Source organism: Carya illinoinensis, chromosome 8 (assembly GCF_018687715.1).
Source record: "Carya illinoinensis cultivar Pawnee chromosome 8, C.illinoinensisPawnee_v1, whole genome shotgun sequence".
NCBI lineage: Eukaryota > Viridiplantae > Streptophyta > Magnoliopsida > Fagales > Juglandaceae > Carya > Carya illinoinensis.
The window spans coordinates 5172682-5238975 of record NC_056759.1 but is presented as its reverse complement, the minus strand read 5'-3'; the positions used below and the strand labels follow the sequence as shown (position 1 = coordinate 5238975).

The 66294-nt window shown below is 36.8% G+C and overlaps 7 protein-coding genes, 1 non-coding gene and 2 pseudogenes across 9 annotated transcripts in view; 2 read left to right on the top strand and 8 right to left on the bottom strand.

The window, feature by feature from the left end:
• Window positions 1-4245: 4245 nt before the first annotated feature.
• On the bottom strand, window positions 4246-6641 carry LOC122319234 (14-3-3-like protein). Its single transcript, XM_043137203.1, has 4 exons — window positions 5960-6641; window positions 5227-5349; window positions 4657-4773; window positions 4246-4536 (listed from the first exon to the last, which is right to left on the bottom strand). Exons 1-4 carry the CDS (start codon window positions 6443-6445, stop codon window positions 4471-4473), a joined length of 792 nt encoding a protein of 263 aa, XP_042993137.1. The 5' UTR covers window positions 6446-6641; the 3' UTR covers window positions 4246-4470.
• An 8660-nt stretch (window positions 6642-15301) lies between these two features.
• On the top strand, window positions 15302-18546 carry LOC122274322 (serine/threonine-protein kinase SAPK2-like). 2 transcript variants are annotated; one of them, XM_043083361.1, is made up of 9 exons: window positions 15302-15792; window positions 15880-15974; window positions 16471-16572; window positions 16708-16761; window positions 16872-16964; window positions 17053-17145; window positions 17248-17352; window positions 17496-17594; window positions 18014-18546. In XM_043083361.1, exons 2-9 carry the CDS (start codon window positions 15891-15893, stop codon window positions 18287-18289), a joined length of 906 nt encoding a protein of 301 aa, XP_042939295.1. In that variant the 5' UTR covers window positions 15302-15792; window positions 15880-15890; the 3' UTR covers window positions 18290-18546. The 2 variants fall into 2 exon arrangements, with proteins under 2 accessions (XP_042939295.1, XP_042939294.1); XM_043083360.1 differs by having other exon boundaries at window positions 15305-15792; window positions 15900-15974.
• Window positions 18547-20588: 2042 nt separating this feature from the next.
• Window positions 20589-23376, top strand: LOC122318825 (40S ribosomal protein S6). The gene is made up of 6 exons (XM_043136480.1): window positions 20589-20716; window positions 20858-20922; window positions 22232-22289; window positions 22367-22475; window positions 22583-22855; window positions 22996-23376. Exons 1-6 carry the CDS (start codon window positions 20711-20713, stop codon window positions 23232-23234), a joined length of 750 nt encoding a protein of 249 aa, XP_042992414.1. The 5' UTR covers window positions 20589-20710; the 3' UTR covers window positions 23235-23376.
• A 268-nt stretch (window positions 23377-23644) lies between these two features.
• LOC122318824 (phospho-2-dehydro-3-deoxyheptonate aldolase 1, chloroplastic-like) lies at window positions 23645-27464 on the bottom strand. The gene is made up of 5 exons (XM_043136479.1): window positions 26744-27464; window positions 26356-26633; window positions 25517-25793; window positions 24845-25090; window positions 23645-24104 (listed from the first exon to the last, which is right to left on the bottom strand). Exons 1-5 carry the CDS (start codon window positions 27317-27319, stop codon window positions 23844-23846), a joined length of 1638 nt encoding a protein of 545 aa, XP_042992413.1. The 5' UTR covers window positions 27320-27464; the 3' UTR covers window positions 23645-23843.
• Window positions 27465-34247: 6783 nt separating this feature from the next.
• Window positions 34248-34355, bottom strand: LOC122274829. Its single transcript, XR_006228372.1, has one exon. It is a non-coding gene; the product is annotated as a small nucleolar RNA R71 (small nucleolar RNA).
• A 10788-nt stretch (window positions 34356-45143) lies between these two features.
• On the bottom strand, window positions 45144-47974 carry LOC122318758 (annotated as a pseudogene).
• A 175-nt stretch (window positions 47975-48149) lies between these two features.
• LOC122274314 lies at window positions 48150-49454 on the bottom strand (annotated as a pseudogene).
• A 1788-nt stretch (window positions 49455-51242) lies between these two features.
• On the bottom strand, window positions 51243-52437 carry LOC122317776 (protein PHOSPHATE-INDUCED 1-like). The gene has a single exon (XM_043134777.1). It carries the CDS (start codon window positions 52324-52326, stop codon window positions 51370-51372), a length of 957 nt encoding a protein of 318 aa, XP_042990711.1. The 5' UTR covers window positions 52327-52437; the 3' UTR covers window positions 51243-51369.
• A 2579-nt stretch (window positions 52438-55016) lies between these two features.
• LOC122317913 (protein PHOSPHATE-INDUCED 1-like) lies at window positions 55017-56207 on the bottom strand. Its single transcript, XM_043134994.1, has one exon. It carries the CDS (start codon window positions 56087-56089, stop codon window positions 55133-55135), a length of 957 nt encoding a protein of 318 aa, XP_042990928.1. The 5' UTR covers window positions 56090-56207; the 3' UTR covers window positions 55017-55132.
• Window positions 56208-65955: 9748 nt separating this feature from the next.
• LOC122318088 (protein PHOSPHATE-INDUCED 1-like) overlaps window positions 65956-66294 on the bottom strand; it is a 1208-nt gene continuing 869 nt past the window's right edge. The window contains exon 1 of the mRNA XM_043135222.1: window positions 65956-66294. This exon is cut by the window's right edge and continues 869 nt beyond it. Coding sequence (XP_042991156.1) covers window positions 66109-66294 — 186 coding nt within the window. The 3' untranslated portion in view covers window positions 65956-66108.

Sequence of the window (66294 nt, the reverse complement as noted above, 5' to 3'; positions counted from 1 at the left end):
CACTGGAATGACTGCATCTTGACTGCTGTTTTTCTCATAAACAGAACTCCTACTCCACTCCTTAACCAGAAAACTCCCTTCGAACTTCTATTTAAAAGCAAACCATCTTACTCTCATCTTAGAGTTTTTTGAATGTCTTGCTTTTGCATCCACTCTCACACACAATAGACACAAATTTGACCCAAGGGCAAGAAAGTGTGTCTTTCTTGGATACCCTTTTGGTATAAAAGGTTACAAGTTGCTAGACATTGAATCAAACAAAATTTTTATTTCTAGAAATGTTGTTTTCTATGAAAATATTTTTCCCTTCAAGAGTCAGCATCTGGAACCTGAACACTATCTACCCAGTCCTAATGATCTTGCATACCCTCATCCAGCCAATATTGATCTAAATTATCCTACAATTCAGATTTCCCAGCCTTCAACAGAATCTGCAGAAAACATGCACCAAAACAATGAACCATTACATAACTCCATTCAACCCTTTGATTCAACACAAACCACCTTCATAAATCCTTCTTTGCCTCGTAGATCTACTAGAAGCAGGAGAGCTCCTTCTCACTTGCAGGATTTTGTATGTCAACAAGTCTCCTCACTACCCCATTCACAAGAGTTTGACAAGAAGAAAGGCTCTGCCATTTCAGGTGCTCCCTTTCCTCTTTGTGCTACTTTATCATATCAAAAATTATCAGCATAAGGCTTTTGTTTCATCCATTTCCACACACATTGAACCCCATTCATACAAAGAAGCTGTTAAGTGTAATGAATGGAGAGATGCCATGAATGCTGAAATAAAGGCTTTAGAGTTGAATGATACTTGGGTTGTGACAGATTTGCCTCCTGGAAAAGTAGCCATAGGATGTAAGTGGGTTTACAGAATTAAGTTCAATGCAGATGGGACAATTGAGAGACACAAAGCTAGACTAGTAGCCAAAGGTTATACACAGCTAGAAGGCCTAGATTACCATGAAACTTTCTCACCTGTAGCTAAAATGGTGACTGTGAGAACTCTACTTGCTGTGGCAGCAATCAAAGGCTGGTATTTGCATCAACTTGATGTAAATAATGCCTTTTTACATGGAGATTTAGATGAGGAAGTTTATATGGAGCTGCCACCAGGGTATTCCATGAGCAATCAGTCAAAAGTTTGCCAGCTCAACAAGAATTTGTATGGCCTAAAACAGGCATCTCGACAATGGTACTCAAAGCTGTTTTCTTTTATCATCCAACAAGGATTTCAGCAATCCAAGGCAGATTATAGTTTGTTTATAAGAAGCACAAAAGACTCATTTACAGCAATAGTGGTCTATGTTGATGATGTTATAGTAGCTGGTGACAATATGGAAGTCATTCGTTCTCTCAAAAAATCACTTGATGACAGATTCAAGATTAAAGACTTGGGAACTTTAAAATATTTTCTTGGCATAGAGGTGGCAAGGTCTGAAAAGGGGATTCACATTTGTCAAATAAAATATGCATTGGATATCTTAGTTGACTCAGGGAAAATTGGAGCAACACCAGTCAAAATACCATTGGATCAAAGCATGAAGCTTTCAAAAGATCAAGGAGAACCATTGTCAGATCCTTCTATCTATAGAAGACTTGTTGGAAGGTTACTTTATTTGACTGTCACAAGACTTGACTTGGCATACTCAGTACAATTGCTTAGCCAATACATGCAAGATCCTAGAATGCCACATTTAAGTGCTACCCACAAAGTGCTAAGATACATAAAAAGGGCACCAGCTCAAGGTCTTCTTTTCCCTTCAACATCTAATCTACAACTTAGAGCCTATAGTGACTCGGATTGGGGGGCATGTCTGGACACAGGAAGGTCAATAATAGGGTATTGTGTTTTTATTGGCAGCTCTTTAGTTTCCTGGAAATCAAAGAAGCAAGATACAATTTCTAGATCCTCAGCAGAAGCTGAATATAGGGCTATGGCCAGTGTTTGTTGTGAGCTATCATGGCTTAGATATCTGCTGAATGACCTACAAATACCTCATCCTCAAGCAGCCTCATTATCTTGTGATAATCAAGCAGCATTACATATAGCAGCCAACCCTGTTTTTCATGAGAGAACCAAGCATATAGAGCTTGATTGCCACCTAATTCGTGACAAAATTCAAGATGGCAGTGTGATTACAGAGCATGTAAGTAGTAGCTCACAAGTTGCTGACATATTAACTAAGCCATTATGTTCAACCAGCTTCTACTCTCACTTGTTCAAGATGGGAGTAGAAGATATCTACTCTCCATCTTGTAGGGGGCTATCAAAATGTGGGAAGCAACCAAAGGAGCTAACACACAGTCAGCAATATCAACAAGGCATGAATCATCTGGTATGCTGGAAGGAGCAAAAGGTACTAGAGAAAGATGAGCTGGAGGAACATTCTAGAGACTCCACCTAATGAAATTCCACTCTGTTTTGGAATCTTTTCTGTTATGCACGATTTTGTACAGCCAGCTGTTAATATTCCTTCTTTCCATTTTTGTACAGAATATGCTTTAAGATGCTATTTCATTTGGACTATATATACGACAGTGAATAACCTTTGCTGAATGTAACAGTTTTTACAGAAATGAAAAGTTTATTCTTGATTTCCTCTCAACACTACTTTTCTTAGTACTCTTCATTTCTTTACTTTCCTTCTTTTTTTCACTACATCAGTCTTCTTTATGTTTTTCTTATAGATTTATTTTCTCTATTTTTTTTTTCAAATGTAGGTCATATTCTCAGAGTGGATACAAGAAAGGAGACATTGAAAAGATACTTTTGCGAATTGATTCCACCCAGATTTTTTTCTTAAAGAAGAAGAAGTGGTTGATTAGCTCATCCCATCCCATTCGGCATTCCATCGAGCACTAGTCGGTCAATCGTGCAGGGGACAGATTAGCCCATAGCCAATGATGAGCTGGGTACAGCCCCCACATTACAACCACAATCGAAGAACGCCCTTTTTTTTATTTTTTTTGCAATAGAACACCCATTTTAGTTCTTCAATCTGGCCACTACTAACACTCCTCCAAATTTTCTGGGGCTCGGTTACATTATCATCATTTCTAGATTGTCCAAATGCTTGCATAGGGTCGAACAAGAAGTCAGTAATATGGTTTAAAAACTATCCTCATATATTTGAATCTTGCACTTTTAGGAGAAAAAGAAGAAAGGACAAGGAAGAGACAGAAAGAAAGAAAGGAAGAGCTACAATCTCTTGATTAGATAAGATATTAAAGTCAGCTAGAGAGGGGAGAACATCAGAATTAAGTCAGCCCAAAACTAAAACGGCTTTTTGCTTTTGACGTTTTATCTGTTTTTCGCTTCAAGCCATTTGCCATTCAGATGATCAGATAAAGATAATATTATTATCCATCCACCATTCTTTGTTTTCGTTAACTTTCTTCTCTCTCAAACAAGACAAAGTAATAACTTATTTTCCCTTGGTCTTCCCTCTCCATCCCTCTTACCAACCAAGCAAAAAATTAGACTTCATCAATCATCATCATCAGCATCCGGCTTGATCGAACCGTGGGAGCATCGAAGGCAACAAAACATATAGATGGTCCAGCCTGTACTAGAAGTTACAAGACGTCGAACAATTTATAAGCTGCGTCAATCACTTTATATGTCAACATTATCGGATCACATGCCCATCCGTGTGGGGACCAGTTACGCGAATGCAGATTCCAACTGTCCGCAGTAGAAAAGTCATAAAAAAACGCTGCAACCTTGCTCCTTTAATTAAAACAAGTGATGTACGTTACTACCAAACCCTTAGTCAATGATGGTTACGCCTTTCGACTCGGAAACGACCAATAATAGAGTCAACAAAATTCACAAGCTTCAGCTTCCGACCATTATTTACCAAGTTCAAACAAGCTATCACAATTATAATTCGATTCAAAAGCAAATCAAAGGCTACGACGAATTTCAGGGAAGAGTAAGTGGTACACAAGATCCAGTTCCATAGTTGCAAGACTAGAAACAAGTGGCACCTACGCAACGGAAATTAAACTAGTCTAACTCACTTGCAGCATTGATTGCGAGCACAACCAACAATGGGATGGTTCATACCAATACTCTGGAAATCAGTAAACTATGATCATGGTGGGTAGACAGGAATGAATTAACAAACATGTAAATGCACCTTCTAATCTGTCGGAATATGATGCTAATCAAACTCGAGCCAGACACACCCATGTTTATGGATCCATCAATTCCCACAAGTGAGAAAACCAAACATATGAAGAAGCTAATGATAGACAATATGCTTTCAAAAATGCAGGCGCATCCACAAACGCTTATAATGTGATAAGACAAGCTAAAAGGATTTGGTATGTTCACCATATTGGTACCAATAAACAAGGCGGCCTAAAAACTCAGAAACCTTGAAATTAATAACAAGCACCTTCTCTCCTTCTCCAATTAAAAAACACATAGACGAGAATTTGAACTCTCTCGTCCATAGTTCAATGAGCTCCTTGCTGTTCATCGGGTTTGGGTGCTGCATCTTTGATCTCATCTGCCCCATCATCCTACATCAAAACCAGAAATATTAAGTCAGAATCAAAATAAAAATTAATAGATAAATCAACACTGAAGCAAGAGAGGAAAAAGATAAAAAAAGAATAACCAAAGAGTATCAAACTCAAAACCTGCATGTCGGAGCTCCAAAGAGTGAGGTTGTCACGGAGAAGTTGCATGATCAAAGTGCTATCCTTGTATGACTCCTCGCCCAGGGTATCCAACTCAGCAATTGCTTCATCAAAAGCCTGATTTGGACAGGAAAGAGAAGTACTAAGTAACAGAGAGATTAAAAGAACTTACATGAAACTAACAATTGAAAACCAAAAATAAGCAAGGTCCTATCAATTATATTTTATTTGGTTGCTTTGAACAAATATTACTATTAGGCTCTACCAAGGTAGAGCATTCCAAAAACTAATGGTCAAAGCAGACAAATTATTAGGTACCCTGGAGCACAAGAGACATGGTATTCTCATCTTATTACAACATGTCACATAATAATTACTCGTCAAAGCAACACAAATCACCAGATTTGACAAGAAAGAACTCGGTCATTTATTTGAAACAGTTGGAGAACCAACAAAAATCAGGTAAAATAATTTTCGTTACAATCAACAATAATACCTCCTTAGCGTGCAGATATACAGTCTAGAAGAAAAAAATGCAAGAAAAGTTAGATAAAGTTCAGATTCCTCAACCTGCTTAGCAAGGCTGCAAGCACGATCGGGGGAATTCAGAATCTCGTAGTGAAATACAGAGAAGTTCAGAGCAAGTCCAAGCCGGATTGGATGCGTAGGAGCCAGCTCCGCGTTTGCGATATCCTGCAGACAGAAACCTCTATTCAGTAAGTATATAACACAGAAGGAGTGGGAATTAGACCAGGATTATAGTCATCACGGAACCAAAAATCAAGCATGGAATCAAAATTACAAATAATTTATAAAAAAAAAAAAAAAAACACACAAAAGAGAGAGAGAGAGAGAGCGGAATGATACTCGCAAAAACCTCTGCACAAAATATAATCGCACTAATTTGAAATAGAAACCAAATGCATATGTAGAATCTTAAAAAAAAAAAAACCGACATAAGCAAAGGCATTTGTATGATAGACGCTCAGAAGTTCCCATAAAAAAATGAAAATGAAATATTATCAAACAGTCAATCCTCAAGTTCCTGTGTTTGTTTGTTTTTTTTGCATGAATATCTAGATGTAGCACAAAGTCAACCAAATATCAAGGTATTCAAATTCAGCGCCAATGCCGATATAAATAGTGAATGATAACAGATCTTTAACGAGCACTAAGACAAGCCAAATAGCCTGCTTAAACGTTTCAAACAGATGATAGATACAGTATGATAGAGAATGTAAGAAAGAAATCGGAAAGCCTAATACAAAGGAACAAAAGCAAAATGATGAGGAATCAGAGTGACCTGAGCGGATTTGTAGGCAGTGAGGGTGCTCTCGGCAGCCTCCTTGCGGTCGGCTCCGGTCTTGAACTCTGCCAAGTACCTGTGGTAATCGCCCTTCATCTTGAGGTAGAAGACCTTGGAGTCACCGGAGGAGGCGGAGGGAATGAGGCGCGTGTCAAGGAGTTTGAGGATGCCGTCGCAGATGGAGGAAAGCTCGGACTCGATCTTGGATCGGTAGTCGCAGATGGTGGCGACGTGGTCTTCGTTGCCGCGACTCTCCTCCTTCTGCTCGATGGAGGAGATGATGCGCCAGGAGGCTCGGCGCGCTCCGATCACGTTCTTGTAGGCCACGGAGAGGAGGTTACGTTCCTCCACGGACAGCTCCTCGTTCTCCGCCGAGGCCGTGACCTTCTCCATGAACTCCACCATCTCCTCGTAGCGTTCGGCCTGCTCGGCCAGCTTTGCCATGTACACGTTCTCTTCGCGAGCTGAGGGTGCCACCGCCATGTTCTTGATTCAATGTGTGAGAGAGAAAGAGCGAGAGGGAAAGAGGAGTTTAGAGCACTTAGATCTGGGTTGGGGAAATTTGGGGGGCGTCGACGCGAGCTTTTAACAGTAAATTGGTGGAGGAAAGGGGGTCCTTTTTTGGGGGCTACTGGGAGCGATAATTGCGTTCAAAGTTCGATTGTATGGACGAATTGTGAGCCGTTGGATCTCTCAAGGGAGTTGGGGTTATTTCACGAGTTGCTGCTTTTGGATGCTGCAGCTTATAAATAAGATATTCTTTTTCTTTTATTTATTTATTACAAACCGATTCACATATAAAATACTTCTTTTAGATCTATCTAAAAAAAAAAAATGCTTCTTTTAGATCCATGTTATATATGATGTAACGCAGCATTAGAATACCTTGATTATTGAGGCTATGTTCAGTTTAACATTATTAAATATAAAAACAAAGTGGACCAATTCAAGACTTTATCTATAAAGTAAAACTCTTTATTCATTTTTTTTTTTTTGATGGATAAAACTCTTTATTATACTATATAATATGAGGAGTGGAGAGAAAAATCCTATAAAATGTGAGATAGAGAAAAGAAGAAGGGAGAAGCGGGAGGAGCAGGAAAAGTATGACAAAGTTGGGTTTTCTGAAGGCAGGGCTGCTTTTAAAAATCTTTTTAGGTTTATTCTTTTCTTTTCTTTTTTAATTGGTGCTGGTTTGAATTCAGGCCTTTTCTGACCTTCGGGCCAGGTACCAAGGAGGGTGGAGGCCTGTAAAAAGGGTAGAAAAGGCCCAACTGCTTCGGAAGTATTTGGATGACGGTGCTTTATGGATACGATGATGCGCCTAATTATAGTTACCAACAAACGGGACTCAAATGGTTCGGGGCTGAGTAGTTAGTCGGAAGGCGTATTTTGCTTCCCAGCAGGCTCGCGCGGTGTTTCCTCTTCATGATCACCCTGGGATGAGAGTCTTCAGCAAACTTCTCTATGGTTCTGTTTATGTCAAAGCTTACGACTGGGTGAAAGTGCTGAATTCTGGCTGCCAAACATGTAAGACACCAGGAAGTAGGAACAAAATTTCTGTAAGAACGGTTTTTTTAACACATGATGTTTGCTAATGCTTGTTGTGTCCTGTTAAATTTGTGTTGACATGGCGAGAAACATTCATTCTGAAGTGGTGGTAACATTCATTCTTTCATTGCCTTTACTCCCTGCGCTATCTTGGATGTGTTATCTCCATTATATTATGGAGAGCTTGAAGATGTTGATCTATTTATTTCTCAGATTATCTTATATATCCTCTCTCTTATTGGTTATAAATTACCTGAGAATTACTAAAAATTAACTCATTCATGTAAATAATTGATGTAGCTAGTGTACATTAATTCGTTTTATATGTCCATTTCTTCCCAGGCTATGCTGTGCTGAAGAAGAGAGATCTATCAAATGACCTAATTCATGTTAATGGAGCACCATACGTTGACCCTCAAATTATCACGTAAAATTAACTTCTTCTTTTTTAGTTAGGCTGGTGTGACATTGTATATTGGATACCGTATATGTCAACAACAAATTTGTACACAATCTTATATTGTTGACATATTAGGAGTAATTTTCGTCTTAGGCCCATAAGGGCCTTGAAAGCCCAAGCCATTAAAAAGGCTTCACTAGAGGACGATATAGGGAGAAATGAGGGAGTATGGAAAAGGAATGGGAGAAAGTAGTATTAAGAAGGCAGGAGATGGGAGAAATGACGTGAGATGAGTTGATGTGACATAAAGAAAATAGACATACGACTTAAATAACTTTTGGGATCTTTAGAATTGTGACACCCATAACTCCCACGTACGGACACGTGGAAATCGAAATATCGGAATGATGACAACACGGGTCACACATCCCATCGCCAAGTGTCAAGTGTGTGTACATGCAACAAGTGTACCATAAAATCACGCAGCGGATAATAAAAGTCTTATAACTAAATACCATAATTTTTTTGTTTAATACAAACCCATTTAAACCACACATAATAAAAATATTACAAGTCTCAAATATCGTTTTAAAACCAAACAACAAGGCATAAAAACTCCAAATCAAAACTCTGGCGGAGCCGCCTCATCGGGCTCAGCCTCCTCCTCCTCCTCGACATCTGCATCAAAATTTACGATACCAAAATGGTGCCGCAGGTAAGTAATAATTCAAACGCCACAAAATAAAAACATATTAAACTCAACAATATGCATGAAAAAATACCAAATACATATATCCCATCAATCCACATTCTTTCACGCACGCCAAAAATCTCATTTGGCCCCAAAAACATATTACTTTACAACTTACGCCAAAAGTCACATTTTACCCAAATCCAATTTCAAAACAATATCCAATTAATCCGAATGAACTATGACCTCCCTTAGGGGTCATCCGCACACCCTGTCTCACATCATCACACCACGGGTTACGACTATGCGTGTAACTTCGTAACGAGCGATGCTCAATTCTGCGCCCTATGCGTACGTAGCCAAGTGTAACAGCCTGCTAAAAATTCAATTGTGAAATTTCTATTAACTTTAGAAACCTCGTGAAAACCCCATAAGTTTTCACGAATCCATTAATCATATAGGTTTTTGTCTAACTACATAGTTAGTGTTATTATTTACTATGGTATCAGAAGTGTGTTTTTGATTATTGGAGATAGTTAGAAGTGTCAAAATGTATTATGGTTTGTGCCATTAGAGTCGGAGGGTTATTTAAAGTCTTATGGCGTAATAACATTTTTTCATATTTTCGGACAAAATGTCTGTTCAAAACTGTGGATATTATTGGATAAAAAGAAATATCTTGAGGTAATTTTCATGAATATTATTGGATAAAAATATTTTGAGTTGATTTTTATAGATATTATTAGATAAAAATATATTAAGTTGATTTTTGTAGATACTATTGGATAGAATATTATGAGATAATCTTTTATAGATATTTTGGGTAGGAGAAAACTACACTCAACTCTCAACTCCAGCCTCATCTCTTCCATATCTCATCCATAAGTATCTCCAGCCACCTCTCCCCACGAAATTATCTTCATTTACACTTTCCATTGAAAGAATATCAAACACTCTCTCTCGGATAGCTTTTAGGAGGTCTTTTGCACGCCCATTTCGAAACTGTTGTAAGTGTTTTATCATAAAGTCTCCTTCATATAAGTTGTTCCTTTTTTAGTCTAGTTTACATGGATATCTTATTTGTCTCATTTGAAGATCATTTGGTCAGTCAAATATTGTGTAAACTATAGAAAGGTCATTCTGGGAGATAAACTGGAGAATATGTTATAGTTTGGAGTTTTTGACCAAGCTAATGGATAGATATTGGTCCGAAATTTTTATGGAGTATTGTTAACATGTATATATGACTATTGGTTGAGGATTTTTGCATGATTAAAGGTTTTGATGAAAGATTTTCTTAGATTTAGAAACTTAGAAACTGGAAGAGGAAAAACAGTTTCTGTTTTGAGAAAGTTTAACTCTTTGGTGGTCTAAACCTATTCTAATGACTTTGATAATTTTATTGGAAGATCCTAAACATCTTATATACATGTTATATTATTATTTTGAAGATATTTGATGTTCGTTTCAAAGATATGAAATTTTATGCAAAGAGATATTCAGATAAGCCAAAGTGTGGATATTCTTGGCTAAATTTATGTTTTGGTTAATTTCTAACCATGTGATCTTGAATTAGAAGTTTATATATGTTTTAGGACATCTTTTTAAACCATGTAATGGTTTGGTTTGAAGATCATATATTTATAAGTCATAGATCAAGAGATTTATCAAAACTAGTTGAGGAAAAAGTTTCTGTTTTTGGACTAAGTGTAAACCCAAAAACTCCAAATGTTATTTTGTGATTTTGGTGACTTTAGTTTGATGATTAAAGCATGGTTGATGTTAGGATGATATTATGAATATGTTAGAAGTAAGATTTGATTTTTGAAATTCTTGGAGATGTTTTGATTTAAGGTCAAAACTTGTGATTCAAGTGCTTGGATCTTTTTACAAAAAAGTTTGGTGTTAATTATTAGTTTTTTCTAAATGGATGTTTTAAGTATGGTTTTGAACTTAGGATTGGAAGATGTTTGTTGCAAAATTTTGGTTTAAGCATGAGTTTTGAAATTGGAAGAAATTGCAACAAAAATCAAGGGAAATTGCCTATGGATGTTTTGGCCATAGTGTGTTCTTCATAGTTGTATTTTGTTTTAAATTTTTCTGAGTTGATATTTAAGTTTAGGACAAAATTTACATGAGGAATGTAAATTTTAGAAACTTTTGGAGTTAGTATGCAAAATCCTTAAGTTATGGGTAAAACGGTCATTTTCCCACACGTAGAGAGTAAAATGAAAATTTTACTCTTTAAGTTAGTATTTTCCATATTTCAAATTATTAGTGATTTGGTTCTAACTTTTAGAATCACTAATTACAGTTCTTCGTGATCGCACTTGAAGTTTTATAAGAAACGCAGAGATCGAGGTAAGTTAGCTTTTAACTTACTAGCAGTCTACTGTGTATGTGTGCTAAGTAAAGGAACTACAGTGTATGTATGTATGTTATCATATATGTCATGCCATGCCAAGTTATAACATAATTGTCTATTATACAGAATTTATTCTGTCGTCAATTTTTATCTGTTACATAATATATTCTGTCATGTATTACTGTACCTTACAAGTACGTCATGCTAAGTATGCCATCTATTACATGTATGTCAAGTCATGTAATATTCACTATTGCAAATATGTCATGTTAAATATGTTGTCTATTATATGTTATGCCATGTTACGAAATGTTTCTATCTCAAGTTGGTCATGTATTTCAAGTTATGTTCAAGTCACGTTATGTTACGTCAGGGCTTCAGTCCTTTTGTATTCCAGTCACGTTTCATCTTGAGTACATTCTGTTTGTGTAGAATACATGGGGCCACAACAACTGTGGAGTATGTATTTAACTACAATTGTGATGCGTAGAATACATGGGGCCACAACAACTGTGGAGTATGTATTTTTTATGTTAAGTCAAGTTTGTGTAGAATACATGGGGCCACAACAACTGTGGAGTATGTATTTATACGTAGAATACATGAGACCACAACAACTGTGGAGTATGGATTTTTCATGTTAAGTCAAGTTTGCGTAGAATACATGGGGCGACAACAACTGTGGAGTATGTATTTACACGTAGAATACATAGGGCCACAACAACTGTGGAGTATGTATTTTTCATGTTAATTCAAGTTTCAGAGCAAGTTCATGCTAAGTCAAGTTTCAGATCAAATTCATATCAAATCAAGTTCAGTTCTTGTTTCAATTTAAGTTATGTCAATTATGCTATGTTGTACGCTAAACTATGCTTTAATTATTTATGAATTTGATTATGCATTTATACTTTTACTGTTATGCATGCATAATTAGCTTGTGTGGAAGTTTTTTTTGTTAACTTACTGAGATTTGTAATCAAATCTCACTTTGGTAGTCCCAACTACCATTCCCCCCGAATGGTAGATCTTGTTACAGGACATGAAGGAGAATCAGGAGCTGATCAACTAGACACAGTTGACTAAGCGACGGTGCAACGTCAATGTTAATATAGTAGTTAACGTAAATTACTACTTGTACAATGGAATTGCATCTTTAGTATTTTTTGGATCATAACCATTTTGGACTAGTGTTGTGATCTACTCAATGGGTCTTTATGTATGAAGTATGTTTTAAGCATTTGGGATATTTTCAATTTGGTGCATAGTATTGTTAAAGAAAAAAAAAATTATCCGCTGCGAATTTTGCATAATGTTATATGCATGTTAGGAACATTGCATCTTATATGTCATGAACGGGGGCAGGTAACCTTGTGTTGCATGTTTCGACGCTTCAAATGTCCGTCCGATCCCAAACGGAATTTGGGGGCGTCACACCAAATATCCTCTAACTCTTGCCAGTAAAGGGCCACGGAGTCGGCACGAGAGCGTTACCATTCCGCCCGCTTCCGTTGTCGCCCAGTGACAACTCAGGGGACATTACTCAATATATTACGCTCCCAAGTAACCAGAGGAGCTCCACTGAGATAATACTCCATCTCGGATTGAGGTCATGATACACACACGCCCGAAAATCTATTTACACAAATAAAACCAGTTTTTCTCAATTTAATATATGCACATGAATGCACACCTCAAGACACAATTTATCCAACAAATCACAATATCAACAACAACAAATAACTTCATCCTCAAATCCATCCGAACCCCGACTCCTCGGACTCAGTCCATAATTAACCAACCAGTCAATGAATTTATTGTAAAAATAATAATATATTTAAATCTAAAATAGGGTTTAAAAAATACTTACAGTGCTATATGATAATTTTTTAAGGATCAAGGAGCAGCAAACGGCGAAGAAAAAGCAACGTAACAGTGTAAAATACACTGTGGCCGTGGGTTGTAAAATATCAACTTGCGAACGGGGACAAACCAAGATTTGAGATTGATAGGGAATGACCTAGATGTGTTTATGAAGCTAATGAAAGTGAGAGTTGGCCGTGAGTGGCGGTGGAAGTGAAAAAATGACAAAATGGAGGTGAGCTCGTGGGAGGTACTCCGGCAACGGATCGGAGCTGGAAATGGGTGGTGCAGGACGGCAAGAGGTAGGTGATGAAGTGATGAAGAGATGGTGGCCGGAGGTGGAACGACGGCGGCGAGAATGCACAAAAACCGTGCGGCTTAGAGGAGCTCGTGGCGGCTAACGGTGGCTCAGATGGTGGTGAAATTTGATGGGGAGGTGTGCCGACCGGAGGGGAAGATTTCTGGGTGGGTGGTGTCGACCACGTCGCCGGCGAGCGGCGGTGCTGGGCGGCAAAAGGCAAACGGCGATAGTAGAGAGAGAGAGAGAGAGAGAGAGAGAGAGAGAGAGAGAGAGAGAGAGAGAGAGAGAGAGAGAGAGAGAGAGAGAGAGAGAGAGAGAGAGAGAGAGAGAGAGAGAGAGAGAGAGAGAGAGAGAGCGTAGCGCACGGGAGGAGAAACGGAAAGGAGAAGAAAGAAAAGAAAGAAATAAGAAAATAAAGAAAAGAGAAAGATAAAAGAGAAAAATAAAAGATGGAGAAATGAAATGAGGTCCAATCCTCACCTTTAGAGTTCAGAAACTGATCCGACGAAAATAATTTTAAAAGTTATAAAATGACTAAATTAATTTAAACACCACATCAAACTAAAATATAATAAATAATTAGTAAAAACTAACAACTAAATTTTAAATCCAAAAACAAACTAAAATAAATTACATAGCAATTTAAATTCAAAATGATAATAATATTAAGAAAGTTCTACAAAAAAATATCACAACTAAATAAATCCAATTAAAATACAATAATTTAAAATAAAAGAATTAATATTTTAATTAAATTAAAATACTCATTCAGTGAAAATATACGTAAAAACGAGGTATCACAATAATGACTTCTTCAAGATCGGTGGGGCGGGGTGGGGTGGGGCGGACTTTTCGAGGGACTCTTGGCCAGACTCCTTAGAGGCTTCCCGGACAGGCTTCTTCAACCTCCAAATTCGGCTTCCAGTGACAGAGTCCAAACCGGTATAGTGATATGCAAATCAGCTGTACAGTGAGAATGAGAGACTATAAATAACGCTTATGTAATAAATTATCCTCTCTCTAAGACCCTGTGAACGTAGGTCTAGTGTCAAACCACATAAATCTGTATGTCCACTTCTCTTTATTTTCCCTGTATTCCTATACCATTTACCTCCACGGCCATACACATGGACTCTGTACAGCTGCACCAAATCAGCACGGGGGCTTGCACCACCTCATCCTAACCCAATTTCATTGGGCCCGCACATCGTGAAACAAGACCCAATGCTGCCATTGGCGTGCTGGCCTAAGATCGAGTGAAGGCCTAGACCAACTAGGCAATCTGGCTCAAGGGTGTACAAAGCACAACGTTAACAGTTGACGCGATAAGATTTAATTTATAACAAATATAATTAAAAATATTTTCGATAAATCAATCATTTCATATTAATGTATAGATGATATGTCGAATATTTTAGGTTGGAGTAAGATGACTCTTAAAGAATGTGTGGTTTATGTGTATACAATACAACATAGCCCAGAAGATATGTGTCATTTGCATGTGTTATGTTTACATGTATGTTTGTATGCGCATTTATAATTTGTACGTACACATACACAAATACACACTATCTAGATGGTTTAATGTCAATTTGGTGCAAATTACTCTGTCGAAGTTTACTTACAATCACAAAGGTTTGAATGAGATTATATTCGTGGATATTGACCTTTAAGAGAAACAGTCAACAATAATAACAATAAAATAACTTATAAAAAATGAAATCTTCTTCACATATATTACTTGTAATCACATCCGTTATATTTTATAAATTTATGAGTAATGTTATATATAATTGTAAAATATGTAAATATTGTGTAATCATTTTGAAAAAGAGTAAGATCTATAATTAAAAAGTTAGTTTTTTTTTCATGTGGATCCAATATTAATTTATTTTTTTTAAAAAGACTGCATGACGCTTACACAATTACGATTATAAATATTATTTTTTTAAATTTATATACTTTAATATCACATCAATTATGATTAAACATAATAAAGAAACGATGAAAAAAATATTGCTTGTAATTAGTTGGATTAACTGCTAAAATAATTTTTGCTCTAGGAAAATTCAAAGGACATTTAGGACTCAAAAGAGATTTAAAAAAAAAAAAAAAAATTTCTATCCCATTCGGACCCATTCCACCAACCCCTGGCTTGTAGCCTTGAAGTAATCAAAGTCATTTTGTCCGGGAGCCCGTGGCCAATTTGTACAGTGAAAAGAATTTTCTCATCCTTCAGCACCGACTACAATTTCCGTCCAATCTTGCACCATGGTTTCAACGTGTCAAATCTGCCTCTCTGTCTCTCGCCTTACCTTCTCCAAGTTTCACTGGAGTCAAACTTGATGAGAACACATGAGCTGAGCTACAACTGGCAACTGGGCCTAAACCTCTGTCACTCGAGCTTTGTTTTCGTTCTTTTATCTTTTATTGGTCCCCTGGTTTCGTCAAGTAAACAAGGAAGGGTAGGGAAAGAAGACAGTGGGTAGCTGGGGGGAATAGATATTGCTTTGGCTCGTCTTCTTTTGGTTATTTTGAAGCTATGGAACGGTATGAGATTTTGAAAGAAATTGGGTCTGGGAATTTTGGAGTAGCCAAGCTGGTTAAAGATAGGCGGACCGGAGAACTCTTTGCTGTTAAGTTTATCGAGAGAGGCCAGAAGGTCTGCTTCTTCTCTCGGTCTTTTAATTCTTTTATTTGTTTCTTTCTATTTGCTTCTTATACGGGTTTTGGTTTCTGCTTGATTAAGGGGATTTCTTAATGTTGCAGATTGATGGACATGTACAAAGGGAAATCATGAACCATAGGTCATTGAAGCATCCTAATATTGTTAGATTCAAAGAGGTATGGAATCTATTGTGTCGATATTCTTTCAACATAGTAACAGTGAATATTATTTGCAGTTTTGGATGATAGTTTATTTATTATTTTTTTAATGAAGAGGGACCATACCAATTTTATCGATAAACCCTATCTTATGGCAGAGTAATACCTTTTACAAGCAGTGGGTGATCATTTTTTAATTGAAGAGCAAAACCTCGTATCTATCAGAATATGATGCTTGTTCCTGCTTGATTGTTTACGGAGAAAGTAGTTTTTACGCGTGATGAATCATATAGTCCTGACTTTCATTATTTCTAGATTTATAAAACCCATTTCTTGGTATCAAATAAGATACATGTGGTATAAAAGGGAGAATCAAAATTTTTCTTGTTCCTTTTTTTTTGTTGTGCTGTTGGGGGGGGGGGGGTGCGTTGTTTTGGGAGGGGTAAGGTTTTGTCATTATCGTGTCCATTTCCGGGTAGGGTTTTTATTTGAAGAGCTCAAATGATTGTTGCAGGTCCTGCTAACACCAACACATTTAGCTATAGTAATGGAGTATGCTGCTGGAGGTGAACTCTTTGAGAGGATATGCAATGCTGGTAGATTTAGTGAAAATGAGGTATGCGACAAAACGTGAGGTTTTTGTGTGTCCAGTGATGACCGAATCATTCTGATTTAGAAACATTTATAAATAATAACCGTGGTAAAACTATAGAATCATTCCTTACATCTCAATTTGTTTTTCTTGTATTAGTCAAGGTTTTTCTTCCAGCAACTGATATCAGGGGTCAGCTACTGTCATTCAATGGTAAGAGTTGGACCCTTCTTTGGGGTGTATAAATGTGTATTGTGACCGTTTAATCCACCTTTTTATTTATATATATATATGATCTTTTATTGTGTGTACATGCATTGCAGCAAATCTGTCATAGAGATCTTAAACTTGAAAATACACTCTTAGATGGCAGCACAGCACCTTGTGTTAAAATATGTGATTTTGGGTACTCAAAGGTAATGGCGTTCACCAGTCCAACCAAATACTTTAGAGCCTTATGTTCATTGGACTTTGATTACTAATCCTTTTACCTCATGTATGTAGTCATCTGTGTTCCATTCACAACCAAAGTCTACTGTAGGGACACCAGCGTACATAGCACCTGAGGTCTTGTCTAAGAAAGAATATGATGGAAAGGTGATATTTGGTTCTTTCTTTTTCCTTATCCATTGAATTATTGCTTTTCTTTTTGGCCACTTGGCACCTACTATCTATAGCTAATCCTTGTGATCTGTATAGATTGCAGATGTTTGGTCCTCTGGTGTCACCTTATATGTGATGCTAGTTGGGGCTTATCCATTTGGAGATCCGAATGATCCGAGAAACTTCAGAAAAACAATTGGGGTGAATATTAAAGCATAATCTTTTGAACCTCTACCCCTTAGTCCCTTTCTTATTTTCTATCCCGCTACCATATCGATAGTACAAACGTGTGAGTTGTCTTTTATATTCTGGAGTCCTAATTTGAATGTTATGGCTTATGACAGCGGATACTTACTGTCCACTATGAAATTCCTGATTTCGTCCAAGTTTCTGTGGAATGTAGACATCTTCTATCTCGGATATTCGTTGCCAACCCCGAAAAGGTAAGCTCAGTTCAATTTGGTGTTGACATGTTGGTTTCTCAAATGCCACTTGAATGGTTTGGTTTGCCCACTAGACAGCCTGCTTTTGCCAAATTTGGTGTTGGAATTGCATTCCATAGACCCAACTATAGTTGTTATCCTTTTTGCATAAGCACTAAAAAACCAAGATACATGTTTTCAAGTTTAGGATTTTTCTTCTCTTTGGCAGTGAAGATGTTCAAGTCTCATCATGTACCCCCATATGGTTTTTAATAAATGTTGATATTTTTAATTTATCAACCCAATAATTTTATGGTGGTGAGTTTCAGTTCCTACCCAAATCAGTTGTTTGTTGTTGACAAATGCTAAGCCAGGCCTCATCTCCTGCTAATGTGTGTCTTTCAGTTTTCTCTTCATGCTCTGTCCTTGCTTCCTTGCAGAGAATAACTATCCCAGAAATTAAAAACCACCCATGGTTCTTAAAGAACTTGCCCATAGAACTAATGGAAGGAGGAAGCTGGCAGAGTAATGATGTAAATAACCCATCACAGAGCATCGAGGAAGTATCGTCTATTATTCAAGAGGCAATGAAACCTCTTGCGGTCCCCAAGTTTGGTGCACATATCCTCGGAGGAAGCATGGATCTTGATGACTTAGATGCTGATGCAGATCTTGAAGATATAGAAACAAGTGGTGATTTTGTGTGCCCGCTATGAGTTGTAGGGTAGATAGTTGCAGGGTAGATAAAATTCATGCTTTGTTGTGGTTTTGTTTTTACCACTCTTTATTGTAGAATCTGTCCTGCAGTTTGAGCAGAGAAAAGGGCCATTCATGTCATCGTGTAATGCTTGCTTTTCATAGTTTCCTCGATATAAAAATTTCTGTAACGTTTTGCTTCTTAGTTGCAATTGTCCTGTTACTTTATGGGAAACTACATCATATTATCACATAATGATTGGAGAATTCTTTATAATGGGCTCATGCTTTTTATACCAGATTGCATTTTTTTAAAAACAAATATATAGTAAGTTCAGCAATAGTTGATACTAAAGATAATAGATTTATTATCAAGACAAGCTTATCTTTCTTATTGATGCAAAGATGATTAATTCTTGCATCTACACCAATCCAGGAGACGAGCCTTTTTGTTCCCTCACTCTCTAATGTGTCTTGAAATGAGTGTTCAGAATGTTGGCAGCACTCACAATTCAAGTTGGCTTTTCACTTACCAAGTTACCACGATGCAAATGGTTGATGCTTTAGATGATAGACCCTACAATAGTTGGGGCACAACGATCCTTTACAAACTCAATTTGAATCTGTGTTCAGGAGTTGTCCTCAAAGTTTAAATCAGAGAGTAACCATATTTAAGCTTGTTTATGATTTTAAACAGTATAATGCTTCGGTTGCGATTATGAATATAGCAGCCAAAACAAACAGATTATCAGGTAATACAAGAGTACAAAAACGTTGAAAGAACCAACACCTGGACGGGTTGATGCTGTTTTTTTCTTGTGAAGTTTGGTACATGATAAAGTTTGGTATAAAGTTTCGGAAAATTCAACGTAGTAAGTAGTCAGAGATAAGGGTTGGTAATTTCAATGAGGCTCGTTCTTTAATGCAAAGGGAATAAATAATTGAGTTGATCCAAGAAGCTAGCAACCAAACTGCATTCGGTGACCCCCCACAAGTGTGTTAAAAAAAAAAAAAAAATTTAATGTTTTCTTAAAAATATTTTAAAATATTTATTTTTAAAAAAATAGAAACTATAATATTAATAAAAAATAAATACTTAATCATTAAGTTTAAGAAAAAAAAGTGTCGGGAGAAATGCTCAGGATCTATTATCAAGATCCCAAACATTTTAAGTTAATGTATAAAATACATTAATTCCATCATTTAAATGATAAGATTTAATTTATAATAATCAGTTTTTAAAATTATTAGAATGATAGTGGAGAATGGTTCTTTGGTTGTCTTATTTTAGTAAGCATGTTACTAATGTTCTTAGATGCCGTAAATATTCTAGATTAGAATATTTTGTATTCGTGTATTTTATCATTTTATATTGTATTTCCTTAATTCATATCACCGTATTTGTCTATAAATAAGCTCTTCTAATAGAAGTTATTTTCAAATGCATGGTGCTAGGATGACTCCCATATGGTGCATGCCAAATATGCCCCTAGTACAATTGTATTTTTTTTAATATTTTATTTCAAACATTTTTTTAAACATTTTTAATCATTAAAAAAAATTCTTTAATAATTACTTTTTTAACAATTAAAAAAATTAAAATACATGAAGAGGCATATTCGGGGTGCACATTTGGGAGTTACCCAATCATTTTACTTTTCAAATACCCTTTTTGCTTGTATTCATTGGTTAACAATGGTAGTCATTAGGTAAAGCAAGATTCATATTAGTGTAGGAATAAAATGAAATCCTACTTTGAGAAAATATATATATATATATATATATATATATATATATATATAGAAAGAAAGATAAAAATTAAGTAAAGGTAATATGTTTAAAAATTGAGTTCTCCTACTCACTAGTTCTACACCACACATCTATTGATATGAATTTTTTTTTATTAAATTTTGCTACGTACAAACAAATTCAATACCGATCTACATATCAATACTGCTGTCTTCATATTTAAAATTTAAATTGGTATTATTTTTATTAAAATCTAATTTTCTAATCAATCACGTTGGATATGTGTGCGTATTAATGAACAGAATCGCTTATAATCAAATTTTTTCTTTTTTATTTTTTTCTTATAAGCAGGTGTGTGGTACATGACTACTAAATAGAATTTTTCTTAAAAATTATAAAAAGAAAATATTTAATGAGGATGCAACGATCTGATGCTGAAATCCAAATAATTTAACTGGGCTTGTAACCCTATAGTTTTCTTATCTCTATAGCAGAGGACGGCACTTGTGAATATTAGGCCTTGGCCCAATAAATAACCATTCAATAAAATAAAAATAAATAAATAAAAGAGAAATAAATAGCTGTTCCGAGCGCGTTGTATAAAACCCTAAAAATAGAGGAAACAGAGGTCTCCCTTTTTCATCTTTCATTAGCGGCCGCCTCTGCTCCAGGCAGTTGAGATCTCGTCCAAGATGAAGGTTTCCTATCTGATACTCTAAAATCTCCCCGTCTCCCTCCCCCCCCCCCCTCTCTCTCTCTCTCTCTCTCTCTCTCTCTCTCTCTCTCTCTCTCTCTCTTTCCCAGGCATTTTTAATAGTGGCGTTGTTTGTGTTTTGCAGTTCAATATCGCAAACCCAACTACGGGATGCCAAAAGAAACTTGAAATCGACGATGACCAGAAACTGTTAGTTCTTCTCCCAATCTCTTCCCATTTACGAAATCAAACGTTTTTATTTACATTTTGCGTCAGTTGCTATTTCTTTTTTAATTTTTCACTCTAAACAGGACTCGTTTTAGTTTCATTTGTTGAATCGGTTAAGTCAAAGAACCTTAGCCAGCTTAATATAGCTTTCTCTTCTCCTGGGGTATTTTCTTTAATGTAAACTCCGGGAATAGAACCATATGGATATGTGGAGTTGTGTGAGCTTTATAGTTCATTATTACAAGCTCTATTTCTTAAGTAAAAGGCAAAATAAATTAGAAAATAGAAGTCGAGGCTGTAAATATAACGTAAATTAAGAAAGATTTTGAAAAGTGGAGTTACTAGATGACAGTCATGCTCAATGCGGCATTGCACAGTCGAATTCAAAGGGATATTTTTCCCAACTGGTTGTGCATGTCATCTTTTGCAGTTTCTTTTTGGTTCTACCTAATGCTCTTTAAGGCAGAATCCCAGGAATTTTCCAATCAAAGATAACCCACTATCATTCCGAGTTTCCAATTGCAGATCTTATCTTCTGTTGAACTTCTTGAATGCAGAGCCACTCTGTTTGCCCGGAAACTCATAGGCATTGAGCGCGTTTTATTGTTGTTTTCATTTGACAGCAATCATTCCTATAATTTGGACTATTGTGTATATAATTGCGTACCATAATTAATTAATAATATATGTACTAGCTTCATGAATGTTAATGGGAGGCATCATCTTTAAGGATTCCACAAAATATACTGTGTTCTTGTGCAATGATTTCGACTAAAAGTTTTAAAATTGTTGTACCACATATACGCTTTGAAAAGAAAAGGTGCTGATAACATATGATCAGTTACGTATTTCTTTCTGGCTTCTTAATGGTGAGCATTTCTACCCTTCCGATGGTTGGTTTTTTTCTTCTAAGAAACTGTAGGTTTTGATGAGAACAAAAGATGGCTATTAATTTTCAACTTTCTTCAGTGAGAGCTGCTCATACTTATAAAAACAAAATTCTCACTGATGTTACTGGCTTGGACGACCTTGATTTGAAGCTTCTGTTGTAATCAGCTGAATGATTATTTATCATTTCTATGTTTGATTGATATCTGTTGTTTTTTTGGCATTTTTTAAAACCTTTTAGAAATGATTTACCCGGATTTGTAACTTCTTAAGATTAACCTCGAGGCTAAATGTCAGAGTTGTAACTGATGTGGTGTATCACTTGCCTATGCAAGTCATTGAAATTACAAATTTAATTTAATTAAAGTTCTGCCTATTCCCTTGTGTTTCTTCGACCTTGCAGCCGAGCATTTTTTGACAAGAGGATTTCACAGGAAGTCAGTGGAGATTCTCTTGGAGAGGTACGCACCCATTATGTTTGAATTTCCCAAATCCTGCCACTGGTTCCAAATATCTAAAAAAGAAGCGTGTTTGACAGGAATTTAAGGGCTATGTTTTCAAAATCATGGGAGGCTGTGATAAGCAAGGATTCCCAATGAAGCAGGGTGTGCTAACCCCGGGTCGCGTTCGTCTCTTGCTTCAGAGAGGTTGGCCAAACATCTGTTCTTAGTGCATGCTATTGCTCTCAAGTTGGAGATTTGTTAGATTTTCTTTGAAGTAAAATGATAAGGAATACTTAAATTTGTATTTCCAGGCACCCCTTGCTTCCGTGGGTACGGTAGGCGCAATGGAGAGCGAAGGAGGAAGTCTGTACGTGGATGCATTGTCAGCCAAGACCTTTCTGTTCTGAACTTGGTTATTGTGAAGAAGGGTGAGAATGACCTTCCTGGTCTGACTGACACTGAGAAACCAAGAATGCGAGGTCCAAAGAGGGCATCTAAGATCCGTAAACTTTTCAATCTCTCAAAGGAGGATGATGTTCGAAAGTATGTCAACACCTATCGCAGATCATTTACCACAAAAGCTGGTAAGTTTTCCGCAATCATTATTGAATTCTTGGGCCAGAAGATCCTGTGAATGTTTTTGTTTGCTTGTTTAAAAGCGTTTAGAAAGTTAGCTGCATATTTTTGTTAGTTGTTAACATAATGCTCCGTGTGCAATTGGCAGGGAAGAAAGTGAGTAAAGCTCCCAAAATTCAGAGGTTGGTCACCCCATTGACTTTGCAGAGGAAGCGAGCAAGGATTGCAGAGAAGAAGAAGAGAATTTCCAAGGCCAAGTCGGAGGCTGCTGAGTACCAGAAGCTCCTTGCCACGAGATTGAAGGAGCAAAGAGAGCGTCGCAGTGAAAGCTTAGCCAAGAAACGATCCAGGCTCTCTGCCGCATCTAAGCCATCTATTGTGGCATAGGTTCGTGCATCTCTTTGGGTCTAAGTGATTAAATTTTGATAAGAAGATGAACATTGAATACCTATGAGATTTTCTAGTATTGAATTTGGTAAGCTTATATTTTTGAAGATTGCAATGAGGACATGTTGATGGTTTCTTATAATGGGAGCTTCTCCAAATGCTGCTTAGTAATGATTATAACCACAATATTATAGATACATTTTTAAGTCTTTCAACGTTATATTACCGAATGGTGATGAGATGCTCTATCAAAAGAGAGATCCTAGTAGATTCATAAAATGTATGCAGAGACCTTGTCCATGGCATCTTCACGTCTCTCTGTTGCAGTGCCAATTTAAGGTGTTAATGCTTTGTAAGAGAGATTTAAAATTAAATTGTTTTTTAAATCAACTCATGCTCGGCCAACAGTATAAGGATATATCCTGGTCTTCGACTTGTAAATATAATTTTCTAAATGTCACATCCCATTGCCATTTTGTCGTACAAAGCTTATACACATTCAGTACACATCATAACAAAGACGAAATACAAGAGTGATAACGGTAAATACAGATACTAATGACTTAAAGAACAAACATGTCGGTGGGCGCTTAAAGCCGTCCAGATCCCCTAAGGAGGCAAGAGATTTGGCTGAGATGCAATCCTTCTATTTCGTAGACGCTCGGCGATGATGAAAGCCAGCTCAAGAGATTGTGAAGCATTGAGCCTGGGATCACAATGGGTGTGGTAACGCGAACCCAAGTCATCGAAGGTCACAGTTTGTGACCCACCAATGCACTCCGTCACGTTTTGGCCCGTCATCTCTAGATGAACTCCTCCCGGGTGGCTTCCTTCTTGCTCATGCACGTCAAAGAACGCTCTCACCTCAGCCTGTTCAAATAAAATGCATGATGATTATTCTACTTGAAACAATTATACAAGAGAATAAACTGTCGCAACGTATTAAACAAATAATTATACTCTACCAGCTAAAAAATCATGTACAGGAGTTTGAGAAGAATTTTAGTGTTGAACAATGAACCAATCAGTGGTAACAAAAAGTCCAAAAGATCAAGGAAAAAAATGGTTTAAAAATTATTGCAGGCAACACAACTTATACTGGTCAGTTGGGTCCAATGATAATTGGATTGAGGAGTAATGATACCACAACATATTTCACAACACATGACATAAAGTCGGTATTTTTGTAAAGTGATATTACTTTTACTTTCATTTTAAAATATGATTGTATAAGGAGATGTGAAATATGACTGTTTCAATCAAGCACATCACAACTTGTCTCTTTCTCCACCAACCCACCTAATTATATTGCTTCCAATAAGTAGTATATGAAACAATCTTTCCTCCGAGCTACTGAATGCCTTCTATTCATGACAGTTGATTGGTTAGGGAAATTAAATTTCAGTTATGATGATTCTTTTTTTTTTTTTTTTAAAAATAAGTTATGATGATTCTTTGTTTGTTTGTTTTTTTTAATTTATCCCTCTTTATATTAAACTTCATTCTATAGTGATTGTTTCTGCTACTTTTATATAACGTCTGAGACCAGTACCTCTGTAACTCCTATAATCTTGAGCAAGATTAAAAAGAAGATACATTGAGTAACATACCCTGATGGAATCGAAGGGACGAGTTTTGAGACCACAGGGAGCCTTTATTGTGTTTCCATGCATAGGATCACTAACCCATGTAACAACTTGACCTTCTCTGCGTACTGCCCTAATTAGATGAGGAAGCTTCACTCTCATGTTTTCAGCTCCCATTCTTGTGATCAGTGTTATCCTCCCAGGTTTGTTCTGAGGGTTCAAAATCTCAATGAGCTTGACAAGCTCACTTGGATCCATCTTATCGCTCGCCTGCAGCAAAAGTGCCACTCCATGTTATTCACCACATAATCGTCTTCATAATAAGATAAGAAACTTGCACACAATCATATAATCAAACCAAATACTATACAATTGTTAGTAGGGACTGCTTTTTTTTTTCTTCCTAAAAACAAAAGCATATATACGGAATAGAGCAATGACCCACGCGATTTCAAGGTTATCATTAGTTCAATCTTGGAAAAGAACTACGTAAAACAAAAATAAAAGGAAGGATTGGTGAAGCCAATAAAACCAGCTTGGGCTATATATAAATCAAGTTCCCTGGGGGCGTTTCATTCACCCTGAAGTTCTCAAAATACAGGGATCCATTCAGTTGTTGAAGTACATGTTGCTAGTATCAAATTACCAATTAATCTATCTTTATGACTGAATTAGAAGAATAAAAAGAATAGTAACCTTAATGCCGAGGGGATTAGCAATCCCTCTAAGAAACTCTACATGGGCACCATCTAGCTGCCTGGTGCGTTCCCCAGCCCAAAGAAAATGGGCAGAGCAGTCGTAGTAAAGGCCTGAGGTTGAATCCCTCCTGGTTAGGGATTGCTCATATGGCAAGAGCAAGCATTCATGGGATGTCCAGAACTCGGTTGTTGTCATGATAGGATGGTCAACGGTAAGTCCAGCTGCAGCCATGAATCCCAGGGCCTCATCAACACGATGAGCTAGTTCCCGGTACCTGCATGCCAAGACAATAATTAGTCAACAATGACCTAAAAACTATCTGTACAAGAAGGGACCAAGCTTGACAGCATTGAATTTTGAATCTCAGAAACCAATTAAACTCCCCACACTTTTAACTTCTAGTTATGCATTTTAAGAAAGAAACAGTCAGCTAAAAAAAAATTAAAACAAAAAATAAACAAGATGTTGGAAAATTCCGAACAATTCATCCACATATCGTATTGATGGGATGGCACCATGGAATTAAATCGCATGATTAGTCCATAGCGACAAACATATGGAAGGCCAAAAATGGAAAGAGAGAGAAAAAGGAAAGAGACTTTTTAAAACTCAAAGAAGGCTATTCTGGGCAACTTGGAACAAACAACCAAACAAAGAAGTGATACGGATGGATGTGCTACTTTCAGGTGATAAACAAAATCCTGGAAATAGTGATGAAAATGTGGAAATGACCAAAATATATCTGTATAAAAATATTTAACTTGTCAGCACCAGATACTTCCAAGAAAGCAATACCAAATTCCAAAACGAATTCACCCCTGAGAGATGACACACACCTATCTCCCTGCTCGCTATGCTTTGCGAAATCCAAATTCCACTGGGTGACCCTCTGCATGGCAGCATAACCTCCGGTAGCGAAGGCCCTCAGAAGGTTCAGAGTGGCTGCAGATTGACAGTAGGCGCTAATCATTCTCTCAGGATCCGGAATCCTAGACTTCTCATCGAAAGCATCTCCATTCACGTTGTCCCCTCTGTAACTCGGCAGTTTCACACCGTTCTTTTCCTCAAATGGCTCCGATCTCGGCTTCGCAAACTGACCCGCCATTCTCCCCACCTTTGAAAAAAAAACCATCACAACAAAGTCACAGATCCAATCCATTTATAAAAGCGAAATGCCCAAAATCTCAAAATAATTTAGAAAGAACTTCGGAAACAAGACTCAACCTTGATAACAGGCATTTGACCACCGAACATTAAAACAGCACCCATTTGGAGGATGATTCTGAACGTGTCACGGATGTTGTTGGCATTGAATTCCTTGAAGCTCTCGGCGCAATCACCGCCTTGGAGAAGGAAAGCGTTGCCCGAGGCGGCGTCGGCCAGCCGTTCCTCGAGGCTCCTCGCCTCTCCGGCGAACACGATCGGGGGGAACGCATCGAGGGTCCGAAGCACAGACTGGAGCTCCTCCTGATTCGGGTATTCGGGCAGCTGGAGCGCTTTCTTAGTCTTCCAGCTGTCCACGCTCCACGTCTTCGAAACCACATTGTGGGTGGTCGTCGTTTTCGTTGTTGTCGTTGACAGAGCTGCTGATGGTGCTATTTGCTGCTTCGGCTGCTTATCGGATACGATGGGATTTTTGGCGGGTTCGGCAGCGTGGACGGCGTAGATCAAAGGGAGTGACCTGGGCTTGGCGGGGATATGTGGTTGGTGGGGACAGCGACTAGGAGAAAGCGGGAGAGAAGAATGGGCTTGAACGAAGGATTCGGTGGGAATCAAGGAGCTGCTGCTTGTGAGAGCCATTATTAGTTTGCTTCCTTCTCAGTCTCTTCTTCTTAAAAATATGAGAGACAGAGACAGAGGCAGCTGCAGAGAGAGAGGAACGTGTGGAGGATTTAAGGATCGGCTTTGTGGGTTGGGTTTGGTGTCCGGTAGAAGAGACGTGGCCGTGGTTGTTGAGATTTCATGTGTATTTTGGTTTAAATTCAAGAATGAGAGGTTAATTTCTGTATTTTGTAGTGCGCATTAGGGATATTTTTTTATTTCTTTTTTATCTTTTACAGTGTAGACTCGTAAGTATGGTTGTTAGTCGGTATTGGTCGGTCAAATCAGATCATCAATGAGATCATTATAATAATTAAATATGCAGATTATTTAATTTATTTAGGTTTATTTCGATGCAGCCTTCATTGCATCATTATCCATAATTAAAGAAATTTTTCCAATAGATTCTTTATTATTTGCTTTTCTATGAAATGTTTGCTCATTTATTTCATCAATCATTTCTTCGTCGTTGCAGAAGGCACGTATAGGACCGTAATATGATATTACATCTAATTTATCAAATTATACTTATTTATAAAGTAATTATTTTATAACTATTTTTATAAAGCAAACCTTTTTTCCTTATTTAACTGGTCATAAGCATAAAATGATATAGAAAAATGATACTATAACTATTAAACATGTCTATTTATATATTTTTTATTTCTATTTTTTAATTATTATGAATGTTTAAAAAATGTTTAAAGAAAAAAAAACTCATTTATACTAATGTATATATTTGATAAATACGATACAATACTTAAAACATGTGAGGCCGCGTTTTTATTTTCTATGAAAAAAATAAGTGAAAATTTGAGAGATTTAAAATATGAATATATAAGAGCAGACACATCATAATGATCACATTCACACCCCCATTGAAAATTTGAAATGAATGTTAACTTCGCGTATAAAAATAGGTTATGAAAGAAAGAAAGAAAGAAAGATAGGAATGTTAACGTCAATTGATTAGAAAATTTTCAACCAGTAAGAAAAATGGGAAAACTTGCAAGACCGACCCCCCGGGTGTTGGTGGGATTGCTGGTAGGCCCCAAAATCGTAGGTTTGACTTTGATTTTATTGGCTGGGCCGCACCTGAAGCCCGATTTGTTTTGATTTTGGATGGGCTCGCATGGTTAAATCTTGGTATGGTAGTGACTACATTAGCGATCTGATTCAGTAATTTTTCAGTAAGAAATATTACAGTTAAAATAAATTTTACTACCATAATTTTAGGAATTGACATGATTTTATACAATATATTATATTTACTTTACAAATTATGTTAATTTATAAGTTTATTTTTAATTTTTTTTTTTTGTAAAATTTATATGATTTCATATAATATGTTATATTTATTTTATAAAATTAATTTTACAATCTAACATACCACATCAATTTATATTAATTTATAAATTTATTTTTATAAAATTCTTTTGTGACTCAATTTCTCTTTAAATAAAGTTAAACGCATGGAGATACGTTGTAATTTTCCAAAGAACTTAACAATTTAAACTTTTCCGAAAACTATTGTTTGAATTTTGCAATTGTAACACCAAATTAGAACCCATGGCTCAATAGGCATGCCTAGGGATTCTTTGTATGTTGAGATGAGATGAAATAAAAAATATGTGAATAGTATTGAAATATTTTATGAAAATTTATGAAAATAGAGAAAAAAAATTGAATAAAAATATTATAAAATTAAAATATTATTATAATAGAATTTTTATTTTAGAATTTGAAAAAGTTGAATTATTTTTTGTATTTTGTTTGAAACTTTAAAAAATTTTTAATAATTAGATGAAAAAATTGAAGATTTAAAATAAAAAAGTGATTGTATTTGAATGGTGTTTGAATCATTGTTTTTAAAATCGTACCGTATCGGTCGGTATATTCCGTACTGGCCACCGGACCGGTACAGAAATTCACATATTTCGTATTGGTTCAAATACTGGCCGTACCGGCCGATATTTCGGCCTGTACCGGCCTATGTACCGGCCCGTATTTTGATCTCGATTTTTTTTTTCATTTTGTCAAATTACAAATTCATTTTTTTACCCCAAATTTAGACTAAACTATTTATAATTTATATAGATATATGTATTTATGTATAATTTATTTATATATAAATTATTATTTTGAAATATAATTAATATATATATTTATATATATAATTTATTTATATATCGACTATCCCGAAACAGTATACGAAACGGTACTGGTACCGAAATATTTCGTTCCAGTACTTTAACCGGTACGACATCCAGTACGGTATTCAAAACATTAGTTTGAATGGATTTCCTCGTCTCAACATATAAACCGGCCTAAGTTGCTGGATGATGCTAGTTCCGTTAAGATTGTAAAACGAGACCTATTCATGTGTAATTCATACATTATTAATCTGCTTCAGTTTTATCTGAAAGTAAAAGAATATAAAATAATAGCCTCACAGCAGGTTTTAGGAGCCTTTGGTAGTAACATTGCTTTAACTTTCGCAAACCTTTCCAGCAAAAAGAAAGGAATAGGATGTCATATTTTGTAAAAAGTAATGCTGAAGATATAGCTCTTTTTACGATTATCTTGCAGCACGGCTTTAAATTGAGGAAGTCTTCGTAAAATAAAGATACTCTTCCAGCTCATTTTTACAAAAATATTCTCCATTTAAAACAGAGTTTGTAAAGAAATTATAAAAAAGTTTTCTATCATTTTCTTTCACTAAAATGCCGATAAACTTTCATAACTCTGCTTGTCTTTATATATATATATATAGAGTAGCTATCAAATCAAAAATCTTTTTTTAATGATTTTTGTTATTTTCTCATTAAAGTTAACGTTGTTCATTGCATGAATCATGATAAAGTTAACATTTGTTGTTTTTTTACGTGATTTCGGCCACTAGCTTTTATTTTGGTAGGTTTGCGTGAATCATTACTCACTCAATAACTACTGTACCATTCACACAAACCAAAAGATACAAAACACCACCCTTGAACACGACAAACGGCAACAACTCTATTTTCCTTCACCCAAAATAGAGCAGTCACAGCCCATATTCAAAGTCCCACCACGACTGAAACAAACGGAAGAGCACCATAGGGAGCCATCATATGAGAAGCCAAGCCACTGCGTCAACAAGCAAACTATTCACACCGTTGAGCACCTTCAGCAATACCAACATCTAGCTCCACGCACGGACGACACATCAGTGAAGAACCGAAAATAAAACCAAATGAAAGAAATGAGAAGATAAACCAATCGGCTCAAGAGAAGGAATGAAGAAATAAAAACTAAAGAAGAGATGGAAGAAGCAGCGTGCGGCTGGAGAAGGAAGAAGAGAAAAGAAAAAAGCTCTAAGGGCATTGAGGCCAAAACGCATAGTATGGTGCAAGAGCTGGAAAAAGCCCATGGACTAGGCCTAAAAACTGACTGGGCTTGGGTCCAAAATAAAAAATAACCCACTAAAAACAAGTTCAATCTGAAAATAAACGTCCAATAAAATAAAAATGGCACAATAAAAATATATAAAAGTTAAATAAAAATAATACAACTCAATATTAATAAAATAATATAATTAAAATCCAACAATAGAATAATTAAAGCAAAGAGCTAGTAATTTAAATGCAAAACAATAATTAATATCAATAAAGCACATTATTTAAATTTCACAACTGGAAAATCACAAAATAATATAACGAAAAACATGTTAAATTTGAAACAAGAGAATCACTAATTATAATAATTTAAATAATTATTTAATTAAAATATACGTAAATACGAGATATCACATCCTCCCCCATGAATATAAATCTTTAATATTTTATGTTCAACAAATAAGGTTTCTAAAATATTACGAATTTTAATTAAGCAAACGTGCTTTACACACGTTGCTTTGACCTAGTACATATATATATATATATATATATATATATATATATATATATAAAGAACATTTAAGACAAAAAAAAAAAAAAAACCCCTCAATGGGTACATTCCACCAAAAGTATATTTCCAATTTAATAAGTTTCCGTACTTGTAATGGCAATTTCCGTCGTAAGAAACAACTTTCTGCCTTCTGGGTTCAACAGCTAATTACCTATTAAGGTGATCCAACATTTACTCCCTGACAGTAGATGAAAAAGAAAATAAGAAATTAGTTCAATATTAATCATTTCCCTTAATGATAATCATGTGTGTGTATATATATATATATATATATATATAACAACTATCACATTAGCCATTGCTAGGGTTAAAAAAAAAAAAAAAACAGAGGTTCAATTATCAACCAGAAACCAACTCTTGAGTATAAGGAATCGTAGGTTGAAAATTGCTCCGAATAACACCACCCACGACTATGCACAAAGAGAAGAAGGCTCAAAGTAATAGTTTAACAGGTGGACCATCAAATTTACCCTTACAGTGGCCCAATGGCTAATGGCTAATGGTAAATTTATCCCAGAGAATTCATCCATATGCTGTTCAATGTAACTTAGCCAAATCATCCAACCAGCATCCAACGGTGAGGTGATTCCATATAGCTTACAAACTTAATTAGTACCATGTCTAATAATAAAAACTTCACAAACTTATCTCACAATTGCAAGACAGTCTTTAGTTTTTTTTTTTTTTTTAACTGGTACTAGATGTCCGGGAACAGCGTCCCGATTAATCCCGATGGTGCATGGTGCTCGGCAAGGAGTTTCCCGCAAGACAGGCTTTAGCATTATCTTGAGTGGTTTTGTAAGCTAAATTATAGCAACTTCTATCATAAAGCTACTGATGGCAATAATATGATCTGCATGGAAGAATGAGCTTCATAGTGTCTCTTTCTCAATCTTACCACACAATTCAACCACTGAGGACGGACAGTCAAGACCTGATAAGTGTGCGAAAGTGCATTCTATATATCTTATTATTAGACTAAAATGTTAAAATGTGAATAGAAATCATAGGAATTAATGTGTATTCTTAAATTGAATTTCTATTTACGTTGGAATACTCCTAAGCAGTTTTTTTATGTCTAATTTCAGAATTTATAAAAGAGCAAGTCAAGCCCAGTCAAATTCAAAGGAGGACATTCATGGGGTTTGAGAGCAATTTGGAAGAAAAGAAAAAGAAAAAAATCACAAAATGAAATCACAAGAAGTCCAAGTCCGAAATTCGCTAGGAGACAGTCTGGACATATTTTAATCTTTTGACTGTATCTTTTTACTCATATATCGTATTGATGCGATTCTTGATGCATTGGAAATCTATCTTAAAGGGCTATATAACTTTGTCTCTAATAAGGATTTCCAAATTCGAACTCCTGAAGGCCGTATGTGGCTGCCAATATAAGTCCTAAAATTTAGGCGATTTTTTTATGTGGAAATCAAGAGGACATTAGGGTTTCTTTCTTACCCTATATAAGCATATCATTAGCACGAAATGGAGGGGGAGGAAGAGGCACAAGAGGCAGATCTGAAGAGAGGAGAAAATCACTTCCATGGCCACCGTTCGCTTCAGTTTTCTCTGGAGATTTTTGTTGTCCATTATATTTATGGGTAACTAAATTCTCAAGTAGAGTTAGGGATGAACTTGCACATTAGATGATATTTCTAATTTATTGTTAATTCATTTATTTGATTTTCAATTTGCTAAAACTCTTTTGTTTTATCATTCTCAATTCATCGTTGATGTTTTCTTCTTCGAATAATCATAGAATTTATTGTATTTATGGATTCAGTCATGCTTTTTCTATTGAATGGATTAGTTCTTTGATTATGTTTGGATCAATTATTTATCTATATTAATTTAGTTTTTTGCTACAATATCGCTTCCTGAGTATATTGTCGTCATTGGATTTTATCAATAGGGGTAGTAATTCACGTTTTTTAAAAGTGGTGAATGTTTTTTCAAAGGGTTACATTTGATTTAAGTCTGGTTTATAAATCTATACCTTCCGATTGGGAATTGCAGGAATTGAGTTCCTCATTGAGTTATTCAATGAATTAAAAATAATTAAAATACCAGATTTGTGCAAGGGATTCCCGATGCTCTACTGTTTGTCAAATTTGAGTACTTTTTCTGTTAATCATTTTGCTTCACTTGAATTTACATTAAAATTAATCTTTGTTCTCTATTACTTATTTAATATTTTTTTCTTTAGTTTTTTTGTTCCTCTTGCTATTCTTTTAATTTGTCTCCCTGTGGAATCGACATCCCAAAGCTGTGCTACAACTACCGCGTTATTCTTTGGGCGTAATCAAATTTTGGCGCCGTTGCCGGGGAAACGGTAGAAAAATTGTGAGATAGTTTTTCTTTTCAACAGTTTGTAAATGCGGTAATTTCGTTCCCTATTTTAGCTTGCTGCATCTTTTTTTTATTTTCTTTTTTTTTTGTAGTTTTTTTTAGTGTTGGGTTTTTCTCTACCTTGCATGCACAGGTATAGAGACGCCTTGGGTCGGTTTGCTTGTAGACCTGTGTTAGAGTCAGAGTTTAATTTTTCTGATCATTTGTTTGATAATTCTTCTAATTCTGAGAAAATGAGTAAACACGAAGATCAACCCACTAGGACCCTTCAGGATTACCTCCACCCTACACGCACAGCCACACCATCATGCATCATGTTTCCAACTAATATTCGCCAATTGGATTTTAAAACAGGGATGATACAGTTACTCCTTACTTTTCATGGCTTGGAAAATGAAAATCCATATGTGCACATTAGGGAGTTTGAGGAAGTAGTTCCGAATTTTCATAGTCAAAATGCAACTGATGACATTGTGAGACTTAAGTTCTTTCTTTTCTTTTTGAAAGATAGAGCTAAGAGTTGGATATATTCATTGAGACCACGATCTATTGGGTCATGGAATGAGATGAATCAGGCCTTCTTTAATAAATACTTTCCCCAACATAAGACCAATGCTTTAAAAAGGTAAATCTCCACCTTCGTACAAAAGGATAGTGAGACTTTGTATTAGTCTTGGGAGAGATTTAAGGAGCTATTAAGTATGTGTCCTCACCATGGATATGAGAATTGGCGCTTAGTGAGCCATTTTTATGAGGGACTTACACCTAGAGAGCGTCAATTTGTGGAGATGATGTGTAATTGTGAGTTCTTACAGAAAGATCCTGATGAGGCCATAGAATACCTCAATGAGCTTGCTGAAAAAGCTCACACTTAGACTGGACCTAGTGCTACTGAGAGCACAAATAGGTCACGACCTGTAGGAAACCTAAATGGTGGTGGAATTTACCATCTCAGGGAAGAAGATAACCTAAAAGCTAAGGTTGAGATGCTCACTAGAGAGCTAGAGGCGTTGAAGACTAAGGACTTAAAGCCAACACACGTGGCTAATCATGCAGAGTCTTTTGGACCATGTTTTGTGTGTGGTGGGGTAGATCACCTTGCCCAAGAGTGTCCCACATTGGCTGAGATGAGAGGAATGTATGAGGAACAATGTAATGCCTTAGGCATGTATAAGAAGCCTTTTACACATTTCTCTGACACCTATAATCCGGGATGGCGTAATCACCCCAATTTTAGTTGGAAGTCTGAAAACCAGCCGCCTGTACAACCCCCTAGATCATATCCTACACCATATCATGCACCTTCATCTTTTAGGATCCCCTTAGAAGATACTTTACATGCTTTTATTGAGGCACAAGGTAAGACTAACCAAAAGTTTGAATCTTTGATTACGCAGGTTGTTGAAGAAAATAAGGAGATAAAAAACCAAGTGTCCAAATTGATGAGCTCCTTGAGTATGAATGAGCGAGGTAAGTTTCCTTCTCAAGCTCAATCCGTACCCCATGGTCAACACATGGGACAAGAGAATTTGAAAGATGCGAATGCCATTGTGACACGAAGTGGTAAGTCATTACACATCCCAACAACGAACAAATCAGAGGATGTGGAAGAGGATCAAAGTAATAGTGGTGCCGAGCTGCCCAAAGAAGCCGAGGTAATAAAGAGCCCAGTTAAGGTACCATTTCCTCAAGCTTTAAAACTGAATAAGCGAACTTTGGATCCTAACAATGAAATCTTGGAGAATCTCATGCAGGTAAAAATTAACCTCCCTTTTTTGCATGTTATTAAACAAGTTCCTACTTACGCAAAAATTCTTAAAGATTTGTGTACAGTCAAGAGGAAGCACCATGTTAAGAAGACAACATTTCTGACAGAGCAAGTTAGTGCTCTAATTGAGCAGCGGATTCCTCCCAAGTTTAAGGATCCTGGTTGCCCAACCATTGCATGCAGCATTGGAAATCATGAGTTTGGGCAAACTTTGCTAGATTTAGGAGCTAGCGTGAATCTAATGCCATATTCTATTTATTTGCAGTTGGGGTTGGGAGAAATCAAACCAACCACTGTGATATTATAATTGGCTGACCGTTCAGTCAAAGTACCCCGAGGTGTGGTAGATGATGTTCTAATTCAAATTGATAAATTTTATTATCCTATTGATTTCCTAATCCTTGACACTAGCTCTGTTGTTGATACTACTTCTAAAATTCCTGTGATTTTAGGTAGGCTTTTCCTTGCCACTACTAATGCTCTTATTAATTGCAAGAATGTGTTCATGAAGCTTTCTTTTGGAAACATGACTCTCGAGGTGAATATCTTCCATATTGCAAGACAGCCAGAATATGATGACGAGAGCCACCAGACATACATGATTGACTCACTCATAGAAAATGGAGTTTCTATAGCTCATGATTTCGACCCCTTGAGTATTTTCTTGTTAATTTTGAGTTTGATTCTATCAGTAATCCATCTGATGTAGTTGATATTTGTGCTATCTTTGATAGAATTCAGGATTATGGCACTCGGGCCTGGCAACCGAAGTTTGAGGAGTTGCCTGAGAGAGAGGAAAAGCAAATTCCTTCAAGTGTGGAAGCACCCAAAGTCGAACTAAAACCTCTGCCTAAGGGTTTAAAGCATGTTTTCCTTGGTCCAGGTGATACTTTTCCTGTTATTATCTCATCTGAATTGTCTGAGTCTCAAGGTGAGAAATTAATTCGGATCCTAAGTGAGCATAAGTCAGCCTTAGGTTGGAGCATTGCTGATATAAAAGGTGTTAGTCCCCTGGTCTGTTCTCATAAAATTAATTTGGAGGAAGGAACTAGCCCTCGTAGAGACCCCCAGCGTAGGCTTAATCCTAATATGAAAGAAGTGGTGAAAAATGAAGTGTTGAAACTATTAGATGCAGGAATCATGTATCCTATTGCTGATAGTAAATGGGTAAGTCCTACACAGGTTGTTTCTAAAGAAGTCAAGTGTTACTGTGGTGAAGAATGACCTGGGAGAGCTAGTCCCTACAAAACTTGTGATTGGGTGGCGGATGTGCATTGATTATAGAAAATTGAATGCTGCCACCCGAAAAGACCATTTTCCTCTCCCTTTTATTGATCAAATTCTTGAGCGTGTGGCTGGTCATCCTTTATATTGTTTCTTGGATGGTTATTCTGGTTATTATCAAATTGAAATTGCATTAGAAGACCAGGATAAAACCACTTTCACTTGTCCTTTCGGTACTTATGCTTTTCGTAGAATGCCATTTGGATTGTGTAATGCACTTGCTACTTTTCAACGTTGCATGATGAGCATTTTTAGTGACATGGTTGAAAATTGCATGGAAGTTTTTATGGATGACTTGACTGTTTTTGGATCTACTTTTGATGCATGCTTATTGAATTTAGAGAGGGTGTTGACTCGCTGTGAGGAGAAGGAATTGGTTTTGAATTGAGAAAAATGCCACTTTATGGTACCTTCAGGTATTGTGTTAGGGCATATTATTTCTTCTAGGGGGATAGAGGTAGATCAATCTAAAATTGAATTAATCTCTAAGTTGCCTACACCTAGGACAGTAAAGGACATGAGATCATTTCTTGGTCATGCGGGCTTTTATAGGAAGTTCATACAGAATTTTTCCACCATATCTAGACCACTATGTGACCTCCTAACTAAAGATGCCCCATTTGAGTGGACACAATATTGTCAAGAGGCCTTTAAAACGCTAATTGGCAAGCTTACCTCAGCACCCATAATGCAGCCACCTGATTAGACTTTACCTTTTGAGATTATGTGTGATGAAAGTGATTTTACTGTAGGTGCTGTACTTGGACAGCGAAGGGAGGGAAAGCCTTTTGTCATTTACTATGCTAGTAGAACTCTAAATAGTGCTCAAATGAATTACTCCACCACTGAAAAAGAGTTGCTAGCTGTAGTGTTTGCTTTGGATAAGTTTCGTGCTTATGTGATTGGTTCTCCTATTATTATTTTTACGGATCATGCAGCCCTTAAGTACCTTCTTACAAAGAAGGATGCTAAGGCACGATTAATACGATGGATTTTACTTTTGCAGGAATTTAACATCACCATCAAAGACAAGAAAGGAGTGGAGAACGTAGTGGCTGACCATCTCTCGAGGCTCACATTTGAGGACACCTCTGACCACCTGCCAATTAGGGATGATTTTCCCGATGAGCATTTACTATCTATTACTTCTCTACTATGGTTTGCTCATATTGTGAATTATTTGGTTACAGGTGAGATACCGGTGGATTGGAGCGCTCAAGACAAGAGGAAGTTCATAACTGAGGTACGTAATTTCTATTGGGATGATCCTTTTCTTTTCAAATACTGCACTGACCAAATTTTAAGGCGTTGCATCCCTGATGAAGAGATTGCTAGCGTCTTGGAATTTTGTCACTCTCAAGCTTGTGGGGGCCACTTTTCAATGAAGAAAACCGCTGCAAAAATTCTGCAGTGTGGATTTTATTGGCCCACGATATTTAAGGATGCAAACATCTATTGTCGCTCATGTGAAAAGTGTCAAAAGTTAGGAGTTATATCCTGTCGTAATATGATGCCCTTAAACCCAATTTTAGTGATTGAAAATTTTGATTGTTGGGGCATTGATTTTATGGGACCATTTCCTCCTTCTTTTGGATATCAATATATTATTGTGACAGTAGATTATGTGTCAAAATGGGAAGAGGCAGCAGCTTGCAGGAGCAATGATAATAGGACGGTAATCAAATTTCTCAAAGATAATGTGTTATCTCGATTTGGTACACCACGTGCTATCATTAGTGATCGGGGTACACATTTTTGCAACCGTTCTTTTGAGACTTTGATGAAAAAATATGGGGTGGTACATAAGATCTATACTGCCTACCACCCCCAGACAAGTGGACAGGTAGAACTTGCAAACAGGGAAATTAAGCAAATTTTAGAAAAAACGGTCAATCTAGATCGCAAAGATTGGTCTTTAAGACTAGTTGATGCGCTTTGGGCCTATCGTACAGTTTTCAAAACTCCCTTAGGTATGTCACCTTATAGGCTTGTTTTTGGGAAGCCTTGCCACTTACCTGTGGAGCTCGAGCATCGAGCTTATTGGGCCATTAAGCATTTCAATTTTGATATGGGAGAAGCAGGTAAGCTTAGAAAATTTCAATTGACCGAGTTAGAGAAGTTGAGAAATGATGCTTATGAGAGCTCTAGAATCTATAAGGCTAAAATGAAAGCGTTTCATGATAAAAATATTTTGAGAAAAACGTTTAAGCTTAATGATCGAGTGTTTTTATATGATTCTAGACTCCATAAGTACCCAAGAAAACTTCGGTCTAGGTGGACTGACCCCTTTTTAGTAAGGAATGTTTTTGTAAATGGGGCGGTAGAAATAGAAGATCCTAAGGATGGTCGGATCTTTAAAATAAATGTTCAACGCCTTAAAATATTAATTGATAGGCAAGTTCTGGAAGTGGAAGACATTCCACTTGTGGATCCAGTCTATCAACCTTGACCACACCACCAAGGTATGTGTTTCTTTATTTATTTTGTTTTGCTTTGTTTTGTTTTTATTTTTTCTTATTTTCTTTCTTTTTCTTTTTGTTTGCTGTTGTTTTCTTTGTTTTTGATTGCAGGATAGTTTCATTTCGTCATTTCAGATTACCATCTTTGGTGTTTAGGGAGCTACCCACGTCACTCATCAGGTGTATTCTACCATTTTCAGTTACTCCTCATTCAATTTTGATTCTTAAACATTGATGACAATGTTTCATTTAAGTTGGGGGTGGTGGTGCAAATTCAGTTTTTAAAATGCTTGTTGGAACTCTGTGGAATATTTTCATGTGTCAATTTTTTTTAATTTGCATCACATGTGCATCGTTTTCACATGTGTACTCATTCTCATTCATAGCCATCTTCATGAATTCACCAAACCCACCAGATCATTTTTTGCTAAAACATTCACAGAATCCTTAATGCACTTATCCAAGTTTTGTGGTAAGATGGTGGTTTGATACATGTAGCTAGAGAACTTTTTTGCTTAAGTTTTCATGTGAGTTTGGAGAGGATTGAGAGCATACAAGTGCAGTAAATTGTGATAAGCGTTCATTGATCTGTTGAATTGGGTACTTCTTTTGAGAATATCATTACATGGTTTGCGGTACAATGGTGGATATACTTGGGATATGACGAAGGTCAACTTAGGATTAACGTTTGAGCCTTTCAAGCTATCCTTTCCATCATTGACCCCTAGTAGCCAACTTTGAGCCAATAAAACACTTGTAGCTTTTTCTTTTCATATGCCTATATCATCCATGCCTCTCCACATTGGAGTATAATCTATACACAGATTTTCTTACCCTTTTTACTTCCAAGTGTATACTAGGTGTGGAATTTGTATTTTCTTTCTTTAATTTTATCATTTTCAATTAAAAAAAAAGACAAGAAGAAGACGACAGAAAAAAAGAGAAGAGTACAAGTTGCAAAGTGTTCAATTGAGTGAGCTCCAAAAAAAAAAAGGAGTTGGTATAGATGGAAAGAATACAAAAGTGGCATGTGTTTGTCCATCAAATTGTTGAAAAAAAAAGGAAAAAGAAAGAAAAGCATTATTATTTGATGATCTGAAAAGTTGGAGAGTATATTAAGTGAGAAGTGTAGTCTATTGAGATATTTAATAAAATTCCATTTGTATGTACTTTGAAGTTTTTGAATCTCTTTCATCCTTTTTTTTCATATAACCCCAAAACCAAGCCACATTACAACCTTTTGTGTTGACTATTCTGATCCTAAATAAGCTGTTGGAAAGATTGATGGAAGTCTCATTTGTTAGTGTTCCTATCATAAGATCAATGTTTGCTTGTTGCTTGTACATAATTGCCTAATTTTCCATGAGAGTGTATATACACCCATTGTCAACTCCATAGAGAGAGAGCCCTTACACGAAACACTATTATACCCATGAGTTATGGAGTTGAACCTTTTGCTTAAGATGTTCTTGATGTTGCATGTGTCAAGGTTAGTGGTACGATGGTTATGGCTTGGAGAATACACACACTCTGTGGATTGCTATAGGTGGATTGATCTTGATGGGTTATTGGATTCCTTAGATTGTTTTGATATATGAATCTGGAAAATGTGACTTGATGGCCTTTATGTGTGATTTTCTTTAGTCTCTTTCGTTGTTTTGACATGAAAATTGCTAGGGACTAGCAAGGAGTAAGTTGGGGGGTGTGATGAGTGTGCGAAAGTGCACTCTATATACCCTATTATTGGACTAAAATGCTAAAATGTGAATAGAAATCATAGGAATTAATGTGTATTCTTAAATTGAATTTCTATTTACGTTGGGATACTCCTAAGCAGTTTTTTTATGTCTAATTTCAGAGTTTATAAAAGAGCAAGTCAAGCCCAGTCAAATTCAAAGGAGGACATTCATGGGGTTTGAGAGCAATTTGGAAGAAAAGAAAAAGAAAAAAATCACAAAATGAAACCACAAGAAGTCCAAGTCGGAAATTCGCTAGGAGACAGTCTGGATATACTTTAGTCTTTTGACTGTCTCTTTTTACTCATATATCGTATTGATGCGATTCTTGATGCATTGGAAAGCTATCTTAAAGGGCTATAACTTTGTATCTAATAAGGATTTCCAAATTCGAACTCCTGAAGACCGTATGTGGCTGCCAAGATAAGTCCTAAAATTTAGGCGATTTTTTTTATGCGGAAATCAAGAGGACATTAGGGTTTCTTTCTTACCCTATATAAGCATATCATTAGCACGAAATGGAGGGGGAGGAAGAGGCACAAGAGGCAGATCTGAAGAGAGGAGAAAATCACTTTCATGGCCACCGTTCGCTTCAGTTTTTTCTGGAGATTTTTGTTGTCCATTATATTTATGGGTAATTAAATTCTCAAGTAGGGTTAGGGATGAACTTGCACATTAGATGGTATTTCTAATTTATTGTTAATTCATTTATTTGATTTTCAATTTGCTAAAACTCTTTTGTTTTATCATTCTCAATTCATCGTTGATGTTTTCTTCTCCGAATAATCATAGAATTTATTGTGTTTATGGATTCAGTCATGCTTTTTCTATTGAATGGATTAGTTCTTTGATTATGTTTGGATCAATTATTTATCTATATTGATTTAGTTTTTTGCTGCAATATCGCTTCTTGAGTATATTGTCGTCATTGGATTTTATCAATAGGGGTAGTAATTCACGTTTTTTAAAAGTGGTGAATGTTTTTTCAAAGGGTTACATTTGATTTAAATCTGGTTTATAAATCTATACCTTCCGATTGAGAATTGCGGGAATTGAGTTCCTAATTGAGTTATCCAATGAATTAAGAATAATTAAAATACCAGATTTGTGTAAGGGATTCCCGACGCTCTACTGTTTGTCAAATTTGAGTACTTTTTCTGTTAATCACTTTACTTCACTTGAATTTACATTTAAAATTAATCTTTGTTCTCTATTACTTATTTAATATTTTTTTCTTTAGTTTCTTTGTTCCTCTTGCTATTCTTTTAATTTGTCTCCCTGTGGAATCGATACCCCAAAGCTGTGTTACAACTACCGCGTTATTCTTTGGGCGTAATCAAGATCCTCCACTATGAAGATCCTTTCTCAATCAATTGATCTAGAAGTGTTAACAGCAAAAAAAAAATAAGACCAATGGATTGCAATGAAGTCATTGCAGAATGTCACTAAATTGGACATTCAACAAATTCTTAAAGACGCAACTTAGAAAAGTAAATAGACTTTCCAAACATTATGTAACGTCCCAATGAAAGGTTCAAATCACATGACCTATATTTTAAAAGGATTAATCAATAATACAATTGGAGTCATATTAGAACCTTAAAAAGAGCCAGAACTTTTCATTCAAAAATAATATGAGATCTCATACATTACATATTCTTATCTTTTATCATATGCAATATCACACATTAACATGAATATATACATGTTCTAGAATCAGAATCTAGCACAACGACCATAATATATCAACATGCATAATGAACACTGAAAAAACTTTATAAGGGAGCAAATCCATACAATGAAACCAAGAAAAGGTTGCAATGCATCTGACAAGAATGGCACCAAGTCTATTAACCTTCACCATAGGCTGACAACCACTCATGTGAAGGAGATGGACATAAAGCTTTATGTTTCCCAAGTGCTCACAAAGAGCCTTCCATGAACTACTTCTAAAGTGCATTGGATTTCAAATTTGGGTGACATACTTTATATAGTGGTCATCAAAGTCTTAGTAACTAACAAAATCTTAAAATAGCTATGAACAAGGTTTGAAATTCTGGGCAAAAAACATTAAAACCAGATGCTTCTCTAAACGGTATCGTTCAAAGCATGAAAGTTTTCTTTTTTATCAACAAACTTTCAGACAGAAAAGCCAACAAGACATTGATAGCCTTAAGCAAGAGAAGAAAATTGATTATACTAAGTTCTTTCAATCCTTTCAAGGTACTTTTTGCAGTACCCCGAATTATGTACTATGAGAGCATCATGTAGGTGTGTGTTGAGTCTCACATGTGTACCGGGTTGAGTTGAGCTACAAAACGATTACGAGGAACCTGATTGCGATCACGCTCTATAGGTTGCGCAAATATGGCTAGCGCACTCAAATTGAAAGAAACAACATTAGAGCCAACTGATTAACACCACATAGCTTGATGACACTGTAACATAAGACAGGTTTTCCATGATACGGATGTTAGAATTTGAGTAAGGAGATTTCTAGTACCCCAGCTTCTGTAGTGTGAGGGAATTGCAAAAATATATCGCGAAAAAGGGTAATCTAAATTGTGACGGGTCCTTTTAGGCTATAGACCGAGCAATGCATGCAGCCCTACATAGGGAGTATTACATCAATCTGGGTTATATAAGCGATTACAAGCAATCCTAACTATGACTCATCATTCATTCCTAACTATCACTCATCATTTATTGCCACCAGGGCTGTGCATATGACCCGTCAATCCGATAGGTCCGATTAAAATAGCCCGACCCGGTCCGTATTTGATCGGATTATGATATGATCGGATCTCCAACCTGACTAGTTAACGGGTTTTCATTTCGTTTCAACCCGTCCGTATGTAAGCATCTTATCTTGGAGAGGCACACAATCTTTGGTTCTAGCTTCAAAATAGCAACATCTGCCCTGAGCGTACACTCACACAATTGCTGTTCTCTTACACCCTCCGATCAAAAAGAAAATAATATTTTTTTTCTCTTAGAAAAAACAAATCCCGAAACAGACCATAGAAAAATCTCTGGAGCGAAAACTGCTCCTACCTCTCCGCAAAATTACTCACCTACCAAACTACACCTCCAAGTCGTCATCTTTCTTATTTTTCTTCTTTCTCAAAGCTTCTATGGAAGAGTCGATGGCTGACACAGGCGCAGATAAACATCCATAGAAAGCAGCAGCAGCAACTTTTGGATCATGGAACGATGAGAAGCGCACACAGGAAAACTAATAACAGAAACAAAGGTCTTTTTAAACTTTTAAACAAATTTCAAGTATTGGTTGTGGTAACCAATAGGGATACTGTTTGTTTCTGTCTTCTTCTCTCTCTTTTTTTTTTTTTTGGAATAAATAAAAATAAAAACCTGTTTGTTGTTGAGGCACCAGAAGTCAGGGAACGATGGAAAACGTAAGGTGTTGCAAAGAAATATTTACATTTTCGGATACACCCGTGTGGGTTTTTTCTCTGTATTTGAATAAAATCTGTTGTGGTTTTGTTGTTTGGCTCATGAGAAAACGTTTGTTGTGGTTTTGTTGTTTGGCTCATGAGAAAACGAGGGAAAAAATAATCCTGATGTTGGGTAAAGAAAAATGAAATGGGTTCTTGTTGTGGAGCATGGTCTGTGGTGGCTTTTTTTATTTTTTTAATAAAAGGTCTGTTGTGGTTTTGATTGTTTGGCTCATGAGAAAAGTAAAGAACAAGAAAGAAAAAGAAAGGGGATCCCGTTGTTGTGGGGTCATACGGGTTCGACCCGATTTTATTCTAATTGGGTCGGCCGGATCTTTTAGGCTTCTGGCCCGTTGTTGTGTCGGGTTGGATCGGGCCCCAAATCGATTATTTCATGCTGGGTTGCAGGCCTAATTGCCACCACGTTCCAAGGTCATGAAAATTGAGATTAGACCTGACCAGATAACCCATGTTCCTCTAGGGTGCATTGCAAAATGCATGCTCTATAGAAAATTAAATGATCTAATCACAACATCAAACTACTCGTGAAAAGAGCAATTCCTTGAGCATAAACACTGAAGAGGATATATATATATATATATATATATATAGGGATGCGCATGCCTATCAATTTATGCCTACAAAGCAATGACAAATTGAAAAATAAAAGAAGTCTAGCACAAGACGCTGCAAACAGGACAACATATGTATCCTAATAATTGACCTCAACTTTATAAATATCCCAATGTTTTAACCAAGGATAAAAAAAAAAGTGACTAAAGTGGACAATTCCTTAGGCACATAATACTATCCTGATTGTTCATAGAAAGGGGGAAAGGCCACATACCATTTGATAAGTGACCCAAACAGAAAATGCTGCATGATAGGGACCTACCTCAACCTTGTACATCTTTAGTAGCCTGCTATTGACTTGGTTCCAAGTATGCACTACGGTTATATCATCCAATAAGGGTGAGTGCTCTGCGAACAAACCCTTCTTCACCTTCTTAATAAACGCAATGCACGCAAGGTACATATACTCATTCCAAAAATTATCCAGTATATCCTGATTATGAATTGACTTGGGCTTCATATACTTGTGATTGATAAGTTGCGACCGAAGATAAACAACATAAAATGATAGTCGTCAAGGCCCCAAACTTGGTGCTAACCCGCAGGCTCCAAGCAATAAACCAATTGCAACTTTCTCATTAATTCGAGATACTTCACCAAAACCCTAGCCACAATAGCTTAGTAATCCTCCTCTTTGATTAGCCCCAATCGAGCTAAGCAGTACAACCAAGCAGCGAAGTTGGTTTTGTGGCTAGTACCCTAGTCAATGTGACTTGAGTTCCCAAAACTATTGACGAAATATGGAACAATCTCAACCGTGGTAGATTAGAGATCGTTAAGAAGAAAATTGAGCATCAAGGACTCCCTGGTTTCAGCCAGGCGGTCATGCCACGTAGGGTAAGACAGGTTGCCATAGCAAGAGGCTTGCTAAAGCATAGGGATTTCATCGATCCAGTGAATTAGTGTCTCGATGATAGAGACAATGGAGTTTATTGTCGGGGACAAGTGGCATGGGTTGGAGATTTTGTGGGAGCGGATGGACTCAGAGAGAGTGACGATGAAGTCGAGGAAGTCCTTGGCGGCACCTGAGTCTTGGAAGCTGCGAATGTTGTCGGGGAATAGGATTCTTTTGGTAGGGAGTAGGAAGTGGTAGGGAGGGGAGACATGTTACAGGCCAAGCTAGTAATTAGGCCTAAGGGACTTGTGGCCATTAGGCCCACAGTCTTAAGAGTTATGTTTGTTTATTTCAAATTACTGAATTAGTCAAGATTGCAAATAAAAGTTGTTATCTAAGTTGTTGGTAAATAGATAACTAGTGGCGTCATGTCCTTAGTGGTTTTCATGTCTTTAATTTCAATTGTTACCTTCCGTGTATTTCGGCATTCATGTGCCAGTAAGGATTTATTTCCAATCCCTTGTAATTAGGCAATTATATTGCCAGTCAGTTGAGTCAATCGTCTATAAATGTTATTGAAAGCATCAATGAAAATATTCTGATTCCCAACCAACAGAAAATTCAGGAGATTGATCTTCTTGAACAGATTAGTTCACTACATTATTTTTATATTTTTCTCTAACAAGATAAGAGGGACCTTTTGGGATTGGGCTAGAATTATGGCCTATTGGGATTATTTGCTTGGGGGAAGATTAATGGTCAGGGAGGGGATGGGGCAATATGTCGGGGGCGGGTTGACTTTGGACTATGGCGGCAATGGTGGTGGTGGCAGCAGTGGTGGTGGTCGGTGGGGATGGGATTTGGGGCGGTTTGGGGGAATGTTGGTGGTCATAAGACTCTATGGGTTGTGGGTAGCATAGAGGAGTTGGCACTGGGAAGAAGAAGAGGTGTTTGTATTTTCAGAGCAATTGAGAGGACTTGAAAGGAGACACCAGGACAAAATAGCACGAATTCAAGCTTTTATTTCTGCAGAAATGATTTGTGCAGTCGGGAAATGCAGTCGGCGTGCAGTCGGCTGTAAAAAAAATTAATACAAGACCTACATGAAAAAAAAAATTATTTTTATAGCTTTTTATAATTCATGCAGGTCCCCCTGAATATAAAATAATTTTTTTATAATTTTTTTTTATTCATTCCGTACAGCCGACTGCACGCCGACAGCGTTTCCCGACTGCGTGTAGCAAAACCCTATTTCTGAGTTTTTGAGCCCAGATCTATCAAACCCAAACTCTCACACATTTATTGCAGAAAATTATGACTCAATGCACGAAGTGTTGCAATAGCAAATTCACACAAATTAATTTATGAATTGATATAATTTTAAACCATTCGTTAGATTTATTTTATCATAAAATTAATTTTATAATATCACATCAAATTACTTCAATATATAAATTTATTTTTATGAAGTTTTTTATTATTAAAGCATTTCTCCACCTCAAAAAGTCATTAATTTTTTAAATAGTTGTTAATTAATTGAGAAGTAAGTACTATAGCACAAAGAGATTTTACAGAAAATAAAGCTATAAACTAATATAATTTCATATTATATGTTCGATTTACTTTAGAATAAAAGAAGATTTATAATCTAACACACCACGTAAAATTACGTTAGTTAGTTTACTTTTATGAAATTTTTTTATGACTAAAAAATTATTTAATTATAATCATTTAATTATTTTTTATTTAATGTTAAATTCGAAAAATATTATTATATATATATATTTTTAATCACTAATTATATGATACGATAAGTAAAAAAATAGGAAAATAAAGATGAGTAGCAATTTATATATATATATATATATATAAATACCCAACTCAAGTACCTAAGCTATAAATTTATATGAAATTATATATAAAATGATATAATATATATATATATCGATATGAGGATTATCATATCATCCCTGTTCCAATATAATTGGGTGGTCTTTCTTGACAGCAATAAGATAGATTGTTCACACGAAATAAGACTCAATTCCAGAACAAAATAACTGAGTTATACAAATTATGTCAAAGTGCAGTTAATTAGCATGATATATTAGCCTATATATATGTGTGAGTGTGTGTAATTTTATCATGATGAAGAAACAATCATCACAACCATGACGATCTGAACCAAACTAGCTAGTACTGTTCTAAATGCGAAATTGAATCAAAGATGGAAACGAGATATATAGAATATTCATTAAAAAAATGAATTAATATGAAAATAATCTTTAACATTTTAACTTAGGACACGCAACTCTAAAATATGTTCTTGACATTCATCCATATGTATCTCACACGAACGTTTTGCACTTGGAGGTATGGGGGTCCCACATCGCCGGCAGCAAGTACTTGCGGCCGTTCAGCCTGACCGCATTAAAGCTAGCTCCTGTCATCTTGTCCACCAATACCTCCCCCGGATACCCTAGAAAAGCCCCCTGCTCGAATATATCAGTGCACGCCGACACCGCTTCCAACGACCCCTCCGACAGTCCCTGATAGTAACCGTTATCAAACGGATTCGTCACCGCTCCCGCCAATACTGTTGCCTTTGATGACCATTCCATCGACCCCGACGTCTCTGCTAGGCGAAACCAACGGCGGGGTCTGAGGCCCGTTTATAGGCTGGTGCAGTGGCGGAGCCACGTTCATGCCCCCTACAAAATTGAAAAAAAAAAATATCATGTGTTAATTTTTTTGATTTAATAAAATAATATTAATTTATCATATATTGCCTCCTCTAAAAATTATTTTGGCTCTTCCATAAAATTTTATTTAATATAAAAATAAAATAAATAAAATATATCTCATATAAAATAAAATATATAATTTTTATTATAAATAAAAAAATTTCTAGCTATAATTAGTACTAGTCTAATAGTATTTCTAACCTCTTTTAATTGTCTATATTAAAAGAGAAATATTTAAGAATTTTGATTTAGATTTAATATTTAATAATTTTGTTTGTTTAAAAGAATGTAAATTACAAGTTTAGACATTTTATATTTTTTTATTGTAAATATTCCTATATAATAATTTTTTATTTGACTCCCCTGATTAAATTTCTGGCTCCGTCACCGGGCTGGTGAAACGGCCAAGCGCACTGGCCCGGGCACTGGGTTGCCGGGTTACCCACCCAGGCGTTTGCGTACTTGACCTTCTTGTACGACGCGTACCCGTGGGTGCCGCACTCGCTCATGCAGAACTCCTCAACAGCTACGTCAGCCGAGGTAAGCACGACGTTGATGGCATTGCTTTTGTTACCTGCTGATCTGGAAGCCAGACGTGTAATTTGCTCGTTCGTCAGCGATTTTCCGAGCGAGTATTTCTGGTCTAGGATTTGGTTCCCAAGGACGAGGGTGCATGGGCCTCCTTTGTATTGTCCCGTGGTACTCCACCACGATTTGACGGAGCGGTGACGTGGGGTTTTCAGGGCATTAAGAGAAAGTACAAAGTCGACGAGTATGGAACGTTGAGCGGTGGAGAACTTCCCATACCAGAGGAGATTAATGGTAATGTTTCCCTTGAGAAGTGGACCGTCGTGGTACTTGAGGATAATTGGTGGTTGTTCTACCAAAGAGAGCATGCGCAAGCGCGAGGTGGCGATGGCAGGGTTAGGCAGAGAGGAGACGATGAAAAGCGAGATGAGGATGCGGTAAAAAGAAGCCATTGAGAGTGCAGCTAGGTATTGCTTGCTGAGGAGAATGTACGTGGGAGTGTTATATATGTTATATGTATGTATGTATGTATGTATGTATGTATGTATGTATTTGTCGAACTCGTGGGAACAGCTGGGCTGAAGTCGGAGTGAGAGGCACGTCGTGGTGAGGCTGCGGCGTGAGTTTGACTAGTTTAATTGTGGCAGCTGTATCCTGGGAAGGAGTACTTGTCGACTCTTATTACGTTTGAGAATTGATATATAGATACATCGAGGATTTGATCTGATTCTCTCGTTTTATAAGCACCTCGGCGGAGACACGGTGCTTATAGGGGGATTATAGCTCAAAGGAATTAATGGAGCTCCTCTGTAATAGATCCCTCTCTCCTTATTCTAGCGTGAACGTCCTTACTATTTATGTTTGCCCTGAAGATGGCTGATCAAAAGAAAGAATGATATAAAAAAGAATATATAGTTCACGTTGTTTAATTCGTCTATATTTCGATCAACGACGAAAAAAGCTCTTACGCACAAACGAAGATTTTATGGCATTATCCTACGTACGTGGAAAGATATACAAACAACTTCGAAGATAATACCTGATGTAAGGGATAAAATATAACAGCCCATGGTGTTTTCTAGCCCAGCTCAAAGGGGAAAACTCATAAAATATAACAGCCCATGGTGTTTTCTAGCCCAGCTCAAAGGGGAAAACTCATAAGGAGGGGAGAAAGAGAGAAAATGAGAGGACAAGTGCATGGGAGATGGCAGAGTGTTAGGAGAAAAAATTGGTGACGTGACATAAAACAAATAAGCCAGAGATTAAAGGTATAAACACACTTCCAGAACCCTTAAGCCAGATTTATCTTAGAAGACTTGTTCAATCTTACGAAATAAGTTCTAGTGACGATATTTTCATCACCAGAAGATAGACTTTCGAGATCTATTATATAATGAAGATGAGAAAATATAAAACAAGTTTATTATAGTAGATTCTTCCCTCCTTAAACTCTTATGGACGTAGGCCTAATATTAAATTATGTAAATCTGTGTATTTCGTCTTTTTCTCCCCTTCCCAACCGTTGCGTTATTTTTAGGTGTTAACACTTAATAATTATCTACCATGTTTTATTTCATTTTTAATGGAAACGTTTTTAATCGGTCTTTGAGGCTTGCCTTTACATAAATTTGTTTTAATGGTAAGCTAGCTACGTGTAGCAAAATACGTGGGTGACATTCTAAGAATGTCATTTATTGGTTTACGCGTTGAACAATGATGTACTTGACTCGTTGTTTTGAGTTATAGGTGGATGGGCCACTCTATGCTCTATGTATTGGACTACCATTAACATTGAAAAAAGGTGAGAAGCAGTCGCAAATTGAACTCTATGCCAACTGCCCAACATTAACTGTATCCGAACCAAACCGTTATCAATTAATTGTGAGAACGGTTTTAAAAATGTTTCCTGGCAAGGGTTGTCTTGATCTCTTCATATGGGAGTGCCTAGGTGCCCAGGTACATGGGACACCAAATAATTGTATAAAGTTAGAATGTATCTGCAATGTGTACTTACTACCTAACAGATATTTTTAACATTGATATTCTTTTCGAATTTTGGGGGACCCTATAATGCTGTTAGAATAGAGCCAATTTTCATGGCTAGGATTTTTTTGGAATAATGAAGAGAAACAGATTGAAAAGAACCCCAAGAGTGAAGAACATAGCATATGAAGAAATTTAACTTTTTTTATTATTTAAGCATCATATCAATAAGATATATAAAAGAATTACTCTCTTTTGTCTACTGTCTACTATATTGTACACACTAACAACCGATACTTAGGCAGCCCTCTTCTCAGACTAGCGTGGAACAGGTTTTCGTAGAGGGGTCGAAGAGTGCTGGAAGCAAGTATTTCCTTCCATCAGCACCATTTGCATTATAGCTAGCACCAGTCGTTGGGTCCAACAAGAGGTCCCCGGCATAGCCAGGGTAAGCTCCCTTGCCATACATACCCGTACAAGCCGATGCAGCTTCAAGTGGCGCCTCCTTTGGACCCTGGAAGTAGCCATTTCCAAATGGGTTGGTAGCTGTACCGGCTAAGAGGCTAGCCAGGTTGATGATCATGCCGTCCAGACCCACATCGTTGTTGGGTGCAACCAAGGGCGAGCTCTGGGGCCCGTAGATGGGCTGGTGGAATGGCCAAGCGCATTGACCGGGGCACTGAGTCTCTGAATTGCCAACCCAAATGTAAGCAAAGCTGTCGCTCTTACCCTTCACGGATGCACCCTTCGAAGATCCGTGGGTACCGCATTTGCTCGAGCAGAACCCTTCCACAGTCACGTCCGCTGAAGTCAGAACCACGTTAATGGCATTTTTCTGGCCTCCCTTCGATGCCAATTCAATTACTTGCTTATTCGAGAGGGATTTACCCAAATAGTAACTCTCATCGACTGTCTGAGAACCCAATGAGAGGACAAGACCGGAGGGCTTCTTGGAGTTGACGAGTTGGTAGTATTTCTCGATGGTTTTCCACCACTTGGAAACTGAAGGTTGCGCCGTTGTGGGGTTGGAAGTAGAAAGGGAGGTAATGAAATCTGAGATGATGGCTCGTTGGGAGGGCTTATATTTGCCATACCAAATCAGATTTACTTGAATTTGACCAGTAAGAAGAGGGCCATTGTGATATTGGAAGAGCAAAGTGTTTTGGGTTTCATCTGATTCAGCGAGTCTCCTAGCTGCCAAGCCGAAATGGAAGAGGGAGATGAGAAGAAGCAGTTGTAGTAATAGATTGATGCAAACCAAAGAGGCCATTATAAATTTCAGGGTTGTAATCTCAGAGAGAATTACTCACTACAAAAGATGAGATGAGTAGAAAGCAGAGAAAGCTATGCAGATCGAGTTTGGGATGTGGAGAATTAAGAGTTTTGGGTGAGATATATATATATGGAGGTCAAAAGCATGGATGAGAAACAACGAGGAAGGGACGACTAACAGGCAGCTGCATTCGAAAGTGAAATTTATTGGTAGATAGTGAGATGCCAGCCGGGTAACGCGTGGTTTTTTTAATCAATTCGTCCGTGGCACTCCCAACCGAATCTACTTTTAAGTCAACAAAATATCACTAACATTACAGGTCTTAAACAGCTAAGAGGAATAGGACTAATTATATTGCCCAATGGGCAAAGTGCCAAAGACGAGGAAGATGGTGAGGGACAAAAAAATGGGTGCTACTGGTCTGGATTTATTTGAGGAATCACTATAAGCGGGGGCATGTGAATTTTTTTTTTTTAAAGATGGTATTATATCTTTTATTCTCATAGCTGTTTTAGCTCAGCCAGGCCCATTGTTTTTAACTACTCATTGACTTGAATAATTATTACCCTTTCCATAATTCACACCAAGGCACTCATAGCTCCAAATTATTAGTTTTATACCGAAAGTCATCGTAATTATCTTCTAATATAATTATATCTTTTTTAGTTTTGGTAGAAGTGTTTGACAATGTCTACACCAATTGTTTAGAAGTGTCGGAAAGGTGTTTTTTGGGTGGGGATTGGGGGGTTGGGAAACTCCAGAGTCGAGGAAGGATGGTCGGTGCTTGGTGCTGACATTCTGAGGATGTCAGGACTATGGACTTCCGTGTTGGGGCGGGTGGAGCATCGCCGAACTTATTGTCCACGCAATGCATTGCCTATTGGGGTTTGAGCTGGGGTCATGGGGCGGCATAATGGCGCGTAGCGTATGGGGCACTGGCTAGCTGGTGGGGTTTTTCTTTTTACCTGTATTGTGGTCCACTCACAGTGTCTATTGACATGGCGCTTTAAAACCTTGCTTCTAGCCTACAGCTGGAATTCACTTTGTGCGGGATTCATTATCGCTCCCAACCAATCCATACCGTCTTTACCACATCTATTTGCGAATTTAGCACCTTTTTTTTTTTTAAGATTTCTACCATGCACTTTTTTTTTTTTCAATAGAAACAGTCTCTTATTATATGATTTGAGTAAGAAGTCATTCTATTAAGTTTTTCATAAATTACTGTTATAAGGCTACATTTAGATATTGAGATGAGTTGAATTATAAATAACAATATTTTGTATATTTCATTGAGATTTGTTAACTTTTTTAAGTTAAAATTAGTTTAACTTTTCAAATTGAAATGCATGAAATAAGTTGAGATTAGTTTAACTATTTTTTATAGATATTGAAAAAGTAATGGGTCATGTTAGGGGGATTTTCTCTGAAACCTCAAGCCCAGGAATGTAAGTTGAGTCCATAGAAAACAAGAGAGTTTTCCATCAACAACTAAAGGCCCGAGAAGCCAAGCCCAGTACTAAAAGGCCTAAACTCGCTAAGCATCACGGCAGCCTGACTGAAACCTCTCAACTCAAACAAGTCAGGTATAGGAGCCGGGTCAGGGATAAATCACGACTCTGGAAACACAGGAGACTGCCCAGACAAGGGAAAGAGAAAACGTGCCACCTCGATAGGACTAAACTCTAATACAACACCAAATAATTATGTCGCATTAAATGCACCTATCATAGAATTACATCACAACAATTACCTCATCAGAGGGCCATGCCGCAGCGAATGGGACCTGGAGGGGAAGATCCCAAGAGGACACCCCTTCACCCAGTCGCAAGTTATGGGTCTCTAACCCCGAACACAGATATAAAAACAACTCCTAGATACCGAAACAGAGGTTGGTCTCGAGCGTACTCTACTCATTGATACCCACTTTGGGTTTTCTTCTTTTGACTTGTACTAACTTAAGCATTGGAAGCTCTATTCAGCAGCCACCCCAACTACCAGATTTTGGAGTTGCTTCATATTTGCAAGTTCGAGATTAAAGGCCCAAATTGCTAAGGGCCTGCTGTCCAAAAGCATTTGAAATACATTGTCAATATGTCTCATTAATAATTGATTTGAGATGAATTAATATTGGTTTAACAACCAACCAATGTGAAACTATGTATAAATTTAATTTTCATGTGAAAAAAAATTACTTCTTTTAATAAAAACAATTTCTTAAAATAATCTCGTATGTTATGGATAAGTGAGGAAGAACTCTTTCAAGAAAATGGTGAAGAAAACAAATCTGAGTGTGCAGCGTCGTCCAGAAGGGAGGTGCATATTCTACACGCACCTTGCGTGATGATCATAAAAATGGAGGTGGTGGAGGACTTGGACGCTACGCTGTTGTTTAGGTGGCATGTGATCTTAAATAATGGACGAAAAATCCCATATTGCAAGGACTATTTACCTTCTTCATATTGTCGATCAGTATAAGAAGTATTTATATTTGACATTTGTTGAAAAATTGTAATGAGTCTCTCTGGTTTGTAAAAAGAAGAAAACTTCATTGAATGACTAGTTGCAAACATTATTAGCATTCTTGGTTTTGACTGGGAAAAAAAGGACCTGCAGTCATAAAACCTTGCCTTTAGGAATGTGTCGCTTAAGATTAAGATTCATTTAGGTTTTGGGCACGATAAAAATAAATAAATATAATGGAAAAGTTTATCATTCCATGGGATTACAAAATAAATAATGAATTAAACAATCAAATCTCTTTCTTATCTCTATTTTCTACGGTCCGTTACAGGATCTTCTATTAGACCAGAGTGGAACAGGTTTTGGTAAGGGGGTCGAACAGAGCTGGAAGCAAGTATCTCCTTCCATTAGCACCATTTGCATTATAGCTAGCACCAGTTGTGGGGTCCGATAAAAGGTCCCCAGCATAGCCGGGGTAGGCTCCCTTGCCATACACACCAGGACAAGCCGACGCAGCTTCGAGTGGCGCCTCCTTTGGACCCTGGAAGTAGCCATTACCGAAAGGGTTGGTGGCTGTACCGGCTAAAAGGCTAGCCAGGTTGATGACCATGCCGTCCAGACCCACGTCGTTGTTGGGAGCAACCAAAGGCGGGCTCTGGGGCCCGTAGATGGGCTGGTGAAATGGCCACGCGCATTGTCCCGGGCACTGAGTCTCCGAATTGCCAACCCAAATGTAAGCAAACCTGGAGGTCTTACCCTTCACTGATGCTCCCTTCGAAGATCCATGGGTACCGCATTTGCTGGAGCAGAACCCTTCCACGGTCACGTCCGCTGAGGTCAGAACCACGTTAATGGCATTTTGCTGGCCTCCCTTCGATGCCAACTCAACTATTTGCTTATTCGAGAGTGATTTACCCAGATAGTAGCTCTCATCGACCATCTGGGTACCCAATGAGAAGACAAGACCGGAAGGCTTCTTGGTGTTAACGAGGTGGTAGTATTTTTCGGTGGTTTTCCACCACTTGGAAACGGACGGTTGCGCCATCGTGGGATTGGAAGTAGAAAGGGATGTGATGAAATCTGAGATGATGGCTCGTTGAGATGGCTTAAATTTGCCATACCATATCAGATTTATAGAAATTTGGCCAGTAAGAAGAGGGCCATTGTGATATTGGAAAAGAAGAGTGTTTTGGGTTTCATCCGACTCAACGAGTCTCCTCGCCGCCAAGCAGAAATGGAATAGGGAGATGACCAGGAGTAGTTGAAATAATAGATTGGTGCAACCTGAAGATGCCATTATAAATTTATGGACTGAAATATCCGAGACAGGGTTAGCAACTGCAGAAAATGAGGTAAGAATTGAGAGAGAGCTATGCGGAGTTGAGATGTGGAGAAGAGGAGCAAGCGGGGAGGAATATATATAGGGGTCAAAAGTACGGGTGAGAAACTACGAGGAAGGGACCGAACACAGGCATTTAACATTGAGAATGATAATTAATATTGCCGGAGATTGAGGTGCCAGCCAGCCGTAGGTAACGCGTTATCTTTTATTAAAAAAACGATTTGTGAGCAACCTACTCTCGCTCTCTGCTTAATCTACTCTATATTGAGTCAACAAAGTATCACCAACATTACAGGTTTACGCCAGCCAATAGCAGGGGACCCGAAAAATGAGTGCTTTGTTGTTTTCCAGTGAGCTCGTGTTATTTTTTAGCCGAATTTTGCGAGACGTAGTTCGCTTTCAGCCACATCATCGATCTTTTTCAGTCAACAGAACGCAACAGCTTTCGCCTTTCGGCCAGCTATTGGGCTAATGGGACAAAACCCAGCTTCGTTAGGTTTGAAAAGCACGAAACTGTGCCCACTTTGCGAAAGGTGTATCCGGGGAGAAAAACGCTAACCGGATGTGTCATTTAGTAAGGTTAGATAGTCGACAAGCGTGGTGTAATTACTATTAATTATGCATGGCCACACATCTCATGTAAATTCTTAGAGTCATTTTATATTTTTTTACAATTTTCCTTTCATTTTGATCATATTTAAACTGTATTCAAGTTATCCAATCAATTATTAACTATTGAGTCTAAAAACTTGTCCTCAATAGTAACAATGAGTACGGCCCACCTTGACGTGTCAGGTTTTCATTCCCATAAAAATGAGTAGCTTTATAAATTCAAAGAAAAATGAGATAAAACTTAAAACCCCATAATTAAGTGGCTTATCATAATTAACATTCATTTGTGATTTTCCGGCCCCCAAAATTAAAGAAAACCAGAATTAGATTTGAATCCTAAAACTACTGGTTCTTGAATTTGCACTAAAAGTCTTCGAAATTTCCCCTATATAATATCAATATAAAAATTGGACAAGTGATACAATCCTAAATTTAGTATTTTAGGATGTAAATTGTTATTTTTAACGATTTATCAAGTAAACTAAAAATTAATAAGAAAAATTTAGAGATGCAAATTTAAGGGGATAAAAATAGTAAGCTCGGCCATATCAAAGCATTCATCCCATACCGTAAAAGCACAAATTTCCTAAATTTTGAGAAAAAGGTTGAAAATTTCATCCCAAATCGGTCTCCATCCCATTCCCCATTTTGTGGTGAATGGATGAGGTTGTTACCGAGGATCCCCAAATATGAGGATCTCCAAATATGGGGATCCATTGTTTATCTACGAACCATTATTTTAAGTTTATAAAGGGAAGTGAGAGAAAAATAAATAAATAAATATTATTTTAATATAATAGAGAATAAGATGTATGAGGTTTTTGAAAAATGAGTAAAATTTAGGAAAAAATTTTTAGGAAATATGATTTTTAGCTAAATTATAAGAAATTTTATGAGGAACCTAATGTGGACACTCGCCTTAGGGGTGTAAGCCTATCGGTCTAGACCGGACCTATTGGTTCGGTTTAGACCGGATTGGACCGATAGTCTTATTAGTCGGTCTTGAAGTGTATTTTTTTTGGACTGGACCTAACCAAGACAAGCCGAATGTATATATTTAAATATTATATAATATATTATTTTATATAGTAATTGTATAGATTAGTTGTCTAATTTTCACTAAGTATAACCATTGACCATATATACAATAAACTTTAATAATATATAAAATGCTAAAGTGATCACTTAATTTTAATTTCATTGATTTAAATTTTTTTTGTATTAATATTTTTGTCAAGAAAATAAAAAAGTGGAAAAAAATATTCATAGACCGAATCAAACCCTCTGGACCAATAGGTAATACTTTGGTCTGACAAAAATGATAGATCGAAACTTCAATCTGTGACCTCCCTAATTAGACTGATTACACCCTTATTAGGCCAAGCTCATCAAAGGGCCACACTCTCAAGAGGCGAGTGGGAATAGATAGGAAGGGGTTAAGGAAAAAAAATGTCTGATGAAAATATGAAAGAAAGAAAAAAAAAAAAAAAAATGAGAGAAAAACAAGTCAGACATGCAAAGGATGAGGGACATAAAATAGACTTCCTCACCTATCACTGACAGGATCATAATAAAATGAGACTTGAGATCTGAGAAATTAGAAGTCCAGATGATCAGGCGACAATTATGAAAATACAGAAATCATCTTCAACAGAATGATGAGAGCTCCAAAGAGAGGATCTTCTCTAGAAAAAATGTCTCTAACCTCCATTGTATAGAAAAAAAATAAGAGACTCTAAAATACTTATATTATAATAAATTTACCCTCTAAACAATCCGTAAACATAAGCTTTGTGCTGATCTACGTAAATATATATTTATATCTCTATTTATATTTCTTATATTTATCTTCTATTCATTATTATGGTTGTATGTATGGATACAATACCATGCCTTGGAACATCTCATATGGTCTTGTGCTACCTCACTGAGTTGAAAATGACCATTTCTTCCTTTCCTATCTTGTGAGATTTGTTTAAATTAGCACAAACAATATAAAAAGTGGTCTTCACTTAACATGTTTACTATCAATTAATTATCATGAATCACTTTATGATAATAATATGTTTGAATTGAGAAATAAATCTTAGCCACAAAAATGATTTCATAAAATTAACCTTACAAAAAGATGTGGTCTAACTTAGTAACTAATGTTATAAAGTTAATTTTATTATAAAATAAATCGAACAATTCACGTAAAATTTTACAAATTTACTTTTATAAACTATTTTCATGACTATAGACTACCACAACACTTTTTTCCTGTTTCATTTATTTTCTTGATAAATTAGGTTGTGTTATAAAATCATGAAAATAGAGAAAGAAATTCAACGATAGAGAGAGAACACAGAGAGGTTAAGAGAGAATGAGAGGAGATTCTCTTATTGATCTGTATATCAAACTTATGAATTTTTTAAAGAATTCAACGATATATATAGGCGTACAAAGGGGACTATGCTAGCTCACTATGCTAGCACTATGCACTATGCATTTGACGACTAGATAAATGTGGTCATACAATTCAAGATAGTTTATAACACTTCCCCTTTGGATGACCATATTTAAAGAATATGCCTCGTTAAAACCTTGCCAAGGAAAAACCCCGTGGGAAAAAACCAATGGCGAAGGAAAAAGAGTACAATATTCATATGTATTGCCGAGTGCTTTAGGATTGCCTCATTAAAACCTTGCAAAGGAAAACCCAGTGGGATAAAACCTTAGCGAAGGAAAAAGAGTACAATCAGCACAAGTCTTCAAGACATTACTTCCCCTGAAAAGTGCATGATAACAGGTCTTCAAACCTCCGCATTCCAATGTTCTACATAATCTTCTTAAATGTTGCAGTTGGTAATGCTTTAGTGAATAAATCTGCCAGATTTTTACTTAACCGTACATTCTTGATATTAATTTCAACTTTCTTCTCATGAATTGCAATGATCTTCTTGTGTGTATCTGAAAGATAACTCGCATTTGTACATCCAACTAACTGTGGACTTGATCCATGTTGATAAAATAATCACAACTGGATCTTTCTGCTGATCATTACTCTTCTGGAGTTGTACTCTTCTGGAGTTCTTGTAAATAACACAGTTAGTGGAGAATTCATCAACATTAAACTGCTAACCTCATTTTTAATAAAAATGGTGGCCAGCCTTTTAAGATCAGACAAGCACCGCAGATTTTCAACTCTTCTGTAAGTGTCAGGCGTGCTATCAGGTGCTGCAGCTGTCAGGCGTGCTGTTAGGTGCTGCAGCTGTCAGGCGCCGCAGAGCTATGAAGCTATATTTCGTCTCTTTTCTCTTGCTTCACGAGAGATGTTGTATCATAATTTTCTCTATAAAAGAGATATTCAGCTCATCTTCATTCGCATCTCATCTTCTTCACTTTTCTGTAATCATACTTCATTTTTATTCTGCAATCTCTTTCTACATTTTTACTCTGCAATGGCTCAGCGATTTTCTCATGGCCAATATATGAGGTACTCTGCACCTCGTTCATCAGCTGTTCCTGCTTCTACCACAGGTGCTATCATGCAATGTAATGATCTGACTCATAGGTCAGATAATGAAGCTATCTATGAGCTTGTGAGTCTCGGTACCCGATACTCATCATCCATTGTCGCATTTTCTCAGCGACTGCAATCCAGAACTTGTGGAGTTGACAATCTCCATGAGAATATTGCTATACTTCAGCGACTTCTTCTGGAGTCCAACATGAAGATAGAATCAATAAAGCAAGAGAATAGGAATTTAAAATCCTTGCTTAAATCTTCTTTTCGATTGCCCACCGCTTTAGATAGGGATGCCATGCAGATTCTTGAAAAACAAGAGCATTTGAAGAATGAGGCAAAGTGCCTTAAATTTCTGTAATTCTTGCTTCAAGATAATAATGTAATATTTCACAAATATTCATATTTGTGTTTCTATCTTTTGGTAGATGTTCTGTGTGCTCCCTTTCATTTCTTCTTTAATAATGCACACTTCATATCAAACCCATAATATGAATCTGAAATATTAATTGTATTAAAAGATGGTATTTCATGACTAATAACATCATCCATCTTCCCCTTGAAGCTGCAAGGGTTTCAGATTTATATTTCAAATATGTGCAGTTTTTATGAACTCTTCTGGAGCCTCAATGACATTTAAATCATATATATAAACTGTAATAATAGCTTGTTTTCATTTGCGTTTGGATTACTTTAGATCATATAAGGATCTTTGAAACTTGATAGAATACATATTTCCAGATGTATTCATATTAGAAGTTTCAGACATTTTCTATCCTTCAGGGATTTTCATATATATATATATCATGATCCAATGATCCATATAAATATGCAGTTAATCATGCATATCCAAACTCTCGGTAACTTTCAAGCTAATAAAAATCTCAATATGATTTCAACCACTTTAAAAACATATCAATATTGTTTCTTCGAGAAACTAACTTGTGATTTCTATATCACATTTTCATATTAAAAGTTTCAGGCTTTTTATATCATGTATATAAATATCCACTGATATTTAACAAAAATCACCTCTTTAGGTATTTGGACTTCAAGTCAATATTTATCACATTTTACTTAGTGATATCAATTCTGCAGGAATTGAGAAACTGACTCGTGATTTATATATCACATTTTTATTTCCTTTCTATAAATACCCACTGACATTCAACAAGCATCACCTCTTTAGGTGTTTGGACTATAAGTCCCGATGCATCATATTTTACTAGTGAATCAATTCTGCAGGAATTGTTTCTTTCAAATATTGGCCAATATTTTACGTCGGTATTCTTCGACGGTTCTTGATTCACTTGCTACATTACTTCTGGTGATGTCAATTGCCATCTCATATGGAAATACGTTGTCGACAACGATTTTATTTCTATCCATAATTTCTCCATTATTCATGAAATGTAACGAGATCTCGTTATTTTCAGGTACCTGTCCCTCTTCAAGGGAAGACATTTTCATGATAAACCTCTTCAGGAGGCACTCTTCAGGAGATTTGTACTCTTCAAGAGTTTATATAGGAGAATTTTATACAGAAAATCTGGATGGACTTTATTGCTTGTTTCGTGGGTATGGCCTCTTCAGGAGCACCAATTATTTGTGTCTTTCTCTTTTTGAGATGCTCTATCTTTTGTATCAATAAGTCTCACATGCCTTTAGACATGTCTTATGTTCATTAGACTGCTGAATTTCTTAATTGTCCTTCAGGGACTTCAATCCTCGCTGGGATTTTAGCAGCTCTAATATGAGACATTTTTATCTTATTGCATCCATAATTTAATTATCATATGAACTTCTGGTTCACATATGATAATCAAGATAACGTCGAATTATTTCATCTTATTTGCTTCTGACAAATTTTTCTTTCCACTTCTGGTGGTAAGACTTTATAGTAAAAGAATCTTCTGGTTCTTTTATGGACGTCCATATGAAAATCATTCGACTTATCGTAATTGATTTTGGATGATTAAGATAACCATGAAAAGATATAAATATTTTGAATCATATCACCTTTTTGATGCATCATAATATTTCATTCAATAATTTGTATAATATCATCTCAAAGAGAAAGCATATAGCTTTTCCAATACGAGCTTCTGGCCCAAAAAGATATTCATTATCACGTCCAATCTCTTAGTTTCTTTGAATGAAACGCATCATTCTTTTCACTTCAGGGAATAGAATGATATAAATTCATTATCATTCAATTCAAGGAATGATGTAGATCTAGTAAGACGTGAACAATGATTCTTATCAAAAGCTCATTATTTTACTCAGTCACTGAAAGACTAGATATAAATTTAGAATATATTGTGAATGTTTGCATTTCATATTGCTACTTCAGGAGCATACTCGATATTGCTACTTCAGGAGCACATTCGAGACGTTCATTCAAATATATATTCTTTCCACAATTTCAATTATGTAACTTCAGGTGCATAAATCATAATGAGCTTTTAGTACAAGTATCAATCATTTAAACTATGAGATATTCAAAAGCTGTTATTGATTTAGGACGATCCTTCAGGGATGCTCCATTTCCATTCTCAGATAAATAATATCATTAATAAATAAAACTTGTAATTAAACTATGTAAATAAACATAGAATTTATCAAATAATAATAATGAATATAACCATTAATATTCATCTCAGTAATTGTAAATAATATATTAAAAACTTACTTGATGTCCAACATCATATGAGTAGAAAAGCTGTTGATGAGAAGAAAAATTAATTCACCATCATCACGTCTCAAAAGGAAACCTGTACCAAAAAGAAAAAGAAAAGAAAGACTTTTCTTGCAATTAGATTTTGGTAATATATACTATCTACGTTAAAGATTAGGCCAAATAATTAGAAACGACAGCCATTTTTTACTAGAGGATGATAAGCAGCGCATTATTGCTGTCCTCTTTTCAAGTTTCTCCATTCTTTTTCTTCCCAGACCCGCAGTCTGTGGTCATGCAAGAGAACTTCCTATATTTTAAGATAATGTCTTCTTGGAATAATAAAAGTAGTTGGACAGCTTGCATCAATCTAGAACAACAACTTGCCACTCCCATGGGACCTACTTATCCTCTTCATCTATCTTTCTTTTTACAAAAACCAAACGCTTTCCCAACTTTGATTTTTTATTTTATTTTATTTTATTATTTTTTTTTTTTAATAACAAGGGGTCCTGTCCCTTGCTCTCTCTTTCATTATTTTTATTTTATGTTTTATTTTTAAAATATTGCCAACAAGCCCCACGCTTTTGACATTTTTTTTTTCTTTCTTTGCCAGGCTGGGAGGGTGAGCATTGTGTATGCCATTTTGATCTTATTAGCTATTCCAGATACGGATTTAAAGCTCGCAGCTGCCTTCCTCACAGCCAGTGATTTATTTGGGTGTTGCCAGATTCAGAAGATACGACACGGTCGACTGTCAGCAAAATGCGTCATGGAGAACTTCTGGATGCTGCTCCTGCCGTTCATGAATTGAACGTTGGATTCCGGTGGGACCCATGACCTGCAGGTGATGAGTAAGCCGCTTCTGCTCTCCAAATCCCATAGGAATTTCCCATACAAGAGAAAAGGGCCGCTGATACGCCGAGGAAGCCGAAGAATGTTGCCGTTTCATCGCCTCTGAAATTAGACATTCTCGATCGTGGATCTGCAACGACGTCGTTCGGTGATCTGAAAATCTCGTGGTTCCTAGAGGTTGAGGGCATAGCGTGAGGCTGGTTTCACAGATCCGTTCGATTGACCTCAGCTGGAAATCATCTTCATCAGCAGGCTGACAGCAGCTTCCTCAGGTCCGAGTTGGTATGCACCTCGGTTAGCTCCAAGTCGTAAATATCGTAATCTAGATAGTTTGCCATGGCTGCGATCGTCAGCAGATCGATTCGGTAGGAAGAAAGGAGGTGCAGTCGAGGTAGTATTGGATGGGTCAAAACTGATCGGCAGATTTGATCGGTCGGTGCACGGGTTCCATCACAACGGGAAAATCTGCGCATAGCTTGTTACAGAAAAGATCATATCTTTGAGCTTTGTTTTGTGCTCGGATTCGACGCTCAAAACCTGACCGATCATAAGAGAAGCATGACCCCAGTGGAACGCAAAATAGCTGAGGATGCATTTCTCAAACTCCTCAATCAACTTCACGTAGAGGGACTTAGCGTCTGGTTCATTCGCGAAAAATGCATAGATGCTCTCGCACTCTTTGGGATTTTTCAAATAATTGTCAGCCAACTTGCATAGTTGGGGACATTCATTTGCATTTGAAAATCCCATTTGCCGAGCAACATAAAGGGAGAATCTCTCGAGCTTTCCGACACGGCCAGATTCTGTCCTTTCTAGCCGTGGAATAATTTTTTTTTTTGTCTCTGGCCGGCCTAGATCTCTGCCGGTAGTATTGTGCGGCCGCGCTGCTATGAATCCGAAGAAGGAGGCGGCAAGGATCTGCGTGATAACGACTTTTCCAGGATCGCCATCAAGCTGCATCTTGTTGATACACAGAGGAGGAGGACACGTCCCAAAAAAAAGGGAAACTGATCAAAGGCAGGAGCTGAAGTTGAGAAACTTGCCGAGCTTATGGATAGATCGAGATTGGGGACCTTTCCGGTGAGCCTGTTAGTCTGCGATCTGAAGCCTATGATGACTGAAGAGGACGAACGGTCTGGCCTGGTTCTTGTAACCAGCCGAAGCTAGAATGGTGTATACGGAGAAGAAGATCTGCCGAAGAGCGATCTCCCTGGCGTCGGCGTCTCACGATCTGCGTAGTCTGCAACATGTGACTTGCAGAGCTAAGCCGTGGTTTTCTTTGTGAGAAAGGAATAAACATGAACATGCAGTATTCACGGTTTGATCTGGCCGTTGTAGAAAATCTCATCTACAACACCTGTGACGGAATGGCAGGCAGCGTGCTAGTGGCTCGAGCTCGTGCTGATAACGTGTTATAAAATCATGAAAATAGAGAAAGAAATTCAACGATAGAGAGAGAACACAGAGAGGTTAAGAGAGAATGAGAGGAGATTCTCTTATTGATCTGTATATCAAACTTATGAATTTTTTAAAGAATTCAACGATATATATAGGCGTACAAAGGGGACTATGCTAGCTCACTATGCTAGCACTATGCACTATGCATTTGACAACTAGATAAATGTGGTCATACAATTCAAGATAGTTTATAACAGGTTGCCCTTTTTCAGAGAGAACAAGAAGTCAAGAAGTCACCAACAGCGAAACGAATCATATGATGGGCCTAAATTAGAAGAAAATCTCCTTATCTTTTTTTACTTTCTTCCTATTAATCGGACCGCCCGTCTTCATTGATCAAGTCGTGACAGTACTAAGTTGCTGGGTTGGTATATATGCTTGTTTTTATTTGTTTTCTTGGATAAAAATAGTTGGCCACCCTTCGGTACAGAGCCATTTCTTGGGTTTTCAAATCTTTTTTCCAGTATTCTGCTCTCTAATCGATTTTAATGTGTTGATCCATTCCCAACGATTTTTCGATAATTGATGACAATTTTACCAAAAAGAGAAGATGCAAAATATGAAGCAAACCAAAGTAATTTGCTATCTTCTATTATTCGTCCGAAAACCAAAACAATATAACAAATAAATGAATTACAGTATCTAGAACCTTGCCTTTAGGAATGTGTCGCTTAAGATTAAGATTCATTTAGGTTTTGGGCACGATAAAAATAAATAAATTTAATGGAAAGTTTTATCATTTCATGGGATTACAAAATAAATAATGAATTAAACAATCAAATCTCTTTCTTATCTCTATTTTCTACGGTCCACTATCATGTATACATTAATGGGCTACATTTTTGCACGTTACAGGATCTTCTATTAGACCAGAGTGGAACAGGTTTTGGTAAGGGGGTCGAACAGAGCTGGAAGCAAGTATCTCCTTCCATTAGCACCATTTGCATTATAGCTAGCACCAGTTGTGGGGTCCGATAAAAGGTCCCCAGCATAGCCGGGGTAGGCTCCCTTGCCATACACACCAGGACAAGCCGACGCAGCTTCGAGTGG

Coding starts and splice junctions, on each gene's coding strand:
- LOC122318825 (XM_043136480.1), top strand. Junction 22,290..22,366: donor GTGGAGATTCTCTTGGAGAG/GTACGCACCCAT, acceptor CGTGTTTGACAG/GAATTTAAGGGCTATGTTTT. Junction 22,856..22,995: donor ATCATTTACCACAAAAGCTG/GTAAGTTTTCCG, acceptor TGCAATTGGCAG/GGAAGAAAGTGAGTAAAGCT.
- LOC122274322 (XM_043083360.1), top strand. CDS start 15,673: ATGGAACGGTATGAGATTTTGAAAGAAATTGGGTCTGGGAATTTTGGA. Junction 16,965..17,052: donor GTGATTTTGGGTACTCAAAG/GTAATGGCGTTC, acceptor TCATGTATGTAG/TCATCTGTGTTCCATTCACA. Junction 17,146..17,247: donor AGAAAGAATATGATGGAAAG/GTGATATTTGGT, acceptor TGATCTGTATAG/ATTGCAGATGTTTGGTCCTC.
- LOC122319234 (XM_043137203.1), bottom strand. CDS start 6,445: ATGGCGGTGGCACCCTCAGCTCGCGAAGAGAACGTGTACATGGCAAAG. Junction 5,350..5,959: donor CTGCCTACAAATCCGCTCAG/GTCACTCTGATT, acceptor TTCTGTCTGCAG/GATATCGCAAACGCGGAGCT. Junction 4,537..4,656: donor TTTGGAGCTCCGACATGCAG/GTTTTGAGTTTG, acceptor GTTTTGATGTAG/GATGATGGGGCAGATGAGAT.
- LOC122317913 (XM_043134994.1), bottom strand. CDS start 56,089: ATGGCATCTTCAGGTTGCACCAATCTATTATTTCAACTACTCCTGGTC.
- LOC122317776 (XM_043134777.1), bottom strand. CDS start 52,326: ATGGCCTCTTTGGTTTGCATCAATCTATTACTACAACTGCTTCTTCTC.
- LOC122318824 (XM_043136479.1), bottom strand. CDS start 27,319: ATGGCTCTCACAAGCAGCAGCTCCTTGATTCCCACCGAATCCTTCGTT. Junction 26,634..26,743: donor GTCAAATGCCTGTTATCAAG/GTTGAGTCTTGT, acceptor TTTTTTTCAAAG/GTGGGGAGAATGGCGGGTCA. Junction 25,794..26,355: donor CATAGCGAGCAGGGAGATAG/GTGTGTGTCATC, acceptor CTTGGCATGCAG/GTACCGGGAACTAGCTCATC.